Here is a 59779-nt window from a genome sequence, read left to right on the forward strand (position 1 = left end):
GCTGGTAGTTTTGAACTGCTGACTTTGCGGCTCGTAGCCCGATTCGTAACCACTACGCTTCCAAAGCCTTTGAAACCCGAAGGGGCGGCTCTGCTTTGTCCTATAGGGACACTATTTATTATTACTGTTTTTTGGTAGGAGAGTCCACTTGACCTGACTCCTGCCTGTCTCTGCCTTAGTCACCAGTGGCTCTCCCCTTCACTTACTGCCCCCGTGACTGTCTTTCTGACACTCAAACATGCCAAGTGCCCCTTAACCTTGTGCCCCATGCACTTACTTTTCCCTCTGCTGACAATGTTCTCCCTCAGACAGCTGGAGGACTGGCTCCTACTGTCCTCACAGAGATCTCTGCTCAAATGTCACCTCTCAGAGAGACTTTCCCTGACTACAGAGACCAATACCTCAGTGTTCTTGGGACTGATTGCTTCCCAGGAAGCAGAACTTTCCGTGGTAAAAGCAGGACAGTCCGGGCAAACTGTACAATACCATTCTCTCTCATTCCCTGTCTGTGTTCTCTGCTTTCTGTTTGTCTTCATAGCATTTGTGACTCTCCGGCCCCTTCTCATACAATCATTTAATTTAATGTGGCTTCCCAGCTCTACGAGGGCAGGAACTTTCTTGTGGTTTTTGTGTTTCTTGTGGAATCTCCAGCATCTAAATTGGGCCTGGGATATATTAGGTAAACAGTACATATTTTATCAATGAATCAAGGAATGAATTGATATAGTAATTATTATACATTTATGAAATGGAATATTATACAACTAAAAATTATACATAAACCTATCTTGATTAAAATTGGAGCACATATGAGGGGGCTTCAAATAGTTTGCGGAAAAAATCCATTATCTTTTTATTCTATTTTTCCATAAACTTTTTGAAGCCCCCTTATATATGTAGATGCAGTCAAGTTAAAAAGGTTCAAAACCAGTGGTCATAGTTACAGTAAACCAATGAATGGTTCTGGAAAGAGGGAGAGAAAAATGTAGAATAAAATTCAAAATTACAAAATCAAATCAAACCTACTGGTCTAACTGAGACTGGTGGAACCCTTGCTGCTGTTGTCATTGTTTAGTGCCATCAAGTTGATTCTGACTCATAGTGACCCTGTATAGGGTTTCCGAGGAACAGCTGGTGGATTTGAACCGCTGACTGTGCAGTTCAAACCAACCTTGTGGTCCAATGCACATCCTACAGAGTCACACCAAGACTTCACCATAGCCTTTGTTGTTGTTAGGTACCATCAAATCAATACCGACTCATAGCGACCCTATACACAATGAACAAAACACTGCCCAGTCCTGAGCCAACCTCATAATTGTTGCTATGCCTGAGCCCACCGATGCTGCCATTGTGCCAATCCATCTTGTCGGGGGGGTCTTCCTGTTTTTCTCTGACCCTCCACCTTACCAAACATGGTATCCTTCTCCAGAGATTTGTCCCTCCTGACAATATGTCCAAAGTATGAGAGATGAAATCTGGCCATCCTGGCTTCCAAGGAACACTTTGACTGTATTTCTTCCAACAGATTTGTTTGTTCTTTTGGCATTCCATGGTACTTTCAATATTCTCCTCCAACACCATAATTCAAATGCATCAATTCGTCTACAGTCTTCCTTATTCACTGTCCAACTTTCACATGCATATGAGGTTACTGAAAACACCATGGCGACCTTAGTCCTCAAGCTGACATCTTTGCTCTTCAATACAAAAGGTCTTGTGCAGCAGATTTGCCTAATGCAATATGTTGTTCAATTTCTTGACTGCTACTTCTATGAGTATTGATGGTTGATCCAAGCAAAATGCAGTCCTTGGCAACTTCAATCTTTTCTCCATTTATATGGATGTTGTTTATTGGTCGAATGGTGAGGATTTTTGTTAACAATGAGGTGCAACCCATACCAAAGTTCTGTATCATCAGCCAAAACAAGGCCAGGGGCAGACTCTAGAACAGACCACCAATTGCTCATGCCTTTAGATACCCCTCAAACCTGGAACTGAATCCATTCTCAGAAACACAATTTCAGTCAAACAACAGACAGGTCAATAAAGTCAACAGTAACACCCAACAACCTTCAGTACCATCAACCATGTGAGACCAAAATGGCAGCATTGGCCCCAAAATAAATTCAGAAGGGGCAGCAAAGGAGGACTGGAAACAAGAGGCAGTCCAGTGGGAAGAGTGCTGTTACTCCGAGCTTGCAAACAAGAAAGAAAATTGTTGAATGGAAAACGAATTTGTTCTATAAACTTTCACCCACGCCACAATAAAATGTGCATTAAAAACAAAAACAAAAAAATACAATAGTTACACTAGGCTACCATTTTTATAAAAGGAAAAAAAAAGATTCATATATGTACTTGTGTATTTGTTGTTAGGTCATGTGGCGTCATCTTCTACTTATATGGAGCCCACGTGACAGAGTAGAACTGCCTCAGAGGGGTTTCCAGGCAGTTCAAATCCACCAGGTGCTCCTCAGAAATCCTATACAGGGTCAGTATGGATCAGAACCGACTCAACGACACTTAACAGCGACAACAACAATCTTTATGAAAGCCAAGTACCAGGTCTTTTCCCACAGAGTTGCTGAGTAGGCTCCAATGGCCAGCCTTGGGGTTAGCAGCCAAGCTAACCATCATAACAACAACAACAACACTATCAGGAGAAGTCCTGGTGTGGCGCTGTGGGCTAATGTGCCAGACTGCAAAGTCATTTGAACTGCAAGGGTCAGTGGTTCAAGCTCACTAAGCTGCTCCTTGGAAACCCTACGCAGGGTTGCTATGGGTCGGAATCGACTCAACGGCACTTAATAACAACAACAACACTATCAGGAGAATCCTGGTGTAGCACTATGGGTTAATGTGCTGGACTTATTTGAACCATGTCAGTGGTTCAAGCTCACCAGCTAGCTGCTCCTCAGAAACCCTATACAGGGTCGTTATGGGTCGGAACTGACTCCATGGCACTTAACAACAACATACACAAATAAAAGGAGCCCTGATAGCATTTTGTTGTTCCAATTCATTGTTGTTGTTGTTATGTGCCATGGAGTCAGTTCCGACTCATAGCGACCCTGCATAGGGTTTCCGAGGCTGTAAATCTTTACGAGAGCAGAAAGCCTCATCTTTCTCCCGCAGAACAGCTGGTAGTTTCGAACTGCTGACCTTGTGGCTCGCAGCCTGATTCGTAACCACTACGCTACCAGAGTTCCAATTCATAGAAACCCTTTATAAGTTTTCCAAGGAGCAGCTGGTGGATTTGAACTGTCAATTGTGTGGTTTGTAGTCTAGTGGTGATCCTACAGTGCCACACCAGGAGTCCTCATTTGTGTATGTTGTTGTTTTAGTGTTGCGGAGTCAGTTCCTACTCATACTGACCCTGCATAGGGTTTCCAAGGAGCAGCTGATGAGTTTGAACCACTGACCTTGTGGTTCAAACCAACTTTGTGGTCCAGTACTTTATCCCATGATGTCACACCAGGACTCCTTATTTGTGTATGTGTTGTTTTAGAGTGCTGTTGAGTCGGTTCTGACTCATAGCGACCCCGTATAGGGTTTCCAAGGGGGCGATTAGTGAACTTGAACCACCGACCTTGCAGTTCAAACCAACCTTGCCATCCAGCGCACTTGTGTAAAGACACAGGAAAAAGCCTGAAGGGCCATGGCCCAAGGTAACAGTGGTTTCTTAGATTAGACTCCTTTTATGTTTGTACTGTTGTTTGAATTTTCTCAAGATGCTGCTATTCAGGAAGTACTTAAGGAGGAAGACCCCGTGGAAACCTTGACAAGCCCAGTGTCTGCCCACATCTGAACAGCTCTCAGCTCCAAAGGGTTTTTACCGTCCTGCCCCACCAGTTCTGATATTCTGGCCAGGGGCTGACCATCAACACCCTGTGACTTCCCAGGGAGTGGTCCAGGTCTCTCAGGGCTGTCTCTTCCCCTAATTTGTACAGCCCAGACTTGAATTCCTCTGTTCCATCACTATATGCCGATGGATATGTTTGCATCTCCCTGAACGACTCTCTTCCTGTGGAATATGTCTGCAAACCCACCTGGCCCACTCAGCTAACCCTTTTCATCTGCCCTCGTTTGCCCTCCCAGAAAAGCCTTGCCAGATCCCTGCTGATCCTACAGGCCCTCACTCCTGCCTTTGAGCCTGCTAATGTTGATGATTTCTTCTCACGCTACTGTAATGTAGTCATTTACATGCCTTCTGGAGTCCAGTGCATACCACTGCTGACCCACCTCAAATGCCAGCCTGATCCCATTTTATTCTGACAGCTCCATGAACTAACAATTACCATCCCTGTTTAAATAAAGGTGGATGAAACTGAGGCACCAAGGGGCGAAGAGACTTCCTCAAGATACAGTGAACATATCAGACAGCTGGAATTGGACCCAAGATGTCTGATTCCAAAGCCTGTGGCCGGGAGTTATGGGGAAAAGTTAGGAAAAAAGAAAAGCAGTGGGAAGACAGTGAGACTACAGTGGTTAGCTGTTGGTGTTAGTGCCATTGAGTCGCTCCCGACTCATCGAGTGGTTGTGATGTGCCGTGGAGTCAGTTCCGACTCACAGCGACCCTACACAGGATTTCCAAGGTTGTAAATCGTCACGGGAGTAGAAAGCCTCATCTTTCTCCAATGTAAAAGCTGGTAGTTTCGAACTGCTGACCTTAAGGTTTGCAGTCCAATTTGTAACCACTACACTACCAGAGCTCCTTAAACTCATAGCCACCTTGTATAGGTTTCCCAGCAGCGGTTCGTGAGCTTGAACCAACCTTGTGGTTTAAACTGACCTGTAGTCCAGCACATTAACCCATAGTGCCACAACAGGACAACTCATAGGGACTCTGTAAGGAAATTCCAAGGAGTGGCTGGTGAGTTTGAACCGCTGACCTTGCGGCCCAGTGCATTATCCTGCAGAGCTACCCAAGGACTCCAGGAAGGAAGAAAATTGGGCAGCTGAGAGTTCAGAGCGTTAGTTACTCTGGGGGCAGGGGGGAAAGGAAAGAGAGAAGAAAGAAATTATGAAAAACAATTAGGAAAGCAGGAAGAAGTTAGGAAGGAGATTGACCAGGTGAAGAGTCTACAGGCAGGGGACCTGTACACAGCTGAGCTTCTCACCTGAAAACTTGGGGTCTCACTCAGCTCAGGTCCTGGGGAGCAGCTCCCGCGCATGACTCTGCACTCCTCTCTCTCAGCATGGTCCTTCTGACTTGAAACCCAATCCTGATTTGCCAAGCCACCTTCCCATTCAGGAGCGACCTGTCACCCACTCGCCTGGCCTCCCAAGCCGGCTCCGATCTCCCAGTCCCAGCCCTGCCGGTTGGGAGCTGGCTTCAGGTCCTCCCAGTTACTAATTAACCACCGACATGAGTTATGATGCTGGCTGCTCCAATGGCTCCGAGATGGGCCCTGCCCTGGGGACCCTCTAAACATTAAAAGCTACTGTGAAAAAAAAAAGCTGCTATGTCTGACCTTGGGCTAGTTAGTGACTCAGCTCTGAGTTTTATGTAAATCACTGATGATGGCATGTGCCCAAGGGAGAATTTCTGAGATCCTTTTCAATACTGCCATATGTTTCCAGTCTCTGAAATCCCACCTCCGCCTCAAGATCCAGCTCAAATGCTAATTTTTCCAAGTAATTTTCCCTGGCCCCACCAGTGGGACCACTTTCTCTTTCTCACAGGAGAACTAAGGTGCAGAGGGCTTGTCTTATAAAAACCCCGATGGGCCTCTGTGTTTAACCCTTCCACAGACACCTCAGAAATAGGCAGATGGGTATCCTCTGAGCCAGCCCCATGGCTTGACACCTCTGGCATGCTCTTGTTTGGAGCCAAAGTCTGCCTTCCGGAGCATACCTACTCTGGCACTGCCCTAGGAGAAGAATCACAGCTGAATATAGACCTGGGCCCCTCCGCTTTGGGGAAATCTGGGGCTCTGGGCCCAGAGCTCAGCTCTTCCCAGATTACCTGGAGGAAGGCTTGATAGTGGTTGACCCCAAATGTCCCAAACTGAAAGCTGTATCTCAAGGCATGGGCAGGACCTGACTTAGGGGATAGGTGAGGAAGGGGCTGCCCAGAGACCCCTTCTCAGTAGGCAACTCATTTCACAAGGTTTTCTCTGTCACTTTTTCATTATAATTCCTACAGCATTCCAGTTATCCCAGTGCTTTCCAAACTGCCTACTCTAAAAAGCTCTGGAGGGTCCCTCCATCACATTCCCCTCCTCTGCCAACACAGATATCAGCATGTGACTGGCCCCAGCCCAGAGAGGGGAGGCGGCTGGTCCAAGTGCACAGAGCAAATCAGGGCAGAGCCCAGGGCCCCGCCCCTTTCCAGAGTTGTGCTGCTGCTCCACCAGGCTCCGCCTCCCTTTCATTCCAAAGTCAGTTTAAAAAAAAAACCACCACACACACACATAATGGTATTGCATAACCTGCCAGAGAATTCCAACATACATGTGCCATCCAAAGTGAAAGCTTTTCCAACCCATCTTCAATCTTATATCCAGAGGAAATTAAAACCAAAAATCAAACCCGAGGCTGTAAATCTTTTGAGGGAGCAGGAAGCCCCATCCTTCTCTCTCAGAGCAGCTGGTGGGCCTGAACAGCCAACCTTGTGGTTAGCAATCCAGTACTTACTCTACTGAGTATGTTGGACTGTTGTTGTTAAGTGTAATTGAGTCAGTTCTGACTCATAGCGACCCTGTATTGGGTTTCCTAGGAGCAGCTGGTGAGCTTTCAACTTGAGGTTCAAACTGACTTTGCAGTCCAGCACATTAACCCACAGCGCCACACCAGGACTCCCAGTTGGACAAAAAAGATCAGTTCCTTGCTTCATTCTTCATCTCTTCTAGCTATTGCCTTTTATATTTGTCTCATGTGTTTAGATAGCGCGGTTATACCGCCATTTCTCAACCTGTCTTTTAAAAATTGCCAGTGGCTTTCTTCCCAGTATAGAACATGAATATACAGCTATCACACATTCAAACACATATTTGTGTGATCGTTTGCTTTTTCTGAAGTTAATAACACTCTCATTTACTGGGTTAAGACATAAGAGGGGACCTTCAGAAAGTTCATAGAAAAATTCTATTATCTTTCAATTCCATTTTCCTATGAACTTTTTGAAGCCCCCTCATATACAATTCTCTCTGAAAATAAAAAGATAAAACTCTTACTGTATTAATATATCTATTGTTTTGTTTTCCTTCATCATTCTTCCTTTTCTTCAGTCTTCATCCAGCCTCCTGTTCTCACCTGGACAATTGCCCAGGTATTAACCTGACCTTTCCTTTTCCTAGCATTCTGGAAATCTTATTTCTTTGTCGGTTCTCCTATTTTTCTCTTTCCTTTCATTTTGATCAAGTACATCCTCAAGTGATTTTCTGAGAAAAGGTGCATGGGAGGTAAAATTAGACCTTATATGCGTGAAAAATGTTCCACCTTCACACTTGATTGGTAATTTGGCTGGGTACAGAATGTTGATGTGGAAATCATTTTTCCATTGGAATTATGAAGACATTATTTATCATCTCATTTCCAGCATGGCTATTGAAGAGTGAGATGCTCTTCCAATTCACATTTCTTTGGATGAGACCTGTTTTCTTCTTTCTGGAAGTTTTTGGGATCTTCTCTTGTTCTCATTGCTCTGACATTGCACAAGTGTCGCTTGGTGTTATTCCTCTGTATCCATTGAGTGGGACATTCAATGGGACCTTTCAATCTAGAAGCTGCTCTTCCAGCTTTGGGAAATTTCATTTTCCTTTTTAAATATTTTTGTTTTACGTAACTCTGTTTTCTCTTATAAGAATTCCTATTAGTTGCATATTAACATGGTATCCTGGTGTGATGCTGTAGGATAAGCTCTAGATCTCAAGATCAGTTTCAACCTCAAGGTCAGTTGTTCAAGCTCACCAGATGCTCCTCAGAAACCAGAAACCATGCTCCTCAGGAACCAACTCAGTGGAACTTAACAACAATATTAACATTGGTTGCAGTCCCATTTGTCTTTCCTATTTTTCACCTTATTGTCTTTATATTCTTTCTGAGTGATATCCTCAGCACTATCTTTCAACCCTTGTGTTGAATTTGATCTCTGCAATCACATCTTCGAGTCCTGGAGTAGCGCTGCAGATTAATGTGCTGGAGTGCAAGGTTGGTTTGATCTGCAAGGCCTGAAGTTCAGGTCACCAGCTGCTCCTCGGAAACCCTATACAGGGCCGCTATGGGTCAGAACTGACTCAACAGCACTTAACAACAATCACATCTTAAATTTCCAAGAGCTCTTTTTGTCTTATAATGTTCCTTTTATTTTTATGGCCGCCATAGCTGGTAGAGAATTAGCTTCTGGTAAGTAGATGGGTCATCTCCTCTGTTGTAACAGGAAGGAGAAGGTAGGATGGATATGGGTGGGGGTAGATCTGTAGATGTGGCAGGAAGCTGGGGCATGTTCCTTCTGGTGACTTCCGTTTTCTCTCTAATGCCAATTATAAGAACATCTATTGAAATGAAACGGGAGCTAGTGGGATAGGGGCTTGAAGAGCATCAAAAAGGAAGTCAGAGCTGTCCACGGAAAGAGCTGAACCCTGGACAGCTCTGAGTGTTTACACTGAGGCTAGACATGTTAAGTCCACCATGGCACTGCTGTCATAAATGTTTTGATCAAAGTGTGAAAAAGACCGGCTCTTGGAGAGCCGTGATTGGTATTCTAGATGAGTGGTCTGCAAGGACAGCAGGACAAAGGAACTAGGGTAATGACAAGAAAGGTGTTGAAGTCACCGAACATGGCATTTCTGCCTGCTCTGTTCTATTGATTCAGCTTGACATCTCCCCACCTGAAAGTTTGAAGCTCAAAAAGTGAAGACTTCACTGAATTTTCTACTCTTGTACATTTATAAAAATGGTTCTTTCACATGAACCCTGGGGGTTTCCACTGTTTACGCTTTTTAACCCAGACAAATATTCCCATTTATCCTTATCCTTTGCTTCCTACTTTAGGACAATACAAAAATCAGATCCTTGGGGACTTTTAATTCATCTCTTCAGTAATGGCCTTATTGATCATCACTTTGATGCTTTCACTACAAAAACAGAAACAGATGCTGGCTGCAAATCATTCAGTTGGGTTGTTCACGTTTATTTATGCTATTTCAGAAGACTGACAAAACACACCACGTCTGTTTTTAACTTTTTTCCCTTCTGTGTACAGTAAGACACAGATTATTCACAAGTCGATTTAGCTTAAACCGGAGGATTCTCTTAAAGAACATGTGCTCACGCATACGTATGCACGCACACATACACACACACACGAAGCCATACAAATAACGTAACCCCACCAAAGTGCTTATGAATGAAAAGTGCAAAGAGGCTTCCTTTCCCAACTTGGGGTCATTCCCTCAGCTTCAGAAATCAAACAGGAAGGCCCTTTCTGCCCTAGACCAGGGCTGGGCTGGACAAAGGGCTGGGTGAGGCCAAAGTGTAAGTTTGGAGAACAGGGCAGAGGGCATATGGGCACCAGGAAATGCCACCAACTCCCTCCCTTATGCCTCTCCTAAGGTCAAGGTGCAGTGATTTCATCTGGAGACAGGGTGGGGGTGGAAGGACAATGGGGTGGGCAGAAGGGAGATTTCTTTTCACTTTTTGTGATTTGGTTTATTTCTAAAGAGGCTGACATTCGTGCAAAAAGTGCTGAGGCCTCAAAGTTTGGAGGCCCGAGGTCCATCTTGCCTTGCTCTTAGGCAAGCATCAAGAAGCATGGTTGGCAGATCCATGAGGCAAAGTCTATGTGGATCCTTCTCCTGAGAAGCTGGCCAGACCCCATAGCACCAGCTGTCAGGACCTGCTGTCATCTGCTCACATCACAAAGCAGGTGAGCATTTCTCATCTTGTGGAGAAGCACACTGCAGGCGGGAGAGCTGCTAGAGTTTGCCCAGGTAACCAAGAGGAGAGAGGGGCTCAGGCTTACTCCTCTTTACTCTTGGTCAAGGGGCATCAGGGGAGCCTCTGAAAACTCAGCCCTCACCCCATGGCTTGTCCACTTAGCTCCCTGGTAGGTTGTGCTTAGATCCACCTCTAAGGGCTGAGAGGAGAGGGGCACCTGTGGGAGTCCAGCTAGGGGCAGAGCTGCCAGGGCCTATGCATGAGAGAGGCCCTGCTGGGCTGTGGCAGGAAACCAATCGAGCTTTGGTTTTCTCAATTCTAAGGGAAATGAAAGTTTCCTATTTTCACAAGAATAGCCCTTGACATTTCCCCAACACCAAGCCTTGCATCTGCACCCTGTCCAACACTTCCGACCATGTCCTCCACACACCCGCATATACACATACATCACATGACTGAAAGGAGGGCTCTAGGGAAGGACCCCATGGCCCTATGCCTGCAGGCCCCCTCAGCACCTGGAGCACCGCAGCTCGCTTGGCAGTTGCTCACCTCCATGTGGGGCTGGCACCTGCACAGGTCTCTGGCCCTTACCACCCAGGCTGCTTCTCAGAAACTGGTGCCTGGGAAACAGGTTTGGCAGTGGCTCAGCAGAGGCTGGGCCCCTACCAGACAAAGAGGTCCAAGTCTCAGAACCAGTAGGGACCTGGCTGGCAGCGCAACAACGAGGGAGAGTGGTAAGGACGACTGTAAGGGACCTAGGGAATTCAGAGACAGAAAAATTCCCCTTGCCAACTTCAAGTGGCCTTTGTAAAACTTCTCAAGAGTAAGCAGCAGACATGTAAGGGACAGGTGTGTGCCTGCTAGACAGAATGCTACATTCTCATTACAGGAGGCCTGGCTGCCTGGGGCTCTCACCCCTGCATGTGTAGCACCACAGCTGAAACCCAGGACTGAAGAGGAGGCTGTGCTGAGATTTGAGGGTCACCATGCCCATAGGCGCTGTCTCTCTAGCCAAAGACCCAGAGATTGTCTGATTGCCCTTGGGCTGACTTCCTGACCTAGTCACCCATTGGGCTTCTCCTCCTCTGACCCAACAGTTAGATGTGTTGGAATCATCACCAAAACCTCAGCCTCCGCCAGCTGCAAATCCTCTACCTGCTTATTCATTCTGCCTGGAACTGGGACTTGGATTGAGACACTAAATCAAGTGGTCCAGAACTGGGCATAATAGAAGGCATCTTGGCCCAGCCAGACTCTCAGTGGCGTCTAGGAAAACGAGTTTCCAACAGGTCTGGCTGAGGATACTGCCCAGGGAACCAGGCAGAATGAGGGCAACAAAACCATCAAACAGAAAAAGTGAAGCTATTTCTATGACTCAAGAAATTTACAGTAGGGTCATATCCTATCCTTTCTAGGAGTAAAAGTACGTAAAAATGCCAGAGAAACAGGCCTCAGACTGGTCCCAACTACTAAAGAAAAGATCCTTCGGTGATAAAACAAGGTGGCTGGAGATGTGGGGCTCCCACAGCTGTAGGGCACCTCCAACTTCCTGCATCAGTAATGGTCCCTGTGCCCAGATACACCTTTGCCACTGGGCCTGGGGGCCAACGAGCTGAAGACTCTCCCCTCCCAGGCCCCTGTGCTCCCATGCACTATTGAGGAAGCAGTCCTGGAGAGGAGGACCAGGTCAGGGATATGGTGGGTGTGGGCGGTGGTTTGTGCTCAGGTGGGATACAGAAGTCATCAGTTGCTGAGGAAGGCTCGGGAGGGCTGCAGGATGGCCCTGCCCTGAGCCAGTCACTTTAAGGTGTCATCGGCATTTTTGAACATGAGAATGGAGTTATAGATCTTCAAGGCTGGGCCCAGCTTAACGCTCATGATCTTCACAATGTCCGCCTGCGTCAGCAAAAGGAAGGCCTCGCCGTCAATCATCTGAGGGGTTGGGGAGGAAGGTAGAAAGTGGAGAAGGTGGAATGGGTCAAGGGGAGGGGTGTGCATGGGGAGTGGGGGGGTCATTGGAGCAAAGGGTAAATAGGGGGGAAGGGAAGGAAGAGGGGTAGAGGAAGAGAAAGGGAAGGAGAAAGGAGAAAAAGGAAGACAGCAATGGTGACAGAGAAGGTGAGATTCACTGGCTTCCCCTTGCTCTTTTTCTCTTTCTGCTGATTGGGCTGAATGGCAGCGTTTCTATTTGCAAAGGAGTCCTGGTGTGGTACCATAGGAGAAGCACCGGACTGCTAACCACAGGCTGGCAGTTCTAACCCACCAGTTGGTCCTTGGAAACCCTATACTGGGTCACTCTGAGTCAGAACCGACTTGATGGCACTTAACAACTATTTGCAAAATGTCTTTGGAGTCCTCCTGCTGGTCCTGTCCCCACACGAACCCACTGCTCAAGGTCAGTGGCACTATGAGGGAGACAAGCAGACACTGTGCGCATGTCAGGGTGATGCAATGTCAAGTTCGCAGTACCACCGTTGAGCTTTTCTTCTTGCCCCCAAAGACAGAGAAACTGAAGCTCATTTTATCCAAACCTTTATATCTACCTTTTAGCATAAAGACTTAAGCGACACCACAAAGACAAACCAAAAGGGCGCATGCTTCAAGACCTTTCTCAATGTCATGAAATAAGGGAAAAAAGAGAGGGAACTTACCTAGACTCGATGCTATTTAAGAAATGTAAAGCAATACATGGGAGATGAAGAGGGCTGGTGGGGGAGGCTGTGTGGGGCTGGGGGCAAAGGAAGTCAGGGTAGGAGGGGTAAACGGGGCCATGTCTGCCAGCAGGGGGCGCTTGACTGGGCACATCATTTGGCTGAAGAACGTCCTACTCTGAGCACTGCAACCCCACCTTTGAGGAGAGTGTCATTGTACTTACGACCAACCTTCAATAATCAACAGCAAATAAGAGACTTCTATAGTTCTTCCTAGGAGCTCTGGTAGCGTAGTGGTTACGAATCAGGCTGTGAACCGCAAGGTCAGCAGTTTGAACTACCAGCGGTTTCCGCGGGAGAAAGCTGAGGCGTTCTGCTCCCGTAAAGATTTACAGCCTCGGAAACCCTGTACAGAACCGACTCCACGGCACTTAACAACAACAACATAGTTCTTTCTATGGAGTCCTGGTGTGGTGCTGTGGGTTAATGCGCCAGACTGCAAAGCCGTTTGAATTGCAAGGTCGGCAGTTTAAGCTCACCAGCCACTCCTCGGAAACCCTATACAGGGTTGTTATGGGTTGGAACCGACTCGATGGCACTTAACAACACCACAGTTCTTCCTATGGAGTCCTGATGTGGCGCTGTGGGTTAATGCGCTGGGCTGCAATGTTGGTTTGAACTGCAAGGCCGGTGATTCAAGCTCACCAGTCCCGCATTGGAAACCCTTTCCAGGGTCTCTACGGGTTGGAACCAACTCGACAGCACTTAACACTAGTACTTGCAGAGCCCTGGTGTGGCACTAGTAATCACAAGATCAGTTGTTCAAACCCATCAGCCACTCTCAGAAACCCTATGGTTTCTGGTAGAAACCTCCTATGGTGGTGGTGATGTGCTATGGAGTTGATTCCAACTCATAGAGGCCCTGAATAACGCTTCCGAGGCTGTAAATCTTTATGGGAACAGCAAGCCTCATCTTTCTCCCACAGATCAGCTGGTAGTTTCAAACTGCTGACTGTGAGATTAGCAGCTCGACTTGTAATCACACTACCAGAGAAACCCGACACAGGGTCTCTGTAAGTCAGAATCAACTAGACGGTACACAACAGTACTTATGTTCCACATACTTTCCATCAACTCTTCACAATCACCCTATGAGGGAGTACCAGCAGCACCCATACCCCACTTTATAAATCATAAGACAGGCTAAGGAATTTGCTCAACGTAAACCCGGCTTGTTAAGTGTGATTCAAGAGTTGTGCTCTTAATCACAGTGTATGCTGGGCACACAATTCATGCGGCTCAGTGGGTGCTGTCTCCAGAGTCTGACTCTGCCCACCACTTCACACTCAGCTGCAGTGCCAGCTGAGCTACAGATCTGTCTTATCACTGGGAGTTTTCTGCCTTTGGACCTTGACTCTCTCTGACATGCCTGGCTGCAGGTCCTTCCCACAGCCAGCGTACTGAACCCCAGTGCTTCTTCCAGTATTCAGAGCTGCCCACTTCCGTGGTGGCTTCCGTCCTTCACAGAGCTCTCTCAGTTCAACAAGCTCCACTGAATTAGCTAGGTCTACCAGAAGCACCAGAGCTTATCCACCCTGCTGACCCTGGACTGATACACCCAGGTCCAGAGGCTGTGTGCTAGTCAGGCTGTGGGGCTCCCTCTCAGTGGCTTTCATGGATTGAGCTGTGTCCCCCTCAAAATCTGTGTCAGCGTGGCTGGGTCGTAATTCTCAGTGGTTCAACAGGTATGTGATGATTCTTCCCCCCATGATGTGAGCTGATGAGATGAACCAGTAAGAGGATTAAGGGGGGATTGTTGTTAGGTGCCATTGAGTTGGTACTGACTCATAGCGACCCTGTGCACAACAGAACGAAAAACTGCCCAGTCCTGGGCCAACCTCACAATTGTTGCCATGCTTGAGCCCACTGATCCTGCCACTTTGCCAATCCATCTTGCTGGGGGTCTTTCTCTTTTTCTGTGACCCTTCACCTTACCAAACATGATATCCTTCTCCAGCCCAAGGCACTTTCAATATTCTCCTCCAACACCAGAACTCAAAAGCATCAATTCTTCTATGGTCTTCCTTATTCACTGTCCAGCTTTCACATGCATATGAGGTTATTGAAATTACCATGACTTGGGTCAGGCGCACCTTAGTCCTCAAGCTGACATCTTTGCTGTTAAACACTTTAAAGAAGTCTTGGGCAGCAGATTTGCCTAATGCAATACGTCGTTTGATTTCTTGACTGCTGCTTTCAAGCAGGGGAAAAGACCATTCTTAATTCCATCAGGATCTGATCCCATGGAAGGGAGATCCCAAGGAGTATGGCCTGCAATACCTTTTTTTCTTACAAGAGATAAAAGGAGAGAGAAATGGTCAGAGAAGGGGAACCTACTACCACAAGAAGAGCCAGGAGTGGAGTGTGTCCTTTGACCTGGGGTCCTTGCACTGGGAAGCTCCTAGATCCAGGGAAAGATGATGACAAGACACATGGATGTTGGTTCTACAGATGTTGAAAGGAGACAAGGACCTTGTGCCAGTGCTGGGTTCGGACTTCTAGCCTCCCAGACTGTGGGAGAATCAATGTTCTGTTCTGTAGTATTTCTGTCATAGCGGCCAGCACTGGGGAACCAAGACAGTGGCCCCACTGAATCACATACACTGGTCCAGAAAGCTGGGGGGATCACCCACATGACCAAAGGTCTTGACCTCTTCAAGTTCAAAATGTGAAGGAAAGGAATCCTAGGCCTAGTGAAGTATGAACTGTGGATTTTTGCATGAATTGATTTATTATCATTCAGAGAACCCATTGGTGTGGGACCCTGTGCACCACCTGGAGATTTCTTACCATCACCTTTGCAGAGCTCCAGGTTCTGGCTTCCTCAAAACAAAGACTGGAGGGTCCGCAATTTGAGACATCTGTAAGAAGATGGCTGGAAATATCTCCGAACACGCACAATTTATAAATGCCCTATGTGTAGTATCAGGAGTGTGCCTGAATGTGTGTGTGGCGGGTGGTGGTGGTGGTGTATGAGATAAGATCAGAAAAAAGGCCATGTCCTGACCTAGAAGGCAGAAGAAATCAAGAAGAAAATTAATTCAGTGAGCCAAATGCAATCATCTACCCACCCTAAGTAATGGTCCAGTGTTGTGGGTAGGACGGAACAGGACCCAGACTGAAGTAACCTGAATAGATCCTTAAACACATACATGAGGAAAGATTACCACAGGCCAAGCTATGATCTAACTGGTTCTGTCAAGACCTGACTGAGGAGACTTTTATGCTATCACAACACAGTGGTGAGGTCCATAAGGCGTCCATTCAAAGAGAAGGAAGTTTTCAGTGTTTATCCAGCTGCACCGCTGGCTCCCCTGTCCACCTCCTCCTCCGAGCTCCTGCTACACCTGCCACACACCTGTCAGCTCTTACCACACCACCAGAGGCAGCAATGTACAATTCTGTCTCCCGTCTAGGCAGCGATCTCTTCTTCTGTGTGTCTATTGTCTATCCTCATCAGCTTTTATGGGGCCAGGCACAGAGCAGCTATCAATATAGTCGTCCCTCGGTATCCACAGGGAATCGGTTCCAGGAACCCCATGGTGGTGGTGGTGTGTCGTAGAGTCAGTTCTGACTCACAGCAACCCTATATAGGGTTTCCAAGGCTGTGAATCTTTACGAGAGCAGCAAGTCTCATCTTTCTCCTGCGGAACCGCTGGTAGTTTCAAACTGCTGACTGTGATGTTAGCAGCCCTACTTGTAACCACTGCATTACCAGAGTTCCTTAGGACCCCCCACCCCATGGATACCAAATTCTCATATAAAATGAGGTATATTGCATTTAACCTATGCATAGCCTCCTATATATGTCCAATCATCTCGACATTACTTATAACACCTAATACCATGCAAATGCTATGCAGATATCACTTTCGTCCCCTCTTAACTTTTGAGGGATTGCTTTGACCACTTAATAACTTTTGTTAAGTCTTTCCTCCTCAGCCGCCTCCCCCGCCAATTTTCGATCCATGGCTGGTTGAACCTGCAGATACAGAGGACTGATGGCAATTATTTGCTGAATCAATTAAATAAACTTACAAGAGCTGTGGCCTAGACAATCTAAAAAACCAGGTATCTACTACTGTGCTCTGAAAGTCCCTGCAGAGCATCTTGACCAAAATCCTGGAAGGCTCAGTCAGAAAGGTCCTGCCTGGGGAATGGATGATGAGGACCAGATCCTGGGAGAACGGTTATCCTCGGTCCCCACTAAGGTCCTGCTCCACTATGAGACCCTCTGTGATGTTGCTTATTTGTATCATAGACCATGCTGAACCAAGGTGACAAGCAGCAGCTGCTCCTGGGAGACACAGCCAGGGCGGGCTGGGAGGACCCAGGTCTTTAGTGGCTGTGCAGACAGCTGAGTGACAATGTACTCCAACAGACAAGCCTTGTGGCCAGTTGTCAGTCTAAAGGTAGTTCTCTAATGGTCACAGAGCTCTGTTCTGACTCATGGAGACTGCATGTTGGAGACTTGGATGAAAACACAGAAGGCTTATTGATAATCATAAATGAAAGAATCAAGATTTAAAACAATGAGACTACGAAACCAACAAAGTAGCATTTAATAGGGATAACTGTAAAGCTTTATATTACCCAGTGGTACGGGTACATACTGGAAAACTTGGTTTGAAGTTGATGTCAAAAGCACTTGGGGGGGTGGGGTGTGTTCATGAACTCCCAATTGGTGTCGTGTGGCGATTATAAAGCTAATGCAAACCATATTCTGCTAAATAAAATATAGGGGTGTTCAAAGTTAGGGAAAGAGAACACATCCCAAATCTCCATTAACAAGAAAACCGTGGGGGTTTTTTGTAAAACGAAACTACACTCAGCAATGAAAATGAACTGTGCTGGACATGCAGCATGGATGAAACGAAAACACATTAGATTGAGCAAAAAGACACAGCACAGAAATAATACATGTCTGTATGATTCCACTGATATGAGTTCAAGAACAGGCAAAAGTAATCTAGGGCACTAGAGAGTACAACAGTGGTTGTCTATGGGACAAGAGACTGACTAAAAGGCACCAAGAAACTTGCTGACGTTAATGGAAATGTTCTGTGTCTTGACTGAGGAGTTGGGTTCAGGGTGCATATTTTTGATAAAACTTGTGGAATTGTACTTTTAAGATCTGGCCATTTCATTATATGGATACTATACCTCAATATAAAACAGCTAGGAAGCAGCCCAGTGTGTTCTGTGTTGGTCAGAAGATCTGGAACACAGGATTAAACTCTGGACAAGTTTTGATAAGGTTACCAGCCCAGAAGGCAGGAAAGCACAGGGCGTGGGGAGGAGTTTGGGAGCTCCGTCACACAAGGAAGATCGTATGTGGAAACTGGCTGTGTCTCCCTGGGTAAGGGGGTTTTCACAGGGGCTGAGAGCAGACTTCTTTCTTACCGGTATCTGACCTGGATTAGGCAGCTGAGTCACATGTTTCCACACATGGGATACACAGGAGGGGTGTCTGTTCTCTTTGGAAGGAAGCCCTAGCCAAACTCGAAGGTCTCCTGTAGTTTCAAACTCTACAACAAGGATCACAATACAGTTGTTCTTCATGTGGTGTCATAGTTTAAGTACTGGGCTGCTAGCTGTAAGGTCTGCGGTTCAAATCCACCAGCCACTCCTTGGAAACTCTATACAGGGTCCCTGTGAGTCGGAACCAACTAGATGGCACTGAACAACAACAACATGCACTTTAAAGGAGCCCTGGTAGTGCAGTGGGTTATGTGTTGGGTTGCTAACCACAAGAACAGCAGTTCGAATCCATTAGCCACTATGTGTGAGAAAGATGAGGCCTTATGCTCCTGTAAATACTGAGAACCTCAGAAACCCTATACAGGGTCACTGTGAGTCAGAACTGACTTGATGGCTTGAAGAGCAGCAGCATGCATTAAAAAGCATGGTGTGGTGCTGTAGGATAAGCACTGGACTGATAACTGCAAGTTCAGCAGTTCAAACCCAAAAACCACTCTCAGAAACCCTATAATGGGTCAGTACGAGTCAGAACCACCTTGACAGTGCTTAACAACAACATGCATTTAAAAAGAGGCGTCATGGGGCACAGCGGCTAAACGATCAGTTACTACATGAAAAGCCAATGGTTCAAACCCACCACCTGTTCCATGGGAGAAGGGTGAGGTAGTCTGCCTCTGTAAAGATTTACAGACTCGGAAACCCTGTGGGGCAGTTGGGTCGACTCTGTCCTATGATTCGGAACAAACTTGACAGCACGAGGTTTGGGGTGAAAACTAGTTACCGTTTACTGTAGAGCTGGAATGGTATGATAAATTATATTACATAATGATACAACACGATGTTGCTACACATCAATAAATACTGTTGTTAAGGGACGTTGAGTCAGTTCTGACTCAATGACCCTGTCTAGGGTTTCCAAGGAGCGGCTGGTGGGTCTGAATCACTAACCTTGTGGTTCAAAGTCCAGTGCCGATCCTAGCTTGCCACCCCAGAGTCCATTACTATATATAGTAATGACATGATTAGTAGACACTCTAGTATAATGAACGATTTGTCATTTTCAGTGCTCAATACCCATATTGCCTCCACTTGGTTGTGATTAGGTGCCAGAGAGTCAATTTCCACTCAGAGCAAATCCATGTGACAGGGTAGAACTGCCCCACAGCACTTTCTTGGCTGCCATCTCTCCAGGTCATCCTCCCAAGGAGCTGTCAATCTCCTGGTTAGCAGCTGAATGCTTAACGACCATGTCACCCACCAAAAAACCCAAGACCCCTGCCACTGAGTCGATTCCAACACACACTGATCCTCTATAGGGTTTCAGAGGCTGTAAATCCTTATGGGAACAGAAAGCATTTCTCCCTCGGAGTGGATGGTGGGTTTGAACTACTGACCCTGCAGACAGCAGTCCAGTGCTTATCCTACTGATCCACCAGGGCTCCCTACATCTCCACTTTTCAGAGAAGGCAGACCCTGCCTTAAGAGTCAGTAAATAGTGCAAATTGGCAGAGCTGGGATTTAAATGCAGGATCCTGTTGTGGTGCTGTAGGATTGGCACTGGACTGTTAACTGCAAGGTCGGGGGTTCAAACCCACCAGCTGCTGCTTGGAAACCCTAATCAGGGTCGCTGTGAGAATGGCCCTCAACAGCAACAACAGGATTTAAATGCAGACTCTCCAAAGTTATGAAGTTGGCATTCTTTTATCTACTAACTCACTGCTTATCTTTGGTAAGCTCTTGGGTCTGGATTTTGTGTGTTAGGAGCCCTGCAGCAAACAGCAATACCTCTGCTTTTCAAAATATGCTTTAATTTAGTGAGTGTCATTGTTGTTGTGAAGTGCTGTCGAGTCGATTCCCACCCATAACAGCCCTGTCTAGGGTTTCCGAAGAGCTTCTGGTGAGCTTGAACCGCCAACCTTGCAGTTCAAACAACTTTGCAGTCTGGAGCGTTAACTCACAGAGCCACACCAGGACTCCTAGTGGAGCTAAATTTGGAAAACAAAAAACTGGGCCAGAGAGCAGAAGAATGAATAGAATTCTGCCTCCTAAACACTTTCTCTCCCTAAGGATGCTCTGACCCCAGTTCTCCTAGCCAAAGCTCTGGTATGGGCTTTTCTCCAGAAATGTGGGTAACTATGACTCGTCTCATCCAGGTGTGGCTAGCTGGGGACAGTGCTGGGGGGACACAGTGACCCCTTCTCTGTCACCCATTATGCATGTGCACCTTACCTCATCTTTGAAGAGTCGTGCTTGGTCCTCACAACCTGTCAGAGTCTGAACAAAGCCGAAGACCTTGGAGACCAAAGAAGACACATTGACAAGGAGCTGGGGGCTGTGGCCTCGGTGCCTTCTGAGCTATGACGGAATCACTTTCTCGTACCATCCTAACACGGTCCTGTGTCTCTGTGCTGCTGGGCAGCTGAGGTGGGGCCCACGAGCTGGCGTCCCTGCTGGATTTCCAGCCAGATGAACAACACCTGCCACCCCCACCCATGGGGGCACTAGAAGTGTGGTCAGTAGAGATGAGTAGGAGCACTGTCCATCTCTGCCAGAGAAGGCCTCTCCTGGGCCCTCCCACCAGAGTGTGGTGACGGGGAGAAGCAGGGGAGGAGCAAAAGAAGAAAAAAGGGCCTCTGACTCCTCACCTCATCGATGGTCCACTTGGCCACCGTGGAGGCCGAGATGCCTGCCACTCCCGGCAGCAGTTTGCAGTGTTGTTCCCAGCACACAGACAGGGAGCGGTCTGGGTGGGTCGACAAGGCCGACAGAAAGAGGGACTGGTGCATAACATCGGTGGTGAGGTCTGGAAGGCAGAGAGGACTCATTTGGTCCCCAAGGTCTGCTCAGAGCCATGCCACTGGGAAGACTGGCTGGCAGAACAGTGTGGTGCTCTGACAGAGCTAAGAGGGTGGCCCACGTCTCCTCAGTCCTGACCCAGTGCTTCTGGTGGTGGGCCCGTCACTTTACAGACTCCAGGTCAGCTGTGTGAAATGACTCTACCTCCCTGTCTGAGCCCGTGAGCTTCCGGAGACCACTTTTCATCACCTGGGCACTAGAGCATCCCAGAAGGCACCGTTTGCTAGATACCTGACATCCAAACAATTCCCAGCATCCAAGCAAGCTTAGCAGTGACACCAAAAGCTATTCTGTTTGTCCTTTTTTTCCTAAGTTCTTTTGGGATTCAACCAATTTTCTTACCCAACTTAGTTCGAAACCCACCCTCTGGCCTCAAGCCCCAGTTTTCTCCCCTACTCCATCAGCCTCGTCTGCTTTGGCACTTGCCTACTCAGGCACCTAGAACGTGATCCTGGACTATCTGCCAACTCCGTGTTGGCTGTCACTTTGCTTCCTGATCTGTTCCTGGAATCTTTGGCTCCTGCCTGCCAGCCTTGAAATAGGTCTATGGATCTGAAGATGGATGCTTCTTCCTTTGGCACTTGTCCACTTGTATCACATTTACCTCAAGCTGCTCTAACAAACCTGGCTTCCCTCACCTCCAGAAGCCTGTACATGCTGCCTAGGGAGCTTGCTCAGTGCCGGAGAGATGGCTCTTCCCCTCACTGCTGGGTACAGCACCTCCATGACCCTCTTCTCAAAGGCCTTTCCCTGCCTGTCTCAGACTGACCTCGCTTTCCCCCTCGACTCTCTTGTGTTTCACAATCACATTCAGAACTTCTGGAATTCCATTCCCAGCCCCACTGACAGCTCTGACTCTGTCTCCTCTCTGCTCATCAGCCCAAATCTGAGCTCTTCCCCGACCTTCACCCTCACCAAGGAGCCTGGTGCCTCTGTATAGCTCAAACCAGCTCCTCCCAGGACCACGTTAGGAAGTGTTCAGCATCTCCCATCATGAAGTTACCATCACAAATACTTGTCATCCACAAGGCTGGCCTCGCGTCCTCACAGGGACTCCCTCTGTGAAGCCCTGGGTCTGGTTCACCTTGGTGCAGGGCTTGGGTTGCTGGGGAACATGTTTGCAGGCAGCTTCCCTCCTCCTCATTCTTCCCCTGGTCATAAGGACACGAGCTCTCACAGGCACCTAGGGTCTCTTATTAAACCATCTAACTGCAGGTCAGAAACAGTTCCTGTTCTTTCAAACAGCTGACCCTCATGGGGCTCCAATGGCTCTATGAGCAGGGTGAGCACAGCCAGCCTCTGCGCACTCAGAGCTGGCTTCCTCTGGAGCTGTTCACCAGCAAACCCTGGTGCCTCTGCTGAGGTCTGCCCAGACATGTGGAACACAACCCAGAATGGCCAGTGTTCCGTCTGTGCCAGGGCAGGCTGGTGGAGCAGGAGAGCCCTGACCCACTTGGACTCTTGCCCCTGCTCTGGTCCTGATGTGCCTCCAGGCCTTGGGCAAATCCTTCCTCACTTTCTAGGCCGCAGTTCCACAGCTTAGTTCTAGAATGAACTCAGGAGGCAAGCACCCTCTGGTGGTCACAATGTTGCCCTGCAATGGAAGGTGACCTGGGTACCAAGTTGTCAAGCAGGAGAGGTCTAGGAATCCTCACTCTGAGGATTCAGGTCTGAGGCTGCAGGAATTACCTGCTTTCCCCGAGAGGAAATAATATGGAACTGCAGCACGAGGAGACAGACAAGAGGCCAGGAAGACTAGTTATTCCAGCAGGTAACTGTGCTAAGCACAGCATGTGAATTATCCTGTTTATACTTCTCCCCATCTTATGAGGCGTTGTTGTTGTTGTTAAAGTGCCGTCGAGTTGATTCTGACCCATAGCGACCCTGTGTAGGGTTTCCAAGGAGCAGCTGGTGAACTTGAACCACCAACCTTGCAGTTCAAACGATTTTGCAGCCTGACACACTTGCCCACAGCACCACATCAGGGCTCCATCTTACGAGGTAGGTACTATATTATTGTAGTTTACTGACAAGGAAGCTGAGGCCAGAGGTTCACTTGCACAAGGTCTCACAGCCTGTAGTAAGTAGGCTGTGCTCTCAATCATGCTTCTATTTATTACCCAGGAACTGGAAGAGCTCAGGCCCTGCTCTGAATGTGTGGCCCACTAGGTGGTTTCTCTTCTAGCTGCCTGAGAAGGATGTGCATTCCAGCCAACAGAAGCAAGACTCCCAGCATCGCTGCTGTGTGTCAGGTCCTATGCTAAACGGCTGTAGACAGGAGATGAGGTCACACCCCACCCTGAGGAAGGATCAATCTGCCCCTCCCTTGAGAGGACATGATGTGAACTGACATCTGGGGGAGCTGCTTTACGTTTGGTATAGAGGCAGTCCCTGGGTTATGAACAAGATCAGTTCCTGAATGTATCTGCAAGTAGATCTGATAGGTGTGCTGGAACAAGGTCCATATGGTTCTTACTTTAGTGCAAGACAGGAGTCTTGATGGTACAGTGGTTAAGTACTTGGCTATAAACCAAAACGTCAAGTGGTTCAAACCCACCAGCCGCTGTGGGGGAGAAAGACAGTCTGCTCCCGTAAAGATTTATGGTCTCAGAAATCCTCAATAGTGGTGGGTTTTGGTTCAGAGCAAGAAAAGGCTTGAAGCCTTTTCAAGGATTTAACAGCTGCAGATGCAACAAGTAAAGGTGATTGTGTTGAAGAATTTGCTGTGACCAGGGGGTTGGTTCATGGAGCTCTGGTAGCGTAGTGGATGATGAGCTGGGCTGCTAACTGCAAGTCAGCAGTTTGAATCTACCAGTTGCTCGCTCCCATAAAGATTTAAAGCCTCAGGAAGCCCTATACAGGGTCACCATGGGTCACCATGCATTGGAAGTAACTCCACAGTACACAACCACAACCACCAGGGGTTTGCTCACAATCATTTCCAAGTGAGGGCAAATTTACATGATATTAAAGGTCAAGTGTGTTAGTACCAGCGATGTCACCTGAATCTGAGTATCAGCTCTGCCTTAACAAGCTGAGTGACCTTGGACAAGTGACTTCATCCGCTGTGCCTCATGAGAACAATATCCACACTACAGGTGCTTGTGAGAGGTCGAGTTTATGTAAAGTGTCTGTCACAGTGCTGGCCTAGGGTAGGTTTTCGATCAATGGGAGCAGCGACTAGACTACTATTATTTCAAGCACTGATACTAGAAAGGCAGATACTATCTGTGCTTTCACATGAGGAAACTAAAGATCAAGTGTCAAGTGACTTGCCCAAAGTGACACAGCTTGGAAGTGACAGTCATGGCCTCCCTCCCAGGAATCCTAGAAGCAGAGAAGAGCAGAGCTGGGAGGCATCACCCTGCTTCACAGAGGAGAACCAGAGGCCCAGAGAGGTTCTGTCCCCGACAGACTCATAGTGAGGCTAAGAATGAACTTGGTTCTTACAGACTTTGCTGCAACCCACAGAGCACGCTCTTGGTCTGTGTGAGAAAGAATGTTCAGGGAGAAGGAACCAGCACTGATATGGGCATGGCTGTACCTCACAGCTCTACCTCCCAGCCTCCCATCCATCTCCCATCACCTCAGAACTCTACTGGCCATTCATCCCACAAGTTATTGAGCAGCCACTGTGAACACTTTGTGGAGGACATGGGGTCAGATGACTGGGACTTACTCTGGAAATCTTCCTGAGGAAGCTTCCGATACTTTGGGGGGCGGCCAATCCTGGAGAAGGAGAGACCAGGTCTAGAGCAGGGAAATCAGCATATGGTCTTGCCCAAGAAGCCAAGAGGCCCCAAGCCTAGGGAAGCCCCGGCCCTGACACCCTGCCTTCCGCACCGGCCATGATGGCGAGGCTTTTTCCTTGGGGAGAAGCCTGAGAGGTTCCTCTTCCGGGTGGAGGCCTCCGAGTCCGAAAGCTCCGCTTTCAGGCGGCTCTGGTTCCTCTCCGCCAGCGGGCAGCCTGAGAGGCAATGGTGGGCAGTGAACTTGCCTGTAACGTGGCCAGAACCGTCACACCCAGGAGTAGGGCACTTCCTGGAGAAGAAGGAGGCATCAGCTGGGCTGGATGCACGGTCCCCACTGTGCCCTCCTTCCATAACCCTGGCCCCAATCAGTGCAACACAGACCCTGTGGACTCCTGAACACAAGCCCCTCACTCACCGGTGATGGAAGCTGTACTTGGAGGTCCTAGTGTGCTGCAGGCTCTTATAGCTGAGAGCGGGGCAGCCCCCAGGGGATGTGGCGTTGGGCTCTCTGGGTCCTGAAGAAGCAGGAAGGAGAGTCAACAGATAGTTCTGGGATGGGGAGAAGAGAGGGCAAGCAAGCTTCCATGGGAAAGGGCAGCCCTAGAAATTAGTTCTCCAGGGGCAGGGGCCCTGTGCAGGGCTGTGCACCATTTCCTGCTGTGCACCTCAGTTCCTGCCCCACTGTTAGCTTCTCATACAGACCAGGCCCTTGGTCTCTGAGGCAAAGTGGTTTTGCAGGGAGGTCAAGCCTGAGCTGGTATGAACACAGCTGTATCACACTGGGCAATCTTGATGATTCTCTGTATTTTTTTTCTCATTTTCATTCCTAAAACTTGATCATTTTTCCCCAGACTCTGCCCCTGCTTGCAGGAGAATGTCAGAGAAGGACTGACAACTCCTGGGGAACTAGCATGGTGGCAGAAGGGAGGTTGTTGTTAAGTGCCGTCGCGTCCATGACAACCCATAGCGACCCACTATAGGGTTTCCGAGGAGCACCCGGTGAGTCTGACAACCTCGTGGTTCACACCTGCCTTGCACTTAGCCTACAGTGCCACACCAGGACTCCAAGGCAAGGGAATCTTGAAGATGAGAACTGGGGCTGAAAGTCCAGTGGTGTGACCCTAGTCCCTGCCTATGCGGAGGACGAGTCTTCTCTCAGGGTGCCATTTTTCCTAGCCAACACACTCACACTCTGTGTGGCTGTATCAGATGCTGAGACAACTCCCTGGCATAGGGCTGCCTCCTAAACATATGCTCCCAATGAGCCACTCACTTCCCCTCAACTCCCTCAAACCAGACAACTTGAGGGACAGACGCTCCCATCGCTGGCAAAGATGAGGTGCACCAGAGCCCTGTGTCAGACCTGGGCATGGTGGTCAGAGGTCCTTGAACAAGCGACAGGAAGGGAGGGTGATCAGCTCTCAGTGGGAAAGGGTCAGGGAATCCCAGGGCTACGCACGGAGAGGAGGCTGCAGGGGATGTCCTGTCTTGGAGCACCAGCCCACGGGGTGGATGTCGGGGTGGTCGGCATCAATCCAGAAGTCGTAGGTGTGGCTCCAGCCATCAAAGTGCAGCTGGGGAGGAAGGCCCCTGGAGGTCAGAAATTCCTCGTGGAGCTCGGCTCAGCTGGGAGCTTCTCAGGCTCCAGGAGGCTCGCCCCAGCCCCGGGGCCTGTCAGAAGCATAATCCTGGATTGGAAGAACCAAGGGTTCCCACCCAGAACCATCCCTCTGGACCACCACATTGACTAAAGGTATGAAGTTACTGGCATCTCCTAGCAATCCTTGAGCAAGACAAGGATTCTCAGTCCCATTTTACCCATGAAAAAGTTGAGGCTCAGAACTCAACCAGATGAAGCTAAAGATGCTTGATACTGGGAGCAAGTGTAAATTGCTACAATTTGATGAACCGTACTTTTGCTTATGCCTGCGGTTGCTCAAAATTCCAAGCCAAATGGAAGGATTCGTCACATCAAGGATCAAGCTTGTTTCCTCAGTGCACTGGGTTGACAGGGACAGGCAATTTAGACATCGGCTATCAAACACGGGGTGCTATAAAGGCACGAAGTGGCTGGCTTACAAGCTCTCATGAGTGTGCTTAGTTTCCGAACGAGGGGAAAAATGAAATGAAAAGTTACGGCTCAGGGAGGGAAAGTGATTTGCCTCTGCCCACAAAGGTAGGTCAGAGATGAGGCAAACACAAGAGCTGAGATATTCAGCTGCCAGTTTGAAGAAGCTCTTTGCCCCCAGTGGGCAGCCTCCCAGATGGTTGTCTGCCTCATGCTAGTCTTTCACTGCAGACCAGTTTCCAAGCTTTCTTCCCAGCTGGCTGGTCCACTATCCCTGCCCCAGAGTCCCAGGATCACCTTTATCCGGTGATCCTCCACATCTTCCACACTGGCCACACGAATCAGGGCCGGGTTCCTGCGGTCCACAGCCTCTAGCTTCATGTTGACCAGAAAGCTGTGGGGCGGTCGCTGCAGGGAAAGAGCTGTCTTCAGCCAAAGTCCAGATCAGGCAAGGAGAGGCCTGAGTGTTCTGCCTGCCCACAGCGGGGGAAGGTGAGGAGCCCAGTCTCCTCCTGAGTGTTGCCACGTCTTCCTGAGCTCAAGCCAGAGAGTCAACTCACCACCTTGAAGGCCCAGGTAGGCACAGCAGAAGCCCCGGTTTCTTCCAGATACTTCTCCCAACAGAAACTATCAGGGTCTGGGTAGTCTGGGGAAAGGTTGAGAACAGTGTCTAGCCACTAAGGTGCTACTGTGTTGCTGGCAGAGCTCAGTGGAAGGGCAGAGGTGCCTGGAGTACACTCCCTGCTTCCACCACTACAGCCAGCGCCTTGTACTGAGCTCCTGACGGGGGGCACTCACTAGAAATCAGCAGCACCACCACCCTGAGAGTTCAGGGGGCTACTTGGGAACCCTGGCTCCCATGACCCCTCTGGGCTTGTTGCTCCCACTCCAGCCCTAGCCCTATCTAAGCCTGTGACACTAAGAATCCTGTAGGGAAGGGTTCTCAGCTGTGGAGTCCCAGCTCCCTGGTAGGAGTGGTCATCTAACATTCTTCCCTGAAACCTCAGTGGGGACAGGGTTTGACAGGACTTGCGTAATCCCCCCAAATATTCAGGGTTCTCAACTCCCAGGCAAAGGAGCTGAGGCTCCAGGACGTACCTGTCCCCTCACCCTAACTCTAAAGCCCCAGGTATTGAAGTCTTGGTAGGTGATCGGGGAGAGGGAGGATGGGCCCGGGCCTGGGAAAGGGCATCTGCTCAGACTGGACGGTCACCTTGTGGAGGGGTGAGAGGCTTTCCTTGCTTCTGGCACCAGCCCACCGGATGGATGTAAGGGCTGCTGGGATCACACCTGAAACCCAAGAATACCACACTGTCCCAGGTGAAACTCGGAGGCCCTGGGCCTGCTGTCCTATGACAGCATGGCTTCAAGACTTACCCTCATCCTATGTCTTAGTGAGAGTTAGACTGATGTGACCGGCAAGAGAGCCAGAAAGTATGACACCACCATGACACCTAAGAGGTGCTCCCCAGTCACAGGGCTTTGCTCAGCATACCCTTACTATTTTTAGATGTCAACATTTAATATGAAGCTGTGTTTCTTACAACATAGATCAAGTCTACACGACACTCAACTCTGCCCCCAACTAGCCCACCCCAGCAAGATTAGGAATGTCTGAGGTTCGAAAGCAGCTGCCCCCGCCATCCCCTCCCCCCAGCTCAAATCTGGGCCCTCTCACTACCAGTAGTCGTAAGTATCATCCCAGTTGTCAAAATGCACAAGGAAGCGGCTGTCCACCACGTCGGTCACGCTGGCCACACAGACGAGGGATGGGTTCATGCGGTCGACAGCCTCCAGCTTCATGCCCACCTGGAAGCCCAGGGGTGGGGGACTCTGGGGGCAAGAGGAGGGGCTGCAACTCAGCAGATCAGAGAGGAAGTTTGGGGGCAGTGACTTATGTGATTGGGGGAGGGTCAGAATGGCTGCTAACCCAAAAAATGTTATCAGTGTCACCGAATTCGACACGTAGAAACTGGTGAACTGGTGTAGGTTTTGCTGTGTATATTCTCAACAACAATGACAAATAAAAATGTTTAGATCTATCAGCAAAATTTTTCTTTCAAAAAAGAAAAAGCGGTTGCTGCCAGTTGGTGCCAGGCCACCTAGTGCCAGACTAGAGCTCCCTGGCAAAGAGAAGCCATGCCTGGGAGCCATGAGTGGGGGACAGGATCATCATCCCGAGCCTCTCAGGAACTTAAGTGTGCTCAGTGGAAGCCTTGTGACAGAAGAAAAGTCATTGGCAGAAAGCTAGCCACTCACCCAGCATCTGGCAGGCTGAGCCCAAGTCTCCCCCTACTCACACAAGCCTGGCCAGGCCTGGGCTGAGGCAGTGGGTCAGTAGCAGGTGGTGGGGAAGGAAAGTCAGTGAACTGACTTGCCCAGGACCATGTACTAGTCAGTAGTGCTGTGAGGATTTCAACAGGTTTGGCTCAAAGTCTGTAGTACCTGTCAGAGCAGTGAGTGGGACCCCACTAGCTACCTACAGGTATGACTGGTCTGGGTGGGAAAGCAATGGCCACTGCTCAACAGGATGGTGGAGCCCCAGGTCTCAGAGGACGGTGTCTCTTGATAGTGGCAGATTTCTAACAGGGGAAACCATAAGTGCTGGGAAAAGCTGCCAGAGGTCTTGAACAGAGAAAGACAAGCAGTGAGCTGTTGGGAATGATTGGGAGAGTTTCAGCTTTGGTCAAAAGTTGGTGGGGGGGCGGAGAGGTGGGGGGTGGGGGGTGAAGTTAGGGAAATGATGCTCCCAGGAGAGAGGCTTTGCCAAAGAACGGCAGGACAGACCAAAGCCAGGCAGCCAGGCTATGTGAATGATGACATGTCAGTGCCAGGCTGAGAGTGAGTGGGCCAGTGGTTCTGAGGGGACATGGGAAGGAGAGGATTTCTGTGGAGGGAAGCAGTGTCCCTGGGGTCCTTGCCCCTGCCTTGCTGTTCTCCCATTTAGCATGAGACCATAACAAAGCTGGGTGCGCTGACAGATGAGCTCCTGTCTGACTCGTCCCAGGGGGTGGATGTCACTGTCGCTCAGGGGCACTCACGTGGCTCTGGCTCACAAACAGGTGCTTGGGGGCAGCCTGAGCTCTTGTGCTGCGCAGGTACAGGCTCCAGCTGAACTCCTCCTCCTTGTAACCTAGGCCCCTCAGGGGGGGACAAAAGAGTGTCGTGTAGACAGGGGCAGGGCTGAGGTGAGGGCACCCCATGGAAGCAGCAAAATCAGGCAGGTCTGAGGACCCCACAGCCCCTCTAGAACATGCCCAGCATGCCCCCGTAAGCAGCAGGACATGAACTGATGGACACTCAAAAGGTAAGGCCAAAGCAGAAGCCCTGGGATTTCTGGTCAACCTGGACCTGGGGCAGAGTCCTGGGCAGCAGGGATTAGAAAATGTGAAGCTAGGAGATGGACCAAGGATAGGACCTAAGGACTCACTGCCTGTGACCCAATACAGCTAGGCCTTACCTTTGGGGGGCTGCAGCTTGTGCCCCGTCTTCTCAAACCAGCCAGCAGGGTGAATGTCAGGGGAGTTGGCATTGATCCAGAAGTCGTGGCACTCGGAATAACCATCAAAGTGTAGACGGAGGCGGTAGCCACACACCTGGTCCCATTAGGGGGAATCACAGGAACTCCAATGCCAGCAGACGCCCCACTCCCTCCCCTCACCTCTCCTGGCCCAGCCTGGTGGTCTGAGGGACTTTAGAGCATGCCAGCTCCCCATCTCCACCTTTCTTCACGTCCAAGTTTCACCTATGTTTGCCCCACTCTCCCATCCAACAATGACAGCCCAGCTGTTAAGATCCCTAAGAATTCTGGGTGCAAGACTCTCTAGGACGTTCCCCTGCCCTTTCCAGCCCTGGGCAACACCTCAGGGCTCCTGATCACCTTTCCTCTGTGACCTTCTCCTGCTGCTCCTCACGTGCTCACGGAGCTAATGGCAGTTTCTGGAATATGGTGGCCTATTCCATGCCCCCAGAGCCCACTTTGCTGCTGCTGCCTGGAATGTCTTACTCATTCCCAACTCACCTGTCAAGACTCATAAAGGACACTCTTTGCTGCCCCCTCAGGCAGAACTTACTCTCTGTATCTCCCTGCTACCAACTGTCACACCCCTAAGTCACCGCTGTGCTCATCTGCTCCTAGCATAACTGTGGCTACTAGAAAGCACGGAACTTGTTTGGCTACATCAACACTTCCAGCCTTGGATCTCTCCTCCTCAGGCTCCCCAAGCACTAAGATGTACTCATTCAGGAAAATCACAGCCCTCAACACTTCACCTACGGCTTATAGTTTCGTTTACTTAACCCCCCTACTAGACTGCTTTCCAAGGGCAGGGCAGTGTCTCTCTCATCTGAGTTCAGGTTCTCCATGGCCCCAAACTCTCTGTCATCTATCATATACTGGATGATGTGAAGTTATAACATTCCACAGAGACTACCGTGGTGGTCAGCTCACCTCGGCCACAGTGAGGATGAAGTACATGGACGGGTGTTGAGGGTCAATGCCTTCCAGCTTCATGCCCAGTTTGAAGCCATTCTTGTTCTGCGTAACCGCCTGGTACTGTCAACACACAGATTGAAGAGCACACAGCTTCCATCCACTCTTATCCATGCCAAGTGGGCTTGGGGTAAAGGTGCTGCCTTGAGGCCCCACCCGCCAGGAACTGCCAAGGAGTTAGCTTATTTGGGGATCTGTAATGCAGAGATCCAGTGAAGGGCAGAAGAGCTCCCAGAGCCCCTACAAATGTGGGCTCCCTATTTCCCAAGTAAAGGAGAGATTGGTGTGCAGAGCTGAGCAAAAAGGCACTGGAATTTAAAAGACCTGTGTTCCACCTCTGGGTTTCTTCCCATCCTGGAAGCCCCTTACAGCGTACCCTTGTTTACTCTGGACCCCCTTCCATTCTGCCAGTCCATGAGGGAAGTTGGACATGGAAAATCCCAGAAGACCTGAGTTTGGTGCCGAGTCCCTGGCCTGGGAGACAGGCTCTTCCTCGGTAGAAATTGTCCAACTCACGTCCTGGAAGAGGCTGAGAGGGGCAGTGACGGCCTTCTGTTCCTCTAGGTAGGACTCCCATGACCAGCCTTCCTTCTTCTCACCTGTTGCAGGAGGAAGGAGACAGACACACTGAGCCCTGGGCTACTCCGGATGTATTCCTTTCTCAGTTTCCCCCCAGGCTCTACCTTTACTGCTGAGACAAGTCTTTGACTGTAACTACATGGTGCTCCCTGACCTCACCCAATCACGATGGTGACAGACAAGAGGGTCAAACCTGAAGCTACACCAAACTCCACACCACCCAACTCCTAAGCCACTTCAGCACAAAGACTTTAGATTACACAGCAACTAACCACTGCTGTGGAGCTCTGGGGTGGCACTGTAGGATAAGCAATTGACTGCCAACTACAGGGTCAGAGGTTCAAACCTACCAGCTGCTCCCTGGAAACCCACCAGCTGATGGCACTTAACCATGACCACTGCTGTGGTGGTATATGATAAGCACTGGGCTGCTAACCGCAATGCTGGTGGTTCAAATCTACCAGCCGCTCCTTGGAAACCCCAGACAGGGTTGCTATGACTCAGAACTGACTCGATGAAACTTAACAAAAAGCACTGCTGAGTATGATCTGAGGTTACAGTTTCAGCCATAGGTGCACCCTTGTCCTCTGCCCTTAGACACGAACAGGACAAAGCTAAGTGATGACCCGAACCAGGTGATTCGGTCACAGGACCGCTGTATGGATTAAACTGTGTGTCCCCAAATAGGTGCTGTAAATCCTAACCTCTATGCTTACGGCTGAGTCCTGGTATAACACTGCAGGACAATGCAATGGACCACAAGGTCAATTTGTACCTCTAGGTGGCAGTTCAAACCCACTAGCCGCGCCTCAGAAACCCAACCCAGGGTTGCTATGAATTGGAACCAACTCGATGGCACTTAGCAACATTGTTATGGTTATCTCTGTCCATTTTTTGAGACCAGATTAGCGTAGGATGTGTCTCAAATCCATCTCTTCTGAGATATAAACAATACGTAAACAAGCAGAGATGCCAAACCACATGAAAACTGCCCAGAGCAGAAGCTGAAGAGGCAAGAGCCTTCCTGCAGAGCCAACAGAGGGAGCCTGTACCCTGAATTCAGACTTTTAGCCTCCAAAATGAGAGACTGGAGTCCTGGTGTGACACTGTAGGAAAAACACTCTACCAAAAGGTCGGTTTGAAGCGCAAGGTCAGAGGTTCAAATTCACCAGATGCTCCTCAGAAACCCTATACAGGGTCTGTTAGTCAGAATTGACTCCATGGCACTTAACAACAACAACAAACTGACAGTAAATTCCTGTTTGTGAGAGTCATCCACTGAATATTTCCAGGCCCACACACAGACACACATATGTGTGCTGGGTATGACCACAGAGCAAAGAGATGGACTCCACAGCCCTCCCACACACTTATACTCCTTGCTCACAAACACACGTACTCGAGTGAACACAGCAGGGTCATCAGTGTCTGCAGGCCAGGTCCTGCCTCTACCCCAGTCTCAGGGTCCTGAGGAAGGGGCAGATGAATTCCCCTGCAGGACCTTCACTGCCTTCCACTGAAGGCCACAGACATCCACAGACATCCAACCAATCAATTTTGATGTCTTGGAGGAATGGCTCCAGTTTCTTCTAGAAACTTTGGTGACTCAATTTTGTCATCTGTAAAATTCAGGTCCTGGTGTGGTGTTGTAGGATAAGCACTAGACTGTGAACTGCAAGTTCAAACCCACCAGCCACTCCTCGGAAACCCTATACAGGGTAACTATAAGTGGGAATTGACTTGAGAGCTCTTGACAACAAAGGTGGTTTCACCTACCACACTGAGTTGTGATACGGAGACTGTGGGGCGCTGTGTGTAAAAGATTCTTATGAAATACCAAGTGCTGGAGTCATGGCTGTCTGATTTGAATTCAAGCTCTGCCTTGCTCTGGCTCACTTGGCTACTGTTTTGGATTCTTCAGGCTTGGAACGATGTGTCACATGGGAATAAGTTTTTTCCTTAGTTGAAAGGTAAGTGGCTAGAAGCATATGTCTTGGGGTTTCTGACTTCTCCAGTCATTGAACAGAATGTTGAGATCTCATCTACCTGACGCCACAACACCAAAACAAATGTGTTCTTCATCAACCGAGCCATCAAATCTCAGAGACACACTCATTTACGGTGCATCTCTTCCTCCTAGTCTCTTCCCTGAATGAAATCTGGATTCTCCCTCAAAACATATCACCTATTGTGTTGCTTTCAAAAAACCCCTCCACTTCTACTTACTCTTCATGCAGACTTACAGAGCAGGGGAAAGAAAAGCCTATAGGATGCCAAGCTTAGCATCCTTATGTTGGACCCTGGAATTCCACACCATCTTCCATCATACTTCTTCAAGTCACTGCTATTATGACCGGGCCCTACACCATGACCATTTTCTCCTCCCCAGTCAACATTTTCCCAAGCCCATGAGTTAAGGGCTGACTCTTTGCCAGATGACTCCTTTCAGGTACCCCTGGCTGGTTTGGGCTCTTCAACTCCAAGTCTTCAACACTCCCTACATGGAGCATTCCAACATAGTTGACTTCTAAGTTCTTCATGCCCCAGTATAAACTTCTGATCAATGCCCTTTCCATCTGTTCCCACTGCCCAGCCCTGCCACTCCCCTCCCTGAGACTTTAAAACATCATCATTCTCACAAATCAACAGGCATAACAAGGATACTCTCACAGTTTATCACCAGGTACTGTTCCTTTTACCTTAATCCTGCTTTTACCATTGGGTGGTGCCACCTCTGTGCTACACCTTCTGCCATGAGCTATACAGAGATGCCTCAGAGACTTCATATACATCAATTAATCCTCACACTGCCTTGAAGTGACAGATAAGGCTTACAGTAATTCTTTCCAAAGAGAAAACCGATGAAATGTAACCCACTGGAGAGACCTAACCACGAGACCTTTCTGTTCTGACTGGAAAGCCTCCCCATTCAAGTCCCACGCTCTTCCTGTCTACTGCATCCTTTTCCATGGGGAACAATGGGTTGAGCCTTTAGGCACATCTCTAAGCCCTAGTAAGCCCCAATGCTCTTGTGTACGGCTAGACAACTTGTATCCAGCCATTGGGGAATGATGAGGCTGAGCTCCAGCAATGTGGTTGTGTCTATTATGAAGTAGGGATGTCTTTTTCTACTTGGTCTGCTCAGTTGTTGCTATTGGGCACTGTCCAGTCTGTTCCAACTCACAGCGACCCTCTGCACAACAGAATGAAATGCTGCCCGGTCCTGCGCCACACTCACAATTGTTGTTTGAGCCTGTTGTTGCTGTCACTGTGTCAATCTATCTTGTTGGGGTTCTTTCTCTTTTTCTCTGACCCACCATTTTACCAAGCCTGATGTCCTTCTTCAGGAACTGGTCCCTCCTGACAACATGTCCAAACAATGGGAGACGAAGTCTTGCCATTCTCACTTCTAAGAAGCATTCCGACTGTACTTCCAAGATCCATAATTATGCCCATTCTAAAGAAAGGTGGCCCAATGGAATGTGAAAATCATCAAGCAATGTCAATCGTATCACATACAAGTAAAAATCTTGGAAAATAACTAAAAAAACAGTCTGCCCAGCAGAGACACCTTTTTACAACTTGTACGAGGGGACCGTAACTGTGGTCCTGACCCCTTCTGGACTTCCAGAAATGGTCCTCTGATTATTCCTTAAACCAGATGCTCTTGGCTAGCACTCTCTTTGGGACAATCATGCTATCCAAAAACAAACTGAGACCTTCTCTACCAAGACCCGTTCCCCTTTGGGCATTTGTTGTAATGGTCAATGGCACTACCATCTACCCACCCACCATCTCTCCTCGCAGTCTCACGGGTCAGACACCTGGATGGGTCCGTGATGCCTTTTCCTTACTCTCCAGGATACTAGAGTCACAGAATCCTGCTGATTCCAACCAAGCTACTGCCATCATTTCACACTCACCATCCTTCTTGCTTTGAATCTTGGCCACCAGTCTCTTAACTGATAACTTATCTCTCAGATCAAAATATACTTTCAGGGTATTTCCAACACAAAAACGTGTTAATGTTATTTCTTTGCTTAAATTCCACATTGGCTTCTCATTCCAGACACTTTTCCATAGCATACAAAGTCCTTTGGGAACTAGCTATTCCCTATCGCTCCAGCCTCATCAAGCTTTTTCATGCCCTTGTGCTTCCGTGCCTTTACAAAAGCAGACTGATGTTCTTCAGAGATCCTGCCCCCACCGTATCCCATTCTCCTGAATCTTTGTTATCATCTGCCCACAGACTGAATTGTGTCTTTCTAAAATAGGTGTCAAGGAGCTCTGGTAGCATAGTGGTTATGAATCGGGCTGCGAAACTCAGGGACAGCAATTTGAAACTACCAGCTGTTCCATGGAAAAAGATGAGGCTTTCTGCTCCCATAAAGATTTATAGCCTCAGAAACCCTATACAGGGTTGCTATGAGTCAGTTCTGACTCCACGGCACATAACCACCACCACCACCACCACTACCACCAAGAAAGAGCAAAGAGGGAAGTAAGTTCTTTGAACTTGGATTCCTGCACTGTGAAGCTCCTAGATGCAGAGGAAGATTTGATGCCAAGATATGCGGAGATCTCCAAGGACTGCTGGGCCTACAGAAGCTGAAGGGAGATAAACACCCTTCTCCAGAGCTGACACAGAGAGAATGCCTTCGCCTGGAGTTGGGCTCTGAACCTGGATTTCTAGTTTCCTACACTGTGAGAGGATAAACTTCTGTTTGCTAAAGTCATCCGTTGTAGCCAGCTTTATTTCTGTTACAGCAATGTTAGATAACTAAAGCATCCGCCTTGAAGTTCCAGCCCCCAGGTTTGACACAGAATAGATGCTTAACAAATATTTGTTAAATTCATAAGGGAAAAAATGGATGGAGGTGGAAAGTGTGTCATCCCACCTCCTCCATGAAGCCTTTCCTGACTCTGTGAGGAAGTTTGTCCTGTGATAGTTCCTTGTATCTACAGAGCTCAAAAGCAACATTTATTATCTGATTATATAATAACTACCTATTTGCCTATCCAGAACCAGGCAGTGTTTTGTTCTGTTGTACACAGGGTCGCTATGAGTCGGTACTGACTTGATGGCACCTAACAACAACAACGACTTGCCTATCAAATTTGCAAGTAGACCGTGAACTCCTTAAGGACTGGTATTATGCTTTATCCTTCACTTTTAGCATCTACTGCAGTGCCTGGTATACACATAGGCACATAAGTGTTTGCTAAAAGAAAGAACAATAATGGAAGTACTCCATATCAAAAACTGGGGTGCAGTCAAAGTAGTATTTAGAGGAAAATTGTAGTCTTAAATGAATATATTACAAAAGAAGAAAGCTGAGCTTCCATCTGAGAATTACTGACCTAAGTAAGCATCTTTCTTATGAAGTTAGAAGAAGAAAAGTAAAGTAAACTCAAAAGGACCAGAAGAAAGAAACAAAAATTTAAGACAGCTTAGCAAGGCTGATAAAAGAGAAGGCACGCAAAACAGTAAGAAATAAAAAAGGAGATATCATGACCTATCCTGCAGACATTAAAAAGAGGATATTCTAAATAACTTTACTCCCATTTGATGAATTATTTCCTTTATCCCTTCACATTCAATCTCATAGCTACCCCTCTACACACTAGTGAAATTAATCAAGTCACCAGACCAAAATCCAAAGTTCTTTTCTCATTCCTTAATTCTCTTCATCTCCATGCACCACCAACCATCCATTTTAAGTTAAAATGTTCTTCTTATTAAACTGTCTTAGCTCTCGTTATTGTCCTTTTCTATTTCTTTTACGGATTCTTCTTCCTCTCACCCTAATTCTGCTCCTCAATGGTAGATAACAAAAACCAGTACTGTATTTTCCTCCCCTATTGTCTTTTTTCTGTTCATGTCCTTCAGGAAGCTCTTTTAGCACGGCTTCAGTCATTTCAGTACAGATAATTTGTAAATTAATATCTCTAGTTCAGAACTTTTACTAAAAAGTATACAGGGGGAAAAGACAAAGAAAAGAACAGAATGCCAAGATTTGATAACATGAACCTTAGTCTCTACAACCCTACTAAAAAGTCTACAGGGGTAAAAAACAACGTAAAGAACAGAATGCCAAGATTTGTTAACATGAACCTCAGCCTCCACGACCCTGAGACGAGATCTCAATGGTGTCCAATTGATCTGGAAGGGATCACATTAGATGGTCCTGCATAAGTTAAGAAAGAGCATTTGAACCAATATTAGACACCATATCCTTTCTCTAAGTCTTAAGAGGCTATAAACCAATTATGTGTAGTGAATTGTTTAATATGTCTCTTCTAGCCTTGGTCTTTTCCTGATGGATCTGAGTAACAGAGGGTTAGAGAAGATACTGTCAGGATGACATGATTCAGCAGTAGACGTTAACAGAGTTTATTATAATTGTAAAAACTTGAAACCATCTTAGAAGCAGGAACCATCTTAGAAGCAGGAACAGGGGATTTCTCACTACCATCAAGAAGAAAGAGCCAGGAGTAGAGCATGTCCTTTGGATCCTGAGATTTCTACACAGTGAACCTCCCTGACCCAGGGACAGAAAACTGTAACAATGGAGAGTGGCAGAGGAGTAGCAGCAGAACCAAGAACCAGAGCATGAGACAGAGCAGTGGGTTTCCCAGCAAGTAAAGCGGAGTGACTCTGGGTAGGAGGCTTTCTTGCTGAATAGGGTGCTTCCACACACTTAACTGGTGGGGGGTTAGGGGTGGGTGTTAAATTTGCTGATCCACAGAACTAGAACTGCATGCCTGCAGGCTGAAGCTTATGGTACATTAGTGTGTCCCGTGGGTACTTACCAGCAGCCCTAAAAGAGCTTTGTCACATTGCCAGGGCACAGAGACACCTGCTGTGGGCATGGCTGAGGGAAGGCTGTCCTGACTGGACAGGGTCAGAAATGCTCAGGGCACAGTATTCCGGTCACATGGGAATGTAGAGAAGGCAAAGGAGAAATCTGGAGAGCCAAAGCTGACTATCAATGTTCTCCACTCCATTTTGATTAGCACTAAAGGGGCAGAAAGGAGCTCTGGTAGCATAGTGTTTATGAGTTGGGCTGCTAAGCGCAAGGTCAGCAGTTTGAAACTATCAGCTGTTCAGTGGGAGAAAGATGAGACTTTCTGCTCCCGTAAAGATTCACAGCCTTGGAAACCCTATACAGAACTGGTATGAGTCAGAACCGACTCCACAGCATATAACTACCAACCAAAGGGTCAGAATGGGGGCCCAAATAGGAAGGCCAGAACAGTGGAGGCAGTGGAGACTTGCTCATACCAACAAAGGAGAGCAATGTATGTGGTTCCAGGCTAGGATGCTCAAGTCTGCACATACTGAGCCATGACCTCTTTAGTAGTGGGGCTAACTCACAACTAGACAAAACACACAAACACATACAACCTGAAACACTGTCCCTTTCTCTCATGCACTTACACAGGCTCATCTATATACGCACAACACTCCATTACAACCACAACCCACACTCCAATCCTCACACCATTGGGTATATACACACCTCACACGAATATATACACACAGGCCACCATACCAGGCTGGCTGCTGCTCCACTCCTCACTTTCTGGGGTGCTAGTGGTAGGCTGTCCCTCTGGATCCTTTTCTTCTTCTTGCTTCTCCTGCAGACAACAAACCTAGTCCTAGCTTCCTGCCCTCGGAAGCTGAAGTGAAGCCCTTGGCTGCTCTATGGCCACAAGGTGATCTGCCCCAAATGGCTGGAATTTCCTCTAGGTCATTGGCAGGAGGCAACCTCTTACCACCTGGGCCCAGACTCACAGGAGCACATACAGCCTAGTTACACTGTCTGCCTACAACTCTCCTCAGTCCCAGGTGCGGAATCTGAGGACACAAACACCTGCCCACTAGACTCTTCCTGCTGTCTCCTCCAGCCATTCTGCAGCTAGAGAGACCTGTGCTCCCTAGCTTCTGGGTTGGTTACTGGGTTCCAGACAGGAAGCTTTCCACCTGTCTGCACATGGACCTTGGGTGTCAGTTCATGTGAGTGCACCTCAGCTCTGAGAGGGCACTGACTGCAGAAGTGCCCCCCAAAATCAGGGGAGTGAGTTCTTCCTTTCCCTCAAACCAGGAACAGGATTTCTTTACTCAAGATGGGCCCCCAAATTTGCTGAAGGCATTGCGGTTGTCTTTTCTGGGTTGATGGAGGGGGCAGTGGGAATTGAAGTATATCCTCTGCACCCCCCCTTCCTACCATGCCCTCTGGCTCTGACTCATCCTCTGATGGGCTCTGGTATTCCCTGCATTTCCGCTTCTTCATAGGTTTGAACAATTCAGAAGCGCTGGCGCAGCCCACGGCGTTCTCCACTATGACAGACCTGAAGGAGGGGCAGCTTGAGGGACAGAGCCATCTGCCAGCCCGTCTCCTTATCCCTGAACAGGGCTGGGGCTTTGGGGAACTACAGGGTGGGCAAGTAGGGTGCAGTGCACTCCCCATTACCGCTCCTGGAACAGCTGGGCGCAGCAGTCATTGGAGGAACCGAGATCTGGGCCGGCACCTGGCCGAGGCCCACAGGCTTGGCACTGACAGATGGTGTCATCCTCTACGGGGTCCTGAGAGCTACGTTCTGGAGGGTCTTGGGGGAGGTCCGCTGTGGGGACACAAGACACCCACACTCAGGGCCCGCCTACTTCGCAGCCACGCCCCCTCAGGCCCAACCCCTAGGGCATACCTGCAGTAATACCTCCGGACCTGTCCCTTGTCCAGGCTCCTCAGGCCTCAACCCACCCGAGCGGGGGCCAACCTCAGGACCTGGGGACAAGGTCTCCTACCCGGCTGTAGGGTGCCCGCCTCGCCACCTCCCGCCGAGGCCTCGCCATCTTCGTATTCGGCCACGCCTTCCAGCTCCGGGCTCCGCGGCTGCTCTGCTCTCACCATGGTCAGCGGCGTGTACTCGCTTATCCGGAACTGGAACGCGGAGAATCTGACGACTAAGACTTCTGAACCTGCCCTGGACCCTCCTCTGAGCCCTACTCCAGAGGCCTCACTCCAAGCCACGCTTCCAAAGCCCCGCAGACCTGGCCCACAACGCCTTACTCCCAAGCCACGCCCCCAAGGTGCCTCACCTCCAAGCCACACTTCTAGATCCCGCAAACCAGATGCTAGCGCACCTCACTCCAAGTCATGCCCCTAAAGTACTACAGACCCCATTCCCCAACCAAATCCCCATAGTGCCTCACTCCCAGCGGCCCCACGCCTTTGCTTCTGGGACACCCCCAAAGTCACACCCCCATGCCCTGCGCCTCCCCCAGCCACACCTTTAGGGCCTCAACTGACTGGTCCAAAGCCTCTCACTCTAAATTACGCCCCTAAAACGCCTTCGACTTGACCCCAACAGCCTCTCCATGCCACACACCTCAGAGCCCCTCGGTCCTAGAGTGCCTTATCCCTGAGCCACGCCCCTAGAGCCACGCCCTCAAAGTCCTACTCCCTGTTGTCAGCCAGCTTCCTCGCTCAGCCTCAGGCCTCGCCCCTGGTCCCAAGCCCCGCCCCATAGATGCAGCTCACGGGGCCTAGCCAATACCCGCCAGACACTGACCCGCAGGCCACTCCCGGGAGGCGGGGCCGCCGACTCCGTCCACTCCAGGAGCCGCACCGTACTGGCACCGGAGTTGGTAGCTGGCCCAGCACTTAACTGAGGCAGCACGGTGGCCGTAACGGGTTCGCTGGCGGCCGCCCGCTCCGGGGCACCCACATGGATTGACTCTCGGGGAAAGCAAGACACCTCCAGGGCATTGCTAGGCAGGCCTAGAGTGGCCGAGTTAGCTGCAAACAGACACACGAACAGGCAGGCAGGTAAGCCTAGTGGCCTTGCCTCAATCCCACCATGCATATCTGGGCAGGGGAAAGAGCCATCCCATCCCAAGGATCCACACCTGCTTAAGCTCCTCCTCCTCCCTAGAACCCTGGCTTGGCCCACCTGGGATAATGAAGGCAGTAGCGGGCAGGTGAGGGCCGGAACCCGGGTTGTCTCTGGCCACCAGGTGGACGCTGACCTCCCCTGTGGAGGGCCCCTTCAGTGTCCTCAGCATCTCCATTTCAGCATGTCCCTCCATCCTGAGAGGCCTACAAACCAAACATAGCCCCCGCCTCCCCGGGAGGTCAGAAAGAGAAGGGAACTTCTTTGAGAGGGAGCTGGCCACTACCAGGCCAGCAATCTGCAAAGAATGACCTCAGCCTAGAATGGGTGGGGGGTAGAGTGTCTCAGGCGACTAGCATCAGGTCTGGCTCCTGGCTCCACCAAGGTTACTGAGAGTTCTCCAGCCAAGTTCTCCCCACCCTCCTCTGTACTGTGGATGCAATGGTATATATGACCGTGCTTTGTAAGCTGGGCTCAGAATGGCTCTGGACAACGTTCTATCTAGCCAGCAGTCCTCATACACAGCCCAGGTCAAGTTCAAACTCACCTCCTTCTAGACCCCACCCCTACCAGAACCATTTTCTTCTCCTTCTGGGGATACAGAGCCTTTCAGGTTTCAGGGTTCTCCCCCACCCACACAGATTTCATATTCCTAGGAGGTGGGATTTTTTTCTGGTCATGTTCTGTGCCCTTTGCCCACTAGTCTCTCCAACACCAAGAGGGCACTCAAACATCTGTTGAACAAACTCAAGTAGTGTATTAGAACCCAGGCAATACGTGCTTTAGAAAAGCATGGAGAGTTGTTGTCAAGTGCCACTGAGTTGGTTCCGACACATAGCGACCCCGTGTAGGGTTTCCAAGGAGCGGCTGGTGAGCTTGAACTGCCGACCTTGTGGTCCAAACCAACTTTGCGGTCCAGCACATTAACCCACAGTGCCACAAGTAGAAGCATTTAATAAAGAGTTGGCTGAACAGGTAAATACGAATATACAGAAAAAATGGCCTAATGACATAACACAAATATTTAATATATACCATTTACTCAACTCCTAAAATGTGTCAGCCACTATGCTATTATATTAAAGAATTATAATGTATATATTTATAATTTATATATAATTTATATAAATATAATTATATTATAGAAATATAATTTTCTGTGATGATGGAAATATCCTATGCCTATGCTGTGCAATATAGTAGCCACTAGGAGTCCTGGTGTGGTGCTGTGGGTTAATGCGCCAGACTGCAAAGCTGTTTGAACTGGAAGGTCAGAGGTTCAAGTTCACCAGCTGTTCCTTGCAAATCCTATACAGGGTCGCTATGGGTCGGAATCGACTCAACAACACTTCACAACAACAACAAGCCACATAGGGCTACCGAGAACTTAAAATGTGGCTTGTAAGACTGAAGAAACGGAATTGAAACTTTTATTTAATTTTAATTACGTTTAAATAGCCTCAATGGCCAGTGGCTACCATATCAGACAACACAGCTTTGTTGTCATTGCTGTTAAGTGCCATCAAATCTGTTCCAACTCATAGCGACCCTATATAGGGTTTCCAAGGAGCCTACTGTCCTTGAGGCTAACAGTACAGTGCTTATCCTACAACACCACATCAGGACTCCTTTAGGCATATTATAATTTGCCTATTGGCTCTACCTCCAAAGCACATCTTTGGCCTCTTCTCTCCCTCTCCACTGCCACCATGCTAGTTCCAACCACTATCAGCTCTTTCTGGACCTCTGATGTTGCCTCTTAATCCATCTCTCTCTTCCACCCACCTGCACTCTATTCTCTAGTCACAGAGAGCTTCAAAACATAAACCGGATCATTCAATTTCCTATGTGATCCATTTTAAAATTCTTCAATGGCTATGCCATTAGGATGAAATAAAATGCTTCACCCTACAGAGTCTGACCTGCCTTCCTCTCTGACCTCACCTTCCACGGACTCTGGGTTCCTTCTATTGCTTGACCAACAATTCCACCTTACAGCTTCTGCCCTTGCTACTCCCTCTGCCTGGAATGCTCTTCCCCAAACTCTCTGTTTGGCTGGATCTTTCCCATCATCTAGGCCTCAGAGAGGTCGTTCTTGACTATCAATTTGAAGCAGAACATTCCCCCACCCCCCACTACACTTCACCACTCTCTGTCTCATTACTGGGTTTATTTCCTTCACACCCTGTACCATATAATGATCTTCATAAAATGTGCCATATGTTGTTGTTGTTAAGTGCCCTTGAGTTGGTTGACTCAGAAACCCTGTACAAGGTTTTCGTGGCTTAAAATCTTTGCGGGAATCCAGAGAAGCAGTGACACCAGAGATGGAGGCAGAGATGAGGACATGGAGAGAGGGAGCAGCTGAGGATTACAGATTCATGGGAAGAGAGGGGCTGAGTAATGGTGGACACACTCTTGCAGTATGTGTCCTTTGGTTTAAATTATGATATATGTCGAAGTGTGACTGTGTACATCTCCCCATCCCACCCCCCCAAAAAAGAAAGACAGAGGGAATGGAAGTAAATATTGTTGAATGGTGATGCACAGAGGAGACTGTAATCATTGCAATGAAACGTCAGTGTAAAGCTGATGTTCTCCCATGTAAACTATCACTCAGTTCACAATAAAAAATTAATTAATTAAAAAAATTAGTACCAATGCAAAAAAAAATTTTTTTTTAATCTTTGCGGGAACAGAAAGCCTTACCTTTCTTCCTTGCAGTGGCTGGTGGGCTCAAACAATCAACCTTGTGGTTCCCAGTCCAGTGTTTATCCTATAGATCCTTCATTTATCTGTTCCTGTGTTTGTAAGTCATCGCCACATGACAGAAATGGACATCGCTCTGTCCGTTTCACTGCTATATCCCAGTACCTAGACTGGAGTTCTCATGTGGCGTTGTAGGATAAGCACTGAACTGCTAATCAGAAGGTCAGCAGTTCAAACCCAATGCTCCTCCGAAATCTTATACACGGTCACTATGAATTGGAACTGACTCAATGGCAATTAACAACAGCAACAACAGAAGAGTATCTGGCACACAATAGGTGTTAAATGAATATTTGTGTTGGATTTTAGTAATTTAAACTTTCAAAACGATGCCAAATGACCCACTTCCTTAAAAAACACCAAAAAACAAAAAACAAACAAACAAAAAAAACCCCACCTGTGGTACCTTCCCTCCATTAATAAAAAGCACTCTATGAGTGAGTGATAGGTGGCTACAGCGCTAGCTATACTTGACAATGACTTCTGCCATACAGATTAAAGAGCATGGTCGAGGTTTACGGCAGACATGACTTTGAACCCCCACTGAATACCTATGAGAGCAGGTAGTTTACCCTCTCTGAGCTTCAGCTTCCTTATATATAATATGGAGGTGGTAGTAGAGTCGCTTCAAAGAGCTGGAGAATAATTGGAGGATACATGTAAAATCTTGACACCAGCAGGTCCTCATCAAATACTAGTCCACTCCCTTTTTAACAGAACTTCCAGGGAGCTTAGTAGCTTCTGGAAAAATATGTAAGCTGCTTGCTTGAAAAATTGGCTTGCTGTCTCCCTCTTGTGCTCTTGTAACTCTGTCGCCTTGTTTCTTCCCCTCTGTGTTCTTGTGGTATTCACTTATTGCTACATGCTACCACAATCTAACCATGCATTGACTCTGTAGGTCTGTGGCCAAAGCACCTACCATGCAAAAAGCTTCATCCAGAGATTGTACTCAACAGTCACTGAATGAATAAGGCAGGTGAGAGCAAAGCATGGTAAATAATGAGAAGACACAACAAGCATGGAAAGCCTTAATCCCTAAGTGGCACAGTCATGCTTGTCTTTAGGGCAAGAATGCGATTTTTTCCTTCTATTCTGAACCTGGGGTTATAAGTGGAAGGCAAGGTACTGGAAGAGGGTTGGCACCCTCCCTCAACCAAGAGAGCTGTTCTCCCTCATGCCCTCTTCTGGAATCAACCATCCAACGATTAGTTGATTTGGGGTACAAAGGCCTGCTCCCTTGCCTCAACTTGGGACATCTGAAGGGCCATCAAGAAGCCCTGGTTGTGCAGTGGTTAAGTGCTCTGCTGCTAACTGAAAGGTTAGCAATTGGAAACCACCAGCTACTCCAGAAGAGGATATGGCAGTCTGTTTCAGTAAAGGTTTACACAGCCTAAGAAATCCTATGGAACAGTTCAACTCAATTCTATAGGGTTACTATCAGTCAAAATCCATTAAATGGCAACAGTCTTGATTTTTGGGAAGAGGCACCATTCCAGTTCCAGACGCCTCTTGGGACAGCCTGAGGTTGATGTAACTCATCAGTTCAAAATCTTCCTCTGCCTAGCTTCAGTCTCCTACTGGTGACATTCCCGAGAGTACTTTTCAATAAACCTCCTAAAGTCACCAGCCAACCAAACCTAAAAGCACTGTATCCTCATCACTGTTTCTGGCACACAGTAGGTGCTCAATAAATATTTCTGGAATGAATATGTCCATGTTTATTGTGGTCAGCCAGGGACCCCTCTCTCCCCATCTAGCGACCTATAAAGCCTTGTACACAGTTGATGCTTAATAAATGCCTCTGCTTTAGGTGTTGGGTGGGGAGTCACTGCCCCAGACAGACCTGGCACCCCAACACACACGGAGTCGCAGCAAGCCTGAGCGCCACAAACTTGGGGCCTCGGTCCAGACCCCCTCCCCCACCCCCGCGGCGGCAGGTACGCGGGAGCGAATGCTGCGGCCTAGTGCACTGGGTTCGAGGATCCAGATCCGCCTCACCTTCGGAGTCCTTCTGGGACTGGTGTAGACCCTGGCGGGCTGGCGGGGCTGCCACTGATCCGTCAGCTCCGCAAAGCGGTTACTTTTTAAAATGCCAAAATGGCGGAATTTTTTTTATAATTCTTTCCCTTTGGAAGGGGGAGAGGGGGAATCTCAATTTTGTTATAAAAATAAAAAATTAATAATAGAAAAGTTTGCCAAATGATCCAATTCCAAGAAAACCAAAATCCCGCCCTCGATACTCTCCTCTCCATTGACGAAAAAACTCGCAATTGACTGCATTTCAACAACAGGAAAAAAAAAACAAACAAACCCACTCCCCCCTGCAAAAAGAAGCCTCCTCCCTCCCCACCCCTCTTGAACGCCGCCAGCAGCAGCTCCGCCAAATCCCATCGCCCGGAGCCCGGCATCCACCCGGCTCCCTCCGCACTCCGCCCAGAACCCATCCACTCCAGTTGTCTCGAATATCTTACCTGCCAGAGGCGCTCGGAAGGAGGGAGGCAACGAGACCTATGGACCGAAGCACTCGCCCGCGGAATCCTTACCTGCAAGGCCAGCCGGTAGCCGCCCGGCGCTGAGCGGTGGTCCGAGCCCAGCGCGGCGCGCGCCTGCGCGCACAGGGGGGCGGGCCCGGCCCCCTGCAAGACGCACTCACGCGAAGCGGGCGCACGGAGAAGATTTGGGGGTCGCAGGCCCGAGGGTCCTTGGGCGCCTGCATCCCCCTCCACGGCCATGTGGGCCTAAAGCCCTATTTCCCCTGGGGCCAATTTGCTTCTCGGAAGAGGCGGATTGAGATTCTTCTGCGCTCTACCTCCTGCATCACAGCCAGAAGCGTAGTGGGGCGCGGGAACCACCAAGGCTGGAGAGAGAGACCCATAGGACCCTAGCTCCCTCCACCACACCGCCCCCCTCCGAGTTGAGTGGTGGGTGATTACAATCGGAGCTTGCACACACCTCCACCCCACCCCCACGTCTGTGTCCCCCACCGCACCTGACCCCACCTGGAGAAGGGAAACCAAGAAGGGTTAGAAACCTGCCTCAGAAAAGCTGAAGAGCACGTGTGATCAGACGAAAACAGACCAGCGCAGCATAGGTTCTGGTCCGGGCCCTGCTTGGCATTAGTCTCCCCTGGGTTCCGGTGTCTGCCAGCGGTAATATGACGTGGACTCATCGTTTTATTCTCATGGTTCTCCATTTCTCTATTTGTAAACAGAAGATGACTGACGTGTATTTAGTAATGGCTTCTGTTGTGGTGTTGCCTTGAATGGTGGTCCTGGTGTTTCACTTTCCTCAACTAATCTCGTGGCCTTCACATGACCTGACTACCCAAATCTTCTAGTTACTGGTCCTCCTATGCAAAATACTCTTTATTAAACACATCACACCTTGTACCTTCACATGGGTTTGTGTAATTCAAGACGATGGGAGCCTGCATATAGCAAGAAGGAAGGAAACACATTGGTTTTGTGGGTGTGGCACTGTAGCATCAGCAGTGGACTGTGAACCACAAGATTGGCAATCCAAACCCACCAGCTGCTCCTGGAAACCCTATGCAGAGTCACTATGAGTAGAAACCAACTCGAAGGTACTTAACAACAACAAACCAACTCCACAGAAGTCGGTGAGGCGCTGAGGAATCAGCACTGAACCACAAGGTCATTTGAATCACAACGTTGAATTACAACGTTTGAATCACAACGTCGGTGGTTCAAACTCACCAGCCGCTCCTCAGAAACCCTATACAAGGTCTCTAAGAGTTGGAACTGACTCCATGGCACTTAACAACAACAACCGACTCCACAAGGAGCTCTGGTAGTGTAGTGGGTTAGAGTCAGGCAGCTAACTGAAAGGTCAGCAGTTTGAAACTACCAGTCTCTCCATGGGAGAAAGATGAGACTGTAAATCTTTGCTCCAATAAAGATTTACAGCCTCGGAAACCCTAGACAGGTTCGTGATGCATTGGAAATGACTCCATGGCACTTAAAAACAGGAAATAAGTATCTATGGGGTCCTGGTGTCACAGAGGTTAAGCACCAGCCACTCCCAATCCCCCTACCACCTTGGGAATTCTCTGGATCAGTTCTGCTCTGTCCTACAAGATTGCTTTGAGTCAAACTGACTCAAGGGCAGGCGGTGACCCAGTGGGTTTAGTTTGAGTGGGTTAGTCTACAGCTCATGGTCACAGGCCATCCTGCCTCCTAGTCACATGAGGAAAGGGTACCTAAGTCATTGAGGCCAAGTAAATCGGGATGCGAACCACAAGGTCAACAGTTCGAAACTATCAGCTGTTCCGCGGGAGAAAGATGAGACTTTCTGCTCCCGTAAAGATTTACAGCCTCAGAAAACCTGTACAGGGTCACTATGAGTCGGAACCGACTCCAAGGCACATAACCACCAACCATCACCCCAAAATTTCTGTGATCCTCAGGATTATGCAGAATGTAAGTATTCTTGTTGCCACGCCAACACATTACATGTGTTCTGCCTTGCTGCAATGTCGATTTTTAATCACGTCTCATATTATTGAGAACAGGATTGCATCAGTTGAGGATCCTGGTTGCCATAACGATGGAAGCCTCTTTATACACACCAATACACATAACCATCGGTTCACTTTTCTTTCATCTCTACCCAGACTTTGGTTTATTTAAGGTATTTACAAGATTAAGGAAAAGTGTTGAATTTACACAAATGCTTGACTTCCCATTTACAAATGTATCTTTTAGATAGTGATTACAACAGGCAAGTGGACTGGAGCTACAGGGACCCAAGAATAAACACCTGGTATTGTTTTCAGTTACTAGCAATACTTTGGTGATCTTCACACCTGCCTCGCTTGCTTTTTTTCTGAAGATCTTCAAGGATGGTGAGCCTCTCCCAAGTTGATGCAATTTTGAGAAGGTTCTGCCTCATACATAGCCAGGATTTTCCCTGCCGGTCATAGTCTACCCTTAGGAACAAGCAAGCAAGTCCCCCTTTTCCTCCCAGTATCTTCTCTAAGGTAACCTATCCAAGAGTAGATCCTAAAATTCTTGACATGTTGCATAGATACAGTGAGGAAACTGTGAGCAACCACATCTTCCTGTTCTTACAGGAGACTTCAGTTCATGTCAGGGCTGCCCATGGGTTTTAGGAAAACTGTCAGGACGCACCCTTGATGTAAATGTAAAAATGCATCTGGTTCCAGCAACATGTTAGACTGTGCTAGCAGGGAACCCTTTCTAGCATCAAAAACCAAACCCACAGCCATGAAGTCAATTCCAACTCACAACGACCCTGCAGGGCAGAGAAGGGCTGCTCCTTAAGGTTTCTGAGACTGTAAATCTTTACAGGTGTAGACAGCTTCCGCTTTCTCCCAAAGAGTAGCTGATGGATTTGAACTGCTGACCTTGCAGTTAGCAGCCCGATACTTACTTAACCCACAGCACCACCCAGAGTTCCTTTCTAGCACAGACATCTAAAAATCCTGCATAATATATTATAAGTATTATAAAGAAGAAAACTCAATGAAGAATTTGTAAGAAGAACTCTTTAGGAGCCAGAAACAAAGAGGAAAGTAAAACAGAACAACAAAGGGTGGCCTGCGTCTGTCTTGTCCCAGAGGTGGGCAGGCTACTAGGGACTTGAATTTTACTAGGACACATGACAGGAGATGGGATCCAATGTGACACTACAGTTGGAACTAAAACCCCTGTATAAAGACTGACTACCCCACTTCCCAATGGACTGTTGTTGTCGTTAAGTGTCATCAAGTTGGTTCTGACTCATAGGGTTTCCCAGGAGTGACTGGTGAGTTTGAACTACTGACCTTGTGGTCGAGTGTTTATCCTACAGTGCAACACCAGGACTCCAATGAACTATACACTCAGTGAAAAAAATTCTGGAGAAGTTTAATATACTAGTCCAGAGAAACAGGATGGAAACTCATCTCTGCTAGGCAGTTCAGTGTCTAGGGGTGGGGGTGGGGGTGTCAAGTCAAATATGAAAAATCAAAACTCTAAACCTACACAAAGAATGGGAATGTCAGAACACTTAATTATGCTCATGCGGAACATGTACATAGACGTTCAAAGAGAACAAGGGGATACTGAGTGGTTTAAACATCAGCAAAGGTGTATGTCACAATTGTATCCTTTCACCATACATATCCAGTCTGTACGCTGAGTAAAGAATCTGAGAAGCTGGATTCTATGAAGAAGAACATGGTTTCAGGATTGGAGGAAGACTCATTAGCAACCTGCAACTTGCGGACTATACAACCTTACTTGCTGGAAGCAAAGAGGACTTGAAATACTTACTGATGAAGATCAAAGAACACAGCCTTCAGTATGGATTGCACCTCAATGAAAAACAAAAATCCTCAAAACTGGACCAGTAAATAATATCATGATAAATGAAGAAAAGATTGAAGTAGCCAAAGATTTCATTTACTTGGATCCACAATAAACACTCATGAAAGCAGCAGTCAAGAAATCAAAAGACCATTAGACGAATCTGCTGCAAAAGACCTTTTTTAAAGTGTTAGAGAGCAAAGAGATCAATTTGCTAAGTGTGCTTGGCCGAAACCATGGTATTTTCAATAGCCTCATATGCATGTACAAGCTGGACAATAAATAAGAAAGAGCAGAGAAGAATTGGTGCATTTGAACTATGGTATTGGGGAAGAATATTGAAATACCATGGACTGCCAGAAGAATGCATAAATCTGCTTTAGAAGAAGCACAACTGGATTGCTCCTAAAAAGCAGCGATGATGAGACTTCCTCTCTTGTATGTTGGACATGCTATCAGGAAGGAACCGTCCCTGGAGAAGGACATCATATTTGGTAAAGTAGAGGGTCAGTGAAAAAGAGGAAGACTCCAATGAGATGGAGTAACACAGTGACAGCAATAATGAGTACGGGGCAGGGTCAGGCAGTATTTCATTCTGTTATGCATAGAGTCGCTATGAGTCAGAACCAACTAGACAGCACCTAACAATAACAGACCTACACTGTGGGTGGGTTAGGAATCTAAATGTGTACCGTACTCCTGGGGTAGGTATCTTCAAGCTAGGAAAGCAATACAAAAATTGGTCCTGAACAAGTCACACTCTGTTCATAAATAAATGCAAAAGTGCTCTAAAGAGACATTGCCACAATTCAGGGCAAATGGGAGGCTCACAACAGAAAACTGTAAAATAGTCGAGAAAACAATCTGCTATATTCAACAGTGAGCAGTCCTAACAAACAGAAAGCTTAGCACCCACAATGACTTAAGATAATGGTACAATTTGAAAGTAAAAAGTAAATATCCAGGTGTCCCTACTGATACAAATAAATGACTGAATAAATAAATAAGTGGGAGAGAAGCGACAAATCTCCTAGGCAGAATTCCCAATGATCTATGCAGATGGATGGAGTCCTGGTGTGGCCCTGTGGGTTATTACAAGATCGGTTTGAAACACAAGGTCAGCGGTTCAAGCTCACCAGCCACTCCTTGGAAACCCTATACAGGGTCGCTGTGAGTTGGAATTGACTCGATGGCACTTAATAACAACATGTAGATGGATACTCTGTCCTAAGGGAAGAGCTGCAAATTGTGACTTTTCCCAAAGAGTTCACAATAGAGGGAAGGAGAAGTAACTTTACAGTGAAGAAACATAAGTAGATGTTCAGCGCTAACATCAGCAGCCATCAGCCACGTTGACATAATGTAATGAAACGACACTTTACTTCTATGATTTTCTTTCCTAAATACAAAATGATACCAGGCTACTCTAAAATCACTAATTTTTACCATTTTGAATATTCCAGTTCTCAAGGCTCATACTTGAGTGATTAAAAAAATAACCTAAACACACACACACACAAAAACAACACCACCCAAGCCTCTGAGTCAATTCCAACTCATACCGACCCTATAGGACAGGGTAGACCTGCTCCTTAGAGTTTCTGAGACTGCTAGTCCAACTCAGTGACCCAACGTAGATTGCCGAGACTGTAAGTCTTTATAGGAGCTGACAGCTTCATCTTTTTTCCGGAGAGTGGCTGGTAGGTTTGAACCTTGCAGTCGGCAGCCCAGCCAGGAAACAAGCAGTTCCTTCTTCCCTGCCTTCCTTCTTTCCCATCTTCTCCTTCCTTTCCTTATCCTCTCCACACTCTCTCTCCCTTCCACCTTCCCTCTCTCCCTTGTAAACTGGTACTCTTGAGTCGATTCTGACTCATGTTGTTGTCAAGTGCCTATGAGTTGGTTCCGACTCACAGTGACCCTGTGTACGGTTTCCAAGGCTATAAATCTTTACAGTTGTGAGGGTGGCATGGAACCAGGCACTGTTTCTTTCCGTTGTGCATAGGATTGCTATGAGTTGAAACTGACTCGATGGCACCTAACAGCAATACATTTTTGTGAGAGCAGAAAGCCTTATCTTTCTCCCAGTGAGCGAGCAGCTGGTGGATTCCAACTGCTAACCTTGTGGTTAACCAGTGTATAACCCAGGGCACCTTTATAAATTGATATATTCCACTATGTTGTTGTCATTATATGCTGTTGAGTCAGTTCTGACTCACAGTGACCCTGTGTAGGATTTCCAAGGATTGGCTGGTGGGTTTGAACTGCTGACCTTGCAGTTCAAACCAACCTTGCGGTCTATTCTGTTGCCCTGCAGTGCCACACCAGGACTTCCATATTTCACTATAACTGTAATTATATTTCGACTTTGAGTTCCTCCACAACAAAACCCAAATCAGACCACATCTTATTTCCACTTCTCCAACTCCATCACCCTTCCTGGGCTCCTGGAACCAAACAGGAGCCAAGAGTTTCTCAACATGTAAAGGCCCAAAGGGTTCCCATTGCCGTTCAAATTAAATCTAAGTTCCTCACTGAGGCAGCTTTCTCTGCGATCTTAATTTCCTAAAATTTCCACAGGCCACTAATAGACCTGCTTCGATATTGTACATCTTTCACTAAGTTTGCCCAGGATGCTCCTCCCTGAATTCTCAAATAGCTCCTCCAACAAGAAGCCATCCCAGACCATTCTACCAAAGCACACCCCAGCCCAGTCATTGTATCCACTGCTTTTATTTTATCCACTGCAATTATCACTAACTGAAATGATAGTATTTGTATGTTTACCATCTGTTTCCCTGCAAGAGGGCTGAGACCTTGTCAGGCATGTACACACTGTGTCCCAGTGCTTAAAACAGCCCTGGCGTAGTTAGTGCAGGACAAATATTTGCACAAGTATATTTTGATCATGGTTACTTTGCTACGGAACACAAGGCAGAAATCTAAATATGATCGCATATCCTGTCATATGAGTACAATAAAACCTACTGCCATCCTGGTGTGGCGCTGCAGGGTAAGCACTCGATCACAAGGTCAGTGTGAACCGCAAGGTTGGCGGTTCAAACTCAGAAAACTATTCATAAAGATGTATAGCCTTGGAAACCCTATACAGGGTCACTGAGTTAGGATCGACTGGACAGCAATTAACAACACCAACAAACTGTCATTGAGTCAATTCCAACTTATAGTGATCTCATAGGATAGAGTGCTGGTGGTGGCGGTGTGCCTGGAGTCAGTTCCAACCTATAGTGACCCTGTATAGGGTTTCCAAGGCTATACATCTTGATGGGTGCAGAAAGCCTCATCTTTCTCCTGCGAAGCAACTGCAACATTTGAACTACTAACTTTGTGTTTAGCAGCCCAGCTAGTAATCCACTACGCTATCAGGGCTCCTATAGGACACAGTAGATATACCCAATAGTGTTTCAAAGACTGCAAATCTTTATGGAAGCAGACTTCCATATCTTCCTCCTGTCGAGTGAGTGGCTGGTGGATTCAAAACATTTGGTTCACAGCAGAGTGTCTTGACCAGTGAGCCACCAGGGATCCTTGAAGTATATGATAAAGTATGTTTTATTTCCAAGTATGAAGGAGTTTCTCTCCATGGAATTAGCTTGTCAAGTGGAGACCAATGTCACTTAGGAACAATGTCTCATGAGCCTGGAAGTCTCTTGAGAAGCCATCATCTTGGTAGGCTCTGGTTACATCTATGCTGGGTAGTATCTGATACCATTTATCAGGTACTTTCATATCCCATTATCAGCTGCTCTGAACAGGGTTTCTAGGAAGTGACCGTCTAATCTTTCCTTTTCCTCTACTCAGTGAACACATTGGCTTTCTGGTACTAACCAGGTGCCTGCACACTTGGTGTCAGCCAAGCCTGAGAGCAAGGGACATCTGCCCTAGAAATGCGAGTCTACTAATACACAAGAATAAAATGTCTTGGTTTGCTTTGCTGCATGTACTGGGAGAATGAAGACCATTCTTAGCAACCAGACTGTTGGCATACATTGTTCCAGAAAATGTTCATACCATTCTGAAGGGACACAGTTATTGTGAAGAACCTCAGAGAAAACTGCAGAACTTTGATCACATCAGTGGAGAACTCAGTTCCCTTGGAAAGGCAAAGAAGAGGCTTTGGCTTGACAGAACACGGAGACACAGGAATCGGTTATAGTATGCGCTGTCTGTAGCGTGCAGAACACCATCAAGGGAGTTACACTGGGCTTCTGTTCCAAGGTGCTCACTCCGTCATCAGCATCATTATTCGGGAGAGCAGGTCTCTTACTGCTGTCTGAAATTGCTTGGTGAAAAGTATATCTGTAGGATTTGGGTCAGACCAGTGTTGCTTGTTCAGTATCTCAAGCTAACCAAGATGAATTAACTCTCACAGCAAATGCAGCTTAACTCGGCAAACCACAACAATTAAAAACAAGGTTACCAGAAAAATTTTGTATGATATCTGCCCTTGCAAAAGGAAAACTTCAGCAGACTGATGAGTAAGATTCAAGAGTTGACCATCTATGAAAACAAGAAGCTAGATGATTCTTAAGACCTGATGGTGATATTTTTAAGATGCAATAAAACTCATCTATTGAAAAAAAAATTTTTTCCCTGGTGAATTTGTTAATTCAGGAACCTCTTCCCGGCGTTTGATAATGAATGAAAAGACAGGGGATTTTTATAACTTTGTTTTATCTCCAACATCAGTATTTTATACTCCACTGAAATATGAAATATTTACTTACTGCCTAGTTTACTTGTTGTTATCAGTCAAGGTTGTGACAGGAAACAGAATGCACATCCCATTGAGTTATTTGAAGAGGATTTAATCAAAGGATTTAATAAAGGTGCAGAAATATCACAATTGTTAGCATAAGACTCTGGAGTAGCACAAGAGGAGTCAGCAGCTATCTGGATCTGGAATAAGAACAGGCTGCAGAGAGCCACAGCCAGCCTTTGTTAACTCTTTTGGTCTCCATCTCCTCCCTTCCTCCCATGTTTAGCTCTCTAGTGGCTGAACGGGACAAGAAACCAGAGGGCAATAGGTTTGTGGATGGTATCCATAAAGGTTAGCTTCTTGGCTCTCAGAATAGAAGATTGAGAAGCTGGAGGGGGAAACGGAAGTTACATACTTGCTTAGGCAAAAATGAAGAGTCTGGTGTGGTGCTGTAGGATAAGCACTGTACTGCTAACCACAAGATCCGGGGTTCAAACCCACTGACTACTCCTTGGAAATCCTATACAGAGTCACTGTGGGTTGGAACTAACATGATGATTCTGAACAGGCAAAATGAAGCAAATGTTGAATGTCAGGATACTCCCTGTTGTGTAAGTGTGGTTCCATGGATTAATCCAAATCTGTTTCATAATCTACAAAATGCAGAATAATGATTTCTACCACATATGGATATGATAAAGGCAGAAATGAGCTACAACTTGTATCAGATAGCTATTACTGCTAACCCCCACATTTCGTAGTACAACTTTTCCACACTTCAGGCTATTTGATTTAGGCTGGCCTCTACCTGAGGCTGTAGGTGACTGAGGTGAATACATGGCTCTGCCCCACCTCTCAGCTTGGACCAGCAGGCCATTTTTCTCATGGCAATAGCAGAGATGAAGCAGAGAAACTCCATCTGCAAGTGCTTAAAGTCCTGCTGTTGTTAACTGTCATTCAGTTGGTTTTGACACAGGGTATCTGAGGCTTTAAATCTTTGCGGGAACAGAAAGCCTCATCTTTTTCCCATGGGTTCGCAGTCCGACATATTGCATTCGTTTTATATGGCTGCTGTGACAAATTGCCAGTTAGTGACTTAAAACAGGTTCGTTCCCTAGGGGCTCAAGCCAGCCTGAAGGTTCTGATCAGCCTAAGGAGTCCTGGTGTGGCACTGTGAGATAATACACTGGACTGCAGGGTCAGTGGTTCAAATTCACCAGCCACTCCATGGTAAGAGTTGGCTATAAGTCAGAACTGACTTCGACAGCACTTAACAATAGCAACCTAAAGGAGTCCTGGTGTGGCGCTGTAGGATAAGCACTGGTTTGTTAACTACAAGGTTGGTGGTTCCAACCCACCAGCCACTTCTCAGAAACTCTATACATGGTTGCACGCCAGAATCGACTGGATGGAACTTAACTTTGAACCCACCTAGAATATCATGGAAGGCCTGGTGATCTACTTCTGTAAGATTACATTCAAGAAAACCCTATGGAGCAGTTCCACTTAAAACGTACGGGGTTACCTTGAGTAGGAATCAACTTGATGCCAAGACTCAAATGGCTTCAAACAACATAAGTTTATATTACAATTTTATTGTTTTAAGTCTGAAATGGAGTCCTGGCGTGGCACTGTGCGTTAATGCACTGGACTGCAAAGTCAGTTTGAGCCGCAGCGTCAGCAGTTCAAGCCCATCAGCTGCTCCTTGGAAACTCTCCCTATACAGGGTTGTTATGGGTCAGAACCGACCTGATGGCACTTTAAAAAAAAGTCTGACATGAGTTTCATTTGGCCAAAGTCAAGGTGTTGGCAGAGCTGTGCCTGCACCCGAAGCCCCAGGAGACCCCTTTCCTAGCTTCTAGACTGCCTGCATTCCCTGGCTTGTGACCTTCGTCTGTCTTCCCATCAACTTTTTCTGATTTTCAACTTTCCTTATATGCATGTCGGAGTGCAGTGGTTTCATAGATAAGCACTGGACTGCAAACCACAAGGTTCATGGTTCGAGCCTGTCTGCCACTCCTTGGGAGAAAGATTGCGTGTTCTGCTTCCGCAACGACTTAAAGCCTTGGAACCCCTATACAGGGTCACTATGAGTCGGAACCCCTATACAGAGTCACTATGAGTCAGAACCCCTATACAGGTTCACTATGAGTCGGAACCCCTATACAGGGTCACTATGAGTTGGAACCCCTATACAGGGTCACTATGAGTCGGAACCGACTTGACAGCATTTAACAACAGCATATAACACTGGGCCCATTTGGATCTTGCAGGCTTATCTCCCCATCTCAAGATCCTAACTTAAACCATACCTACAAAGAACCCCAGGTTTCAGGGAATAGAATGAGGAAATGTTGAGGGTTATAATTCAATTTACCACACATTTCATTTCATATCTGCTCCAATTCTTGGAAACGCTATACAGGGCCATTATGAGGAGGAACGAACTCAATGGAACTTAACAACAAAATACCATTGCTCACCACCAAAGGATAGGAAATGTTGTCTACTTAAGGATGTGGAATGGAGAACGAGTAAATATTTCTGGGAGTAACTTAACCTACCAGACACCCGTGGTTGTGGTTTAGTGCCACTGAGTCAGTTCCAACTCATAGTGACCCTGTGTAGGGTTTCCGAGGAGCAGCTGGTGGATTTGAACCACCGACCTTTCCAGTGCTCATCCTACAGTGCCACAGCAGGATCCCACATACCCAGTAGGCCTTTTAATAAGTGTTTATTGAAGGTGAGCTTGGACCATGATGACTCCAGGGTGTCACTTTTTGAAAGCATCTGTGAGGACAAATCAGCTTGTTACAATCACAGTCACACTGTAACCTGGGCTGCAGTTCCTGTGTGGTCTGCAGGGCAAGGGCATCTATGGCAAAGGTGGACGCAAACTGTAATTAACATCCTGCGTGCTGGCCACCATTAGAGTGTTGCTGTGCACTCTAGAATCACATAGAAATGTAGGTCTGTGTTTTCCTTCTTCCTTCAACTCCTGTGACCCAGAACTAGGGGCCACGCTATCTGATTTAAATCATCTGAAGTCATCATCCAGGATTCTTAGTTTCCTTTGAAATCTCTCACCAGAATTCAGCTGAGGAGGCCTGTAGTAGCACAGGGAGGCTGCTGAACTACTCCACCTGTGAGGGTTACAGGCCACTGCAGTGCTGTGTCCACCACTGGGTTCCACACTGTAAAGAGGACTGAAAGCTGACTGAGATGGTTAGGGGATTCAAAACTACTGCACGGACACAGGGTTGAGAAGATGTTAAAGGACAGCAGATCTTCAAACGACTGAAGGTTGACATGCCCTGTGTGGCCAGAATGAAAATCAGACAAGGTCCCCAGCTGTTCACTAAAAAGGCCAAATCAGTAGCAAGGACCAATGCCAAGGACTCAGCCTGTGGTTGCAAAATACCATTTCCAACTCAGAATTAGAGACATGGGGGATTCCAGGTCTGGGACTAGAGATGTACAAGATGAGCCTGGAAGTCTTAATCTACCAGAAAACCAGGAAGCTGACAAGATATGGTTGATTCCAAAGAACACAGAAGGCAACTTGATTTGGATCTATGGCTCAACGACAGAAGCAGGCAACATCAGTAAAACTGCAATGGACTATAATGTTTAAAACCATGAGTTCATGGCTTAATGATCTAGACAAAGATCATCAATGACGGCCAGTATGAAAGGAAGGACAATTAGTTTGGGAGAGAAAAAAAGGTTGGATGCTCCAAGCTTAGCCTGTACCAAAACAGCAGGAAGGCTTGTTAAAATAAAACACTTATATCTGGAACCCCATCCAGAGTTTGAGTCAGTTAGCCTGGGGTAGGGACGAAGATACTGTGTTTCTAACAAGTTTCCAGGTGACACGGATCCAGGGACCATACTTTGAGAACTTTCAGTTTACAGGAAATGCAGGGGACACAGTAGTGCACACTACTAAGAATGCAATAGGCTCACAATGGAGACTAAGACTTGGAGACCTGAAGTGACTTGGCCTCTTCAACAAATACAATGGCAAGAAAATCCCAAGGTGTCGCACTGTAGGGTAACACTGGGCTAACCACAAGGTCAGTGGTTCAAACTTACCAGCTGCTCCTTAGAAACCCTATGCTCCTCCTGTGTACTCCTTTTTTTTTTTTTTTTTTTAATTTAAGGTTTTTATTGTGGATTGAGTGAAAGTTTACAGGGCACATCATCAATTTCACATTCAACAATTCATATAACTTGTTTCATT

The 59779-nt window shown here is 47.7% G+C and overlaps 2 protein-coding genes across 2 annotated transcripts in view; both read right to left on the reverse strand.

Moving 5' to 3' along the window:
* Window positions 1–5291, reverse strand: part of SGK2 (serum/glucocorticoid regulated kinase 2) — a 27663-nt gene extending 22372 nt beyond the window's left edge. The window contains exon 1 of the mRNA XM_006839286.1: window positions 5124–5291. The gene's annotated coding sequence lies outside the window, so the exon portion shown is untranslated. The remainder of the gene's footprint in view (window positions 1–5123) is intronic.
* Window positions 5292–11682: 6391 nt separating this feature from the next.
* L3MBTL1 (l(3)mbt-like 1 (Drosophila)) lies at window positions 11683–47222 on the reverse strand. The gene is made up of 25 exons (XM_006839352.1): window positions 47034–47222; window positions 46841–46961; window positions 41782–41862; window positions 41401–41627; window positions 40634–40769; window positions 40302–40452; window positions 40056–40179; window positions 39376–39465; window positions 31762–31872; window positions 31204–31308; window positions 30214–30349; window positions 29795–29886; window positions 28435–28586; window positions 27967–28043; window positions 27314–27399; window positions 27051–27161; window positions 26145–26259; window positions 25101–25200; window positions 24777–24974; window positions 24613–24662; window positions 20723–20880; window positions 20302–20369; window positions 20156–20221; window positions 12574–12613; window positions 11683–11817 (listed from the first exon to the last, which is right to left on the reverse strand). Exons 1-25 carry the CDS (start codon window positions 47220–47222, stop codon window positions 11683–11685), a joined length of 2919 nt encoding a protein of 972 aa, XP_006839415.1.
* Between the last annotated feature and the right edge of the window lie 12557 nt (window positions 47223–59779).

The sequence above is a fragment of the Chrysochloris asiatica genome, unplaced genomic scaffold, assembly GCF_000296735.1.
Source record: "Chrysochloris asiatica unplaced genomic scaffold, ChrAsi1.0 scaffold00023, whole genome shotgun sequence".
NCBI lineage: Eukaryota > Metazoa > Chordata > Mammalia > Afrosoricida > Chrysochloridae > Chrysochloris > Chrysochloris asiatica.

What these genes read in the sequence shown, in the direction of transcription:
- L3MBTL1 (XM_006839352.1), bottom strand. Translation starts at nt 47,222, where the DNA reads ATGGCCGTGGAGGGGGATGCAGGCGCCCAAGGACCCTCGGGCCTGCGA. An exon ending in TCCCCTGCAGCCTCCTCTCC is followed by an intron (nt 25,201 to 26,144) that starts GTGCGTAGCCCT and finishes CTGCTTCTTCAG; the next exon opens with GACCCAGAGAGCCCAACGCC. An exon ending in CCAAGTGGACCATCGATGAG is followed by an intron (nt 20,370 to 20,722) that starts GTGAGGAGTCAG and finishes TTGGTCTCCAAG; the next exon opens with GTCTTCGGCTTTGTTCAGAC.